The 58,310-nt window shown below is 59.4% G+C and overlaps 3 protein-coding genes across 4 annotated transcripts; 1 reads left to right on the plus strand and 2 right to left on the minus strand.

Moving 5' to 3' along the window:
* Positions 1–2,169: 2,169 nt before the first annotated feature.
* On the plus strand, positions 2,170–14,587 carry DBNDD1 (dysbindin domain containing 1). Its single transcript, XM_054048613.1, has 4 exons — positions 2,170–2,346; positions 7,816–7,962; positions 8,350–8,490; positions 10,870–14,587. Exons 1-4 carry the CDS (start codon positions 2,316–2,318, stop codon positions 11,031–11,033), a joined length of 483 nt encoding a protein of 160 aa, XP_053904588.1. The 5' UTR covers positions 2,170–2,315; the 3' UTR covers positions 11,034–14,587.
* Positions 14,588–15,294: 707 nt separating this feature from the next.
* On the minus strand, positions 15,295–34,575 carry LOC128848596 (AFG3-like protein 1). Its single transcript, XM_054048611.1, has 17 exons — positions 34,433–34,575; positions 33,572–33,659; positions 32,222–32,290; positions 31,674–31,780; positions 29,573–29,722; positions 27,056–27,124; positions 26,541–26,665; positions 26,178–26,448; positions 25,109–25,246; positions 24,431–24,584; positions 23,925–24,032; positions 22,867–22,992; positions 21,616–21,726; positions 20,291–20,406; positions 19,573–19,773; positions 19,255–19,449; positions 15,295–18,980 (listed from the first exon to the last, which is right to left on the minus strand). Exons 1-17 carry the CDS (start codon positions 34,544–34,546, stop codon positions 18,774–18,776), a joined length of 2,349 nt encoding a protein of 782 aa, XP_053904586.1. The 5' UTR covers positions 34,547–34,575; the 3' UTR covers positions 15,295–18,773.
* Positions 34,576–35,399: 824 nt separating this feature from the next.
* DEF8 (differentially expressed in FDCP 8 homolog) lies at positions 35,400–49,399 on the minus strand. 2 transcript variants are annotated; one of them, XM_054048571.1, is made up of 12 exons: positions 49,292–49,399; positions 46,830–46,955; positions 45,857–45,954; positions 45,488–45,637; positions 45,016–45,157; positions 44,427–44,591; positions 43,536–43,663; positions 42,874–42,987; positions 42,475–42,552; positions 41,468–41,608; positions 40,838–40,947; positions 35,400–40,153 (listed from the first exon to the last, which is right to left on the minus strand). In XM_054048571.1, exons 2-12 carry the CDS (start codon positions 46,942–46,944, stop codon positions 40,051–40,053), a joined length of 1,344 nt encoding a protein of 447 aa, XP_053904546.1. In that variant the 5' UTR covers positions 46,945–46,955; positions 49,292–49,399; the 3' UTR covers positions 35,400–40,050. The 2 variants fall into 2 exon arrangements, with proteins under 2 accessions (XP_053904546.1, XP_053904545.1); XM_054048570.1 differs by having other exon boundaries at positions 42,475–42,555.
* Between the last annotated feature and the right edge of the window lie 8,911 nt (positions 49,400–58,310).

The following is a 58,310-nucleotide window of genomic DNA, read 5'->3' on the forward strand; positions in this document are numbered from 1 at the left end:
GTCGAGCTGCAGACTCCTCCGCCCCTGGGACCACTCGCTGCGATCCCCCCGGGGGACCCTGTTACTGCAAAAGTCCTTCTCGCTGGTCACACACTCCCAGGGGTAATAACCGTCTCTCTCTCACTCTTCAGCACGCCTGGTCCCCGTCAATCCCCCTTCGTTTTACTGCTCCCCAGTCACTTACTGCAGGAAGCGCCGTCCACGGGGTGCAGTAGATCCCACCGCTGCCACCAGTTGTCGCGGAGTATCGGGGGACTCTGGGCCCTGCATCCCCGGCTTCCTGCGATTCACTGCGACTCTCAGCCAGCCAGTAAAGCAGAAGGTTTATTCGGATGACAGGAATACATTCCAAGACAGGTCTTGCAGGCACAGACAACAGGGACCCCCTCAGTTAGGTCCATCTTGGGGTCCCCAGGCATCCCAGCCCAGCCCCCCTTGGGAGGTCAGAGCCATCTCTGTCTCCCAGCCATCTCTCCAGCCTGCTTCCCACACACTGGCTTCAGCGACCCCTCCCACAGCCTTTGTTCAGTTTCCCGAGCCCCGGAGTCACCTGGCCTTCAACCCCTTCCTGGGTTCTCATGTTACAAGCTCAGGTATGTTCCCTCGGGCAGACTCCCCTCCCCCGATGCAGACCATCCTAGTCACACTCCCCTGTCAGCATTCACACACCCCAGCAAGAACAGTCCCAGTTCGTCACAGGGGTGGGGGGTAATAGGAACCTATATAAGAAAAAGACCCCAAAATCGGGACTGTCCCTATAAAATCGGGACATCTGGTCACCCTAGGGCCATCAGACAGCGTGCGGGCCAGAGCACAGCTCGCTTTCATTTGCCAATCCACTGCTCTTCCTGGGTAGGACTGTGTAAGCACTTTGGCTGCAGGTGACACGAGTCTAGCCGGTGGAACATGAACGGCCGCCCTGTCTGGGACGTTGTGCTCTGCTCCGTTAGGTCCCTTTTCCAGGTATTTGGATTTATTCATCAGAGCTAGTCCGACAGCTCATGCAATATCATTACCAGGAAGGCCTTTGGCCCTGCTCTCTGATGCCTGAGTCTCCACCCCAGCAAAGTTTCATCGGGGCCACTGATGCAGGGACGCAAGTTGAGGACCTCTGAAGGCTGCCCACAGCCCTGAGCAGGGGAGGTCCAAACCGCTTCCCTTTGTTCCTGTGCTAGCCCCTGGACGCCTGGGTCTTACTGCCCTTCTGGCCTGGGGCTTGGCTTTATAGGTAACGCAGCTGAGGTCTCCAGGGCAGCTGTGCCCTGCAGCGCGGGTGCTTTGTACGTTGCCTGAAGGGTTCTTCTGTCAAGGTGGTTAATCCACCTCTCTGAGAGGCAGCAGCCAGGTTGCCAGAAGAATCCTTCCCGTAGGTCTAGCTGCACCTCTGTGGGGTCAGGTGGGCCTAACGACGTCACACAGGGCGCACACTTGTTCTCAGCCCCGAGCCAGGGGCTGGGTCCATCTGATTTTGATGTGTGGACCAGGCCTCAGAAACAACCACACAGCTCAGCCCGAGCTCCCTCCCTGAGCCTGGCATCCCCTAAGATTTCCCTCCGGGCGCTCCTCCCTCCCAGCTCCTAGTCGCCTCTCCCATGGCCCCCTGCCTGCCACGGTGCCGATGCTGGCCCAGGCCTGTCTGTGGCTACCGCATCTTCATTTCCTCTGGGTTGTGTGTGTCCTTTCCTCCTCAAGCCCTATCAGCAAGCCCCATCCGCCACACCTTCCGGCTTCCCCATGGGGAGGTTGGAGCAAGGAGGGCAGTGGGTGGGTGGGGCCCGCATGGAGCCCACCGGTATGTCCTTCACCCCGGGCTGTTTTCTTGAGCGGCAGCTTTGCCTGAGCCGACGTGCGGGCGCGGTCGCTCTGCCCCAGCGCCTCCGCAGGGCCAGCCCCGCCGAGGGAAGCGCCCCCCGGGAGCCGGCCGCCGGTTCGCTCCGCTCCGCATTTCACATGCTGCAGGGCCCACAGCTCAGCGCGGGGGGGCTGCAGGGAGCTGCGGCCTGGGGCGCCCGCTCTGCCCCCAGCTAGCCGGGCTGCGCCGCCGGGGGGCCGGGCTGCACCTGTCCTCGCCGCTCCCCCGTCCCCGGCTGCTGCCAGCGTCGCCCCCCCGCCGGCTGCGGGCCCCGCCCCGCCCCGCCCCGCTCCGCCCCGCCCCGCCCCGCGCTCAGTGGCGATGCGGCGCCGGCTCCGGGCGCTGATCCCCAGCTTGACCATGCGTGCCGGCGCGGGGGCCGTGCTGCGGGGACACCGAGGCTGCGGCTCGGCCTGACGCAGCCCCCAGCTCCCCGGCGGCGGGGCCGACGCAGCCCGGCCGGATGGAGGCTCCAGGTGGGGCGGGGACCCCAGGTACGTGGCGGCTTTTCGGGCACTTCCCCGGGTGTTGGCGGGCAGCGCCGCGCTGGAGGAAGGGGCCGCTCCGCTCCCCGGGGTGGGGTCCTGGGGGGCTCCCGCTCCAGAGAAAGTTGGTCCGGGCGCAGGGAACCGGGTCCGCTCCCCGCCGGGGTCTCGTCCCTGGCGCCTCCGCAGGGGCTCGCGGCAGGCCCGGGACACCGTGCGCGGAGTGTGTCGGGCTCGGCTGCGGGGAGGCGGCTGTTCCCGGCACTGCTGGGCGAGCCCGGACCCGGGCAGGTTCGCCCCGCGCCCATCACCGCCGCCTCTGCTGAGGAAGCGACTCCCCGGGCACGGGAAGGACCCGCGGCCCCTCCAGGGCGTGTCACCGGCCGGGGCAGGTGCCGGCTCCGCAGCCAGTCTGTGCAGCGCCGCGGGGACTGGCCTTACCCGGCGGGTTTCCCGAGCAAAGCCCAGCCGGGGTGTGTGGGGCCGAGCTGCCGGTACCCCTGGGCGCAGCGCTGGAGTCAGGCCGCGGCTAGCTCGGTACCTCGCCGGCGCTGCGTGGGGCCCAGCCGGGAGCTCCGGGCCCCGGCAGCGCAGCCAGACGTGGGAGTGGCCCATGGCAGCGCTAAGCGGGGCGGGGGCGGGGGGGAGTGTGCTGCTGTCTGGTGTGGGGCTGGGGGCGGATGCGGGTAGTGGTTGGGGTCAGGTATGCAGGGTGTCCGGGGCGGGTGGGGTTGGCAGGGGGGTGTGCGCAGTGGGGTGGTGCCTGTAGTGTGGGAGGGTGTGGGCTGCACGTGGAATGCCGGTGGGGCTGGCACGTGGCTGTGTGTATGCCCTGGTGTGCGTGGTTTGCACACAACGAAGTGTCTGTGTGTCTTGGTGCCTGGGGTGTGTGTAATTTACCTTCACGTTCCGGTGCCGCGTTGCCCTGTGACTCAGGGCCCCAGAGAGCCACACAATGTCCCAGGCTTTCCCTGTGTCTGTGTCAAGGCAGGCCTGAGCCAAGGGGAGCAGCGGTGCCTGTAGGGGACAGCAGGGCTCCCCTGGGGCCTAGAGGAGACAGGGCAAGATGTGGCGGGTTCCAGGGGGGTTGTCTGGATCATCCTGGTGGAGCCAGCGCACGCTGCAGTTTAACATGAGTCAGCAAAGGAGACAGGTTGGCGTAACACTGATCCCAGCCCCCCGCCATCCCCAGGGTGCAGCTGTGGGGGCACCCGCGAAAGGGCAGCGATGGCAGGAGGTGGAGGACAGAACCCATTTCTAAAGCTAGAATCAGGGTCCCGCTGGGTAGAGGGACCAGCCTTTCCCCTCTGGAAATGGGGGTTGAATCCTGACTGTGGCGCAGGGAAAACTTTCTCCGCCTGGTTCCCAGTTTGATATTCACCCACAGTACAACCCTGCAGCCTGGGCTCAGAAGGGGCTTCGGGGGGGGGGCGGGATTGAGGGGCCCTAACCATGCTGCAGGGGCTGCAGGACGGGAGCAGCACAAGGAGCTGCAGGTTCGGACGAAGGTGCATTGGCCGAGTGTGGGGTCAGGGGGTGAGGCTGGGAGGGGGCCGCAGGCCAGGTCAGCTCTGTGTGCCGAAGGCTTGCACAGCACCTGTCTCCTGGGCCAGGCTGTCGTCTCTCTACCGGGAGGGGCACGTGCCTGCAGCGTGAGAGAACAGAACAAAGCCGGAGCAGCTCCGCATGTATTTAATGAGCGAGCGGGGCCGGGATTTATGCCGGTAAATTAGGGCACTGGATCTGGGAGACAGGTTTATGGCTGGAGCTGAGCCAGTCGAACAGGTTCCTTTATGCTGGTGCCTGGCGGTCTCTTGGCTGAACGTACCAGGGGTATAACGCAGCGTAACCCATGCTAACGAGGCCCTGGGGACGTTAGCTGCCGCAGGCGAGGCGTCTAGGCACTGGTATCCTGAACTCCAGAACCCCACCTACCTGGAGCTCCTGACAGCCAGCACAGCTAATCAGCGGAGTCCCGTCTAATCAGCGGAGTCCCATACGCGGCAGTGGGATCAGTCAGGCCTTGTCTGGTGACAGTGAATGTAGCCGGGGGTCCACAAGCTCTCCAGGACACTTGTCTCCTCAGCAGGGGAACGGGCTCTGAACTCCACCCCACGGGGCGTGGATCCCCTTCCACGCACCAGGTCTCCTGGGCCGCATCCCAGACCCACGTGGTCTGACTTGGGGCACGAAGCTCATGCCCAGGTGTGCCAGCCATCCCCCGGGTGCACGGGGCCCCTTCATCACCAGCAGCCCCTCCCCATCCACGCAGGCTCCTACAGCCCTTGCCCAGATTAGGCTGAATCGAAGGTCCCCCCCCATCCCCATTGCTAAGGGAAGTGTTAATCATCCCGTCACCCCGCAGCCAAGCACCGTCCCTCCCCCCAGCTCTCCTGCCTGCATTCTAGGGTGACCAGCTAACAAGTGTGAAAAAAATCGGGATGGGGTGGGGGGTAATAGGTGCCTATATGTGAAAAAGCCCCAAATATCAGGGCTGCCCCTCTCAAATCAGGACATCTAGTCACCCTACTGAATTCAGTCCCCTCCATCGGTCTGGCTAATATATTCCCATTGGAGATCAGTGCGGGGACACCCTTGCCCAGGAGCCCCCATTGTGAGGACAGCTGGGGAGGAGATGGACAGCGGGGTAGGGCCTTGACCTCAGGAACTGCAGCAACAAGCCCTTCTTTCTAATCTCCGCTCCATCCCGCCGTCCTGTGCGACCCCCCCTCCCATCCCCCCCTGAGCGTCCAAGTGCTGACAGCCAGGAGAGCTCCCGTGGACACGGGGAGAGGTGGGGTCACTGGACGCAGCTCTACCCTGAGCCTGACTGCCCAGCTCTGCTCCCTGCCTGGGCCCCAATGACCCGCTCTGGCCTGCTCTGCTGGTTGAGAATTGATTTTCAAGGCTCCCCCTTTGCCTGCTGTTTCCTAAGGGGGACACCCAGGATCTTTCCCCTTGGTGGGGGAGACCCCGTCCCTACAGCAGGAACCAGCAGGCCTCTTCTCGAGATATTCAGCGGGTGCAGCTATGCAGCCTCCCATGCAGGGTGGCAGCTACCGGAGACCTGGGGCAAGAACAGGCTTCCTGCATCCGGTGGGCTACAGGCCACCGCACACGGCAGTGGGAGCAGTCAGGCCTTGTCTGGTGACAGTGAATGTAGCCGGGGGTCCACAAGCTCTTTGCATGTGTAGGTGTCTGTTCAGCGTGGCCCAGCGCAGGCCTGGGTAGCTCTAGTGTAGCCCATGTGCGTGATGAGCTCCCTTGCATCAGTCTCGCTGGCTAGCTTGTCTCCAGCACGTTCCCCTTCAGGCCAGCGCATGCATTTGAAACCCGCATGGCCAGGCACCATCCTGAGCAGCCGGAGTCCCGTGCTTCCTTCCCCTGGCCTGACCCCGGTAAGGACACTGCACCCGGAGCAGAATGACCTGTGGAACAGCTGCTCAGGCGAGGGCTGGGGTCTCGGGTCCACTCCAGAAAGATGGCTGCAGCTCCTGGCCCCAACCCAGCGTCACATGGGGCAAGCTCAGTGCGCCTGTGGGCCCGTTTGCTACGGTGTGATGCACAGATGAGGCCTGACATGGGGCATGTCCTGCTTGGTAACAATACCATGACCTCAGGAACGCCCAGCACGCTGGCGCCCGACTCCGATAATAGCCCTAGCGCTGCTGTCACGAGGATACCTACGTCTGGAGGTCCTGGGGTTTGCCGGCACCTGTGCTGGAGGTCTCAGGGATGTAAACTGTCAGTCTCCCCCAGGCCCCATTGGGGCAGTGGGGAATCTTTCACAGCAACAGCTTTTCTCCCAGGGGTTTCTCCAGCAGTAAAATCGAACAGGAGTTAACAAACACACAGAATCCTTCCCTCCCACCACCCAGCTTTCCCTGGTGCTCCGATCCAGCGCCCAGGGGCACCTAGCTCAGACAGGGAAAAAACCCTTAAATCCCCTAAACAACAACTCCCTCCTGGTCCCTCTCTCCAGCCCCAGGACGCACAAAGGCCCGAGCCCCCTGCTGGCCCTAATCACAAGGCACCGTGAAAAGCAGTGACCGCTCCACAGCCACGTCCTTGCATGCCCAGCACAGTGCAGGCCCTGTCCCCTGCGCATGCTGCCCCTCCTCTGCTGTGTGCCCATGGCCAGCGTGTCTCCTGTCCCCTCATAAGAGCAGGCCACAGCATTCTGCCGGCAGGAGCGGCACCAGGGTTTTTGCCGCCCTAGGTGGCAGCGCTCCTCCTCAGAGCATTCGGCGGCAGGAGTCCTTCCGCTCCGCGTCTTTGGGGCGTTTCGGCGGTGGGTCCCAGAGCGAGTGAAGGACCCGCCGCTGAATTTCCACCGAAGACCTGGAGCGGAAGAACCCCCCGCTGCCGAATTGCGGCTGAGGATGGCAAAATGCCGCCCCCCAAATCCTGCCGCCCTAGGCGACTGTCTAGGGTCGCCTAGTGGAAATACCGGCCCCTGGCTGCCGTTCACCTTTCCCTGGGCTCCTGGGGATCCATCTGGCCCGGCGGGCTCCCTGCCGGCCTCTTGATCCCGCTCAGGGCTGACCTGCTCTGAGATGTGCTGGTGGTGACAGGCAAAGTCACGCCTCTTGCTGTGGCTTCCTGGCAGCACTGATGCATCCTGCCCCCCCACCCAAGTTTGCCTTGGGAAAGCGCCAGCCCCAGCACCCGGGCGAGCAGTCAGTGCAGGGTCTGGCTCAGCGCCGTCACCCCTTGGATCTTGCTTCCCCCTAAGACAAACCGCCTGTTATCGCAGGCTTCCAGGCCTCCCCAGAACAAGCCCCGCTTTTGTTTTCACTGACACAAAGGGTCCCTGTGCAGGGCAGGGCGTGTGGAGCTGCAGGCCACGGGCACACAGCCACGGGTACTGGCACCCATCCCTATGGCGTCCTGCACCTACAGGTCCATCTGCCCCCTCCCCCAGCCATGGCGGGGTTCTCGCCATGGGTTAGGCAGTGCAGTGTCTGGAACTGTCCTTTCATCCCATTTCTAGCCCCCCCGACCCTGCCGTCTGGTCTCTCGTCTCCCCCAGTCGCTGTGGGGCTGAGCACAGTGGCTTGCGCTCTCTGAAGTGCTCCGTGTGCGAGTCCCTCCTCTCTGGTGTGGGGATGAGGGCAGAGACCGGAGCCTCCCTGACATCCCCCCCCATCCTGTCATTTCAAAATGGCTTTCCTTGACTTGGAAAGCTGCGCCAGATGTGTGCCCCGGAGCCACCGGGACTGGCAGTGCCAGAGCACCCGAGGGAGGGAGCTGGCAAGGGTCAGAGGCAGCTGGTAGCCACATGTGACCCAGGAGGGGTCTCTCTCCCCATCCCCCACCTTGCTGATGGAAGTCCCAGAGGCAGGAGCATGCTGGAGCAGCCAGTGCCGCCCACTGGCGGGGGCCACGTCCCTGCACGAGTGGGGTGGTGGGCAGAGGGTGCAGAGCCCAGGGCTGGGTGTCTGGGCGTCTAACACCAGCAGCACTTTGTGATTATAGAACGGGTGAAAGAAGCCCAAGCGCTGGAGCGAGCCACAGGCATCCCGGCACATGGGCCGGTGGAGGAGCCTCCCAGCCCCCCTGCCGAGGAGCAAGGCGGGATCCCCATCCCCAGCTCCGGCCTGCTGCAGGTCGCCGAGCGGAGACGTGAGTACAAGGCAGCGTCCTGCCCCCCTGCTCACAGCTGTGCAGCCGGCCAGGCCTTCCCTAGGACCTGCCATGGGGCCTGTCCCTGGGGCTCTTTCCTCCCCCTGCCCTGGCCCAGCCCAGGACCTAGCCCCCAGGACTGAATCCCTTCCAGCCCCGGGGCCCAGCCTAGCCCCACGCTCGCCTGCTGGATTTCCTCCCGCCCAGGGCCCCAAGCTGGGGAGGGGTTGTCTTGGTTCCAGGGGCTCATTCCCCCAGGCAGACTCCAGGGGAGATTCCCCAGTTGTGGATACATGGCGAGAAGGCAGGATCTGCCATGGGGAAGGAGAGGGAACCAGGGCAGGGACTCTGGCCCCGAATCCCTGAGCTATCACCTCTGCTCCTCAGAGCCCCTGAGCAGCGTGTCCTCCCTGGAGGTGCACTTCGACCTGCTGGATCTGACCGAGCTGACGGACATGTCGGACCAGGAGCTCGCCGAGGTCTTCGCCGACTCCGACGATGAGAACGTAGCCAGCGAGTCCCCTGCCGGTGAGTGTGCCCAGCCCGGGGGCCGGCAGCCTGGCCTGCCACACGCGCACCGGGCCAACCCCGCTTACCTGCTGTCCCGGCCCCTCCCACCTGGGTGGGGGTCAAGGCAGCACCTGGTGAGCTCAATGTCTAAACACAACACCCAGGCCTGCCCCAGCTAGGGTGTGGCCCCCTCGCTGCTTCCCCTAGCCACAGCTAGCATGGGATCAGCACATCCTTCCTGGGGTCCGTGCGTCTCCCTGAGCTGCCTTGTTGGTGGAAAGCCGCAGCAAGGCCCAGGAGCAGAGAGGCAGGGCCAGCCCTTCTCTGGGGCTGCACCTCGCCTGTTCCTCCAGCGCCTTTTGGAGCCAGGCCTTTGCAGACAAACCCCACCCCAGCGTGGGCCATAGCCTGTGACCGAGTGCGGCAGGGCTGTGAAACCTGCTCACCCGGCTGCACCGGGGGGGGCCTCATTAAATGCGCCAGCTCTGCCATGCATCTTGAGCAAATCAATACTGCTTGACCGGGGCGTCTCCACGGGGCATCGCTGCGCCATGGGAGGCTCTTCCCTTCCATCACGTAACTGTCAGAGAGCTTGGGCCAGCCCCTGCAGCACCCGAGGGCACACGGGCTGGGGCATGGGGCTGCAGTAGTTATGGGCACAAGTGTGTGTGTGGGGGGATGGGTGAGCGTGGGGCAGTGAGGGAGGGGCGCATGTGCACGCCTACATCAGTGGATTGGAGGTTGCACACTGGGGCTTGCTGCTCTGTCTGCAGCAGGTGAGGGGCTATTCCTGGGCCAACCCCAGCTGTGGGGTGCAGTCTCACTTCAGTAGCAGCCCTTTGTCTGAGGAGATGGCCCACAGCAGCTTTGCAATGCTGGGCTGGAGGGCAGGGCCCAGGGGATCCGAGGGGGGGCTGTTACTCCAGGGTGAGGGACTTGCATTTCCCCACTTGCCCGGGAAGGAAGTGCTCTATTGCACAGGCTACTAGCAGGGATTCACTGTCTGAGAACACGTGCAGCCCTGGGCAGTCTCAGGGCTCCCACCTGTTCCGTATCCCCAGCACCCATCTGCCCAAGGCTCCTGCTCCGCCGGTCTGTCTCGGTGCAGAAACAGCAGCTGCAGCCTGGTGAAGCAGATTGAATGAATATGTAAATCAGCCCCTTTAGCATCTTCAGTGGGAACACGTGACCTGAATTAATTAGCAGAACTCCCCTGCACTCTAACTAGGGAGATGGCTGGAGCCAGAGGTAGCTCCCTCCTGCAGCTTTGTTCCGGCGACACAGCACATGGGCAGGCACTCATGGCATAGGCACCAGGCGTGTGTGTAAAACGCACTTCAAATGCCACCACGTTCACGCTCCCAGGCCCTGAAAGGAAGATGCTTCAGCACCTGCTAGGTCAGGTGCCCACCCCAGATGGGCACAAGGAGCTGTTCAGGGTTTGCCCACGTAGACTCCTGGTAACAAATCCACTCTGACTCTGCGCCGAGTCCCTTCCTGCAGAGGCAAGGGGAATGTGAACCACACGTCCTTGGCCAGGAGTGAACAGAAAGGCCCTGCATTGGCTCTAGCTCACACGCACGCCCAGGACTGGGAGGCATAAGGGTTGGGTTCCTAGCTCTGCTCGGTCACTGCCTTGTGACTGTGTGTAAACCCCCCCTGCTCTGTAACCGGGGCTCACACTAACGCCCCAGTGCTACAAGGCTCTGGCCAGCACTGTCCGAGAGCTCTGCCCTGCCCCCAATCTCTAGGCCTGCCTCCTGCAGACAAGACTGTTGTGTTTTGAGGCATTAGGGCAGATGGGCCAATTTCCAAACTCTGTGATTTGCACATGCAGTTACCACAGTAGGACCTGCAACTAGCCCATGCATGTGCGCCATCGCTCACGCAGGCAGGTGGGGCAGGGCACAGCACTGGGAAGGTTTCTGGTGTAACCTTAGGCAAGACACAGAGTCTTTCCGTGCCTCAGTTTCCCCCTAGTTCTTGCAGAGCTTACAGGCAGCTGTGACACACCCCTGTACAATGGGGCCGAACCCACTGAATGGCTCTGGCAATAAGATACAGGCCTCTGGCCTCTCGGCTGCTAGGGCAGTGTCAGGCCCAGCAGGTTTTAAACAAAGGTGCTTAGCGATTTGGGCTCCTGGCTGTGGAAGGAGCTGAGGGTCTCACTCCACTTTCCTATGGCTGTAGGGTCACAGCTCACCAGCGATCCTGGGGCTTGGGGCCTGAATGCCGCCTAGAGCTGGTCCCTCGGGAGCGGGGGGAGGAGACAAGCGAGCAGGGGAGTTTGTCCTGCGGCTGTTGTGGAACAAGCCGAGGCCAGCACCTTCCTGTAACACTGAAAGGACTGGCAGGGGCACAGGAAGTGCCTGCTTAGCACATCTGTCTCTCTCGCAGGTCTGCACCCGCACCCCATCCCTCGGGCAGGGTACCTGCGATCCCCCTCCTGGACAAGGACCAAAGGCGAGCAGGGACGGGAGAAGAAACACCTCAGTGACTCGGAGCTGCAAGCAGGCGTTGTTGACACATTCCTGGCGGTGGAGAGGCCCCAGAAGGAATAGAGGGCTGGGAGCCATGGTGCCGAGCTGGGGTTGGTCACTCTTGCACTCACCCCCACTTCCAGACAGTTTGTGACCTTAACAGACCCCTGCACCTAGAGAGACGTGCAAACGCTGCTGGCTCCATACAACACAAAGCTCCCCCTTAGTGCAGCCATAGGATGTGGAGCAGGTGTGCGAGGGCACTGGCCCTGCTGGGCAAGGAATTCCCGGGGGAGACAGATCATCATCACACCATCTTAGCACTTTTTAGCCCTTTCTTGCTCATTCTGCACAAAACCTGGCCAGGCCAGCAGTAGTGAGAGCCCTGAAGGGATTGTACTGAGCAGGGCCTAGGGCCAGGAGGGAGCCCGGCTGCACAGAAGGGAAAAGCAGGTTTGGAGAGAAGTGTGTCTTGCTGGAGAACAACCCTCCTGCTGCAGGCAGAGTTAGGAAGGGGGGGAAGCCCCCTTTCTTCCCCTAGGGCAGCGGGAGGTAACGTCCAAGGAACCTGAGGGCAAACAGCCACGCTGTTTCTTCCACAGTGAAGTGCTGCAGCTCAGAGCAGAACCCAGCTGCCTGTGAGCTACCGGCCAAGGGGGGGGGGGATCTAGCCCTCACCTTCTAGAAGCACATTCTCTTCCCCGTGGCCTTACGCCTGTACGGGCTTTAGTTCTGGTGTAAGAGCAGCACTGCTGGAGATGCCAACCCAGGAACAACAGCCTGTGCTCATGCTCCATCGTGCGCCTGCACAAGGAACTCTGCAGTGGGACTGGCATGCGTTAACTCACGTGGCTGCGAGGAACCCGCGGGTCTGAATTACGACGACTGCTTTGTCATTGTTACAAGGAAGCAGAGTTCCAGCTCTGGAAGCAGCGTGGGCTGGTTCCTGGGGAGCACCAGGGGGCCGGGGGCCGTTGGACAGACGTCTTTCTGTGGTAAAACCGGACTAGGCTGAAGCGAGCTGGACCATGGGCCCGAATGTACGGATCCTGCTGGAGGGGGCCCTGGGGCGAGGCAGGAGGGGCTGTGTTTACCTGATCCTTTCACCACTGACACAAGCCGCTTCGTGCTAAGGAGCAGAATGGATTCGAGGTGACCTGGGAGAAGAACGGGACCAGCGCTGCACACAGAAAACAAGCGAGGCTAAGCTGGACATCCTGGCCTGGCCCCTTCAAACCTCAGCCCCCATTGAATTGTTGCCACTCTCCGAGCCGCTGCTGTCCAACTGGAATCTGATGTGTTACCAAACTTTTCCTACCTCCTCCCGGGGGTGGGTTTAGCCTGTTGAATGCCCACAGGTCCCGATCTTGCTAAGCCCAGCCGTTCTGCAGGGGAGCCAGACAGTGCTAGAATGTCTTCGCAGGCTCCTCTCACAACTGCTGCTGTCCACCCCTCCGAGCCCCCCGGGCAGTCTAGTCTTCATCTCCTCCCTTGTTCAGAGCACCAAATAATGCCCCGGCTGTCTCCAGAGCCCTGGCAACTTTCTTATAAGACAGTTACAAAGAAGCGATGGCGGGGAGGGGGCAGGTCTTCCCCTCTTCCAACTTCCCTTGGTTAAACGGGGGAATCCTCATTTTCTGCCGTTCTTCTGTGGAGAAGAAACTCTCCTGCCGAACCACCATCTCTTGCCTCACTGTAGCGTCGTGGGTGTGTGGCTGCCTCCGGTCCCTGTGGCTCTGTGTGCGCAGTAGTGTCGAGCCGGGGCTACGTTGCGGAGGAGCAGCACTGCCAGCTCTGCTTAGGACCCCTGGCCCCTTGTATCTTGTGTCAAAGGCTGACTTTCAAGAGATCGCAGCGAGGTAGCTGCTCTGCTACGCACGAATCCCTGACCCAGAATCAGGTAGTCTACGAATGATTTAGCACCAGGTTCCCCACGAACATGCGGTGCGCAACGGGTAAGAGGCGGCTCCCTTCTGTCTGCACTCCGGTCCCGACCCGAATGGCTCTCCTCATCGAACCGTACTCCCCGGAGGGGGGGGCCGGCTATCCGGGGCCAAGCGAGGCTCCACGGCGCTCCCGTATCATTACGTTTAGGGGGGATTCTGACTTAGAGGCGTTCAGTCATAATCTCACAGATGGTAGCTTCGCCCCATTGGCTCCTCAGCCAAGCACATACACCAAATGTCTGAACCTGCGGTTCCTCTCGTACTTTGCAGGCTGCTGTTAGGGGCGAGGTCGCCTGGCTTGGAGGCCATGTTCCCAAGAGGGAAACGAGTCAATTCAGAGGTGGCCAGCACAACCCGTCATGTCCAGCTCTCCGCAAAGCTCATCTTTAGTGCACAACAGCAGCATTGTAAAGTGAGACTAGTAACAGTCTGGGGGGACCGTCTGTCAAGGGATGTGAAATAATTAGGACCCTACCACCTTCATGGTCCATTTTGGTCAATTTCACAGTCAGGATTTTAAAAATAATCAATTTCATGATTTCAGCTATTTAAATCTGCCATTCCAGTGTTGTAATTGCAGGGGTCCTGAGCCATAACGGAGCAATGGGGGGAGGAGCTGCAAGGTTCCTGGAGGAGGGGTTGTGGTATTGCCACCCTTACTTCTGCACTGCTGCTGGTGGGGAGCTGGGCGCCCAGCCCACACCTGCCACGCTCCAGCCCCCCGGCACTGAAGGCAGCGTAGAAGTAAGAGTGGCAATACTGTGACACCCCTCCCCCCCGCAACTCCCTTTTGGGTCAGGACCCCCCATTTGAGAAACGCTGGTCTCCCCCGTGTATAGTAGAAGGTAAAAGCACACAACACACCAGATTTCACAGTCCGTGACACATTTTTATGGCCGTGAATGTGGTAGGGCCTTACAAATAATGCCCCGGGTGGTTGGACCATGCCCTCTCTCTCCTCTACCAAAGCTGGAAAAGTCTGAGCCAGATCTCTGGGGTGGGAAGAACCCCAGCTCTCGTTTCTGCCCTGTTCAGCCCAGCTGGGCTCTTGCATTGAAATTCAGACGCAGCACGGAGAGGGGGTTCCAGCAGGCCGTTCTCTGGGCTGCACCCTGAATTTCATGGCCAGACAGTTGGGCTGCTCCTGATTGTCATGTAAATCAGGCCAGCTGGAGTGCAGCTAGGCTTTGGCTGACACGAGCCACTAGGGGCTTTGGCAGCAGCTTCAAAAATAAATTCCCTGCTTCCAGAGCCCAGTGTGGCGGTTTGGGCTGGGTTGCAGCTGTCATTCAGATGGGTGCTGTTGCTATTCCAGTGTCCTACCTGTTAGTTATACAAGTGCCAGCAGCCCCCTGGAAAAGGACGGCTCCAACTCTGATGTATGCAGGGGCTTGCAAGGGAGGGATTCCTTAAAAACCATCTCCCACGCAGAGCAGGAGTTGGTTAAACTCCTCCCTGGAGCTCCGGCACCGAGCTGCCTGGCCACCAGAGTAAAAGAGCAGTTAGGTTGTGATGCCAGCAGGGCACAATAAGGACTTGGCTGGTTTTAATCTAAGTCTTGAGGCAGCTCCAGGCATCCAGGACACACGCACTGCACCCGCCAGCTGTGGAGCTGTTCTGCCCTTGGCCTGTACTTTTCATTGGTTGTGTAGCAGCTTTCTGTACTGTTAAAAAACAAACGTATCCCCACCTGCCCAGCAGGGCGTGTCCAGTGGTTTCCTTGGTCCCCCACCTCGCTCAGCACCCAGCTGTGCACACCTGAAGTAGACGGGGGCTCGTGTGCAGAAGGGCACGATCCGAAAAGCACAGCTGCTGGGCCGTGCTCCTGCCCCAGGGGAAGGGGGGACGGGCGGGAAGGCTTTCAACGCTCAACCACTGTGTGGCTCAGCCCAGAGCTGGCATCAACTCCTGGCTGTTCTTTAGTCACGTTCATCACGGACCATTCGTTAGAATGGGACTTCCCAGCGTTAACAGGTGAGCAGGGCCATCTCCCCCACCCCTCTGCTCTGGCCTAGCAAACAGCACAGCAAGGAGGGTCAGTCCCCTCAGAGCCTCTCCCCAGGGACAATGCTCCTTTGAGCCATCAGCAGTGGCTGTTGCAGGCCGCAGGCAGGTCCCTCAACAAGAACCATGAACTCTCACCAGGGCAGACATGGGATCTGATGCCTAAGCTGGGCAACTCATGCAGAGGGTTAAAGCACTGGCCAGAGGTGGGGCAGGAGGGAGTTTGCCCTGCAGACCTTGGTATTCCCGGGCCTCAGCTCCAATGCTGCACTGGGACCAGCTGGGCTCATCACCTGCAGCCATTGGGCTAGTCACACGTGCTTGGGGTTAAGACAAGCACCCATGGCTGTGGCAGAAAGGAAAGCGCCGACACAGGGAACGACCCCTCACCACACAGTGGGATACGGTTTATTTAGCACCCTGCATTAGAAATCACAACTCCACCGTTATCAAGTTGAGCCCAGCGCAGTGGTAAAGGGGGGCTGGATCGCCGGAGACAAGGCTAGTTCCTTTGCACTGCCTTCCCCCTCCCAAGCACACACTGCTACGCCAGCTCCACCATGTGAGAGGAAATACACTATAAATACTAATAGCATCAGCGTCTCCCTCCCTCCTTGCTCCCTACCTGAGTGGCACTGCTGGAAAGGCAGGCAGGACAGCCGCAGTGGGGTGGGGATGTCACAGAGGGATTCCATCCGAGGGGCTCGTGTTTATGGGCAGGGAGCCCCGATCAGAGGGCCTGATTTGTCTAATTGCCAGTGCCCCAAACTCAGCCTGGGATCTGAACATCAAGCAAGATTCTTCTCTTCAGCAGCCACAGGAATGAAGGGTCTCCAGGGTCCATTAACACCAGTCATGTAATTCCCCCTGCCTTCACATTATGTCCTTTGTGCCATCGGCACAGGCCTGCTGCTTCCAGTGGCGTAACAGACTGAATTTCGTGCCCAGCACCGAGGAAGGACAATGTGGTCCTGGTCCAGCGGGAGTCAAAGGCAGTAAATGATTTTCTCACCCCAGGCAGCAGATCCGACGTCGAACAGACAGTGGGCGGCTCTGCTGAGTAAGCCAGGGCCTTTTCCGCAGGCACTAGTCAGAGGAGAGCTGCAGGGTACCAGCTTCTTGTGCTGTGGAAGCGGCAGAGAAGCGCAGAGGCCAGCTAGCAGACAAGGGGTGGAAACAGATTTGACAGTAGCTGCTTAGCCAGGAGAGCACAGCCCTGTCGGGGTGAAACAAACGCTGAACGCTTCCGAGAGGGCCCAGCTGAGCCAAACCCTGCGTCTGCGGCATTTGGAGGAAAGCCACCTGGCGCTCTCCAGGTGTCACGAGTCACAAACACTCCGAGGCAGCGCAGCCCGGGCTGGCTAGTGAAGTCCCAGTCGTGGGCAAGCTGCAGCCACAGGGGGAGCACGCAAAGCACTCTTCATAGCTGTCCAGATCAAGTCATTGCCTCCACTTGCGCGGGGTTCTTGTTGTAACAGGCCAACGCTCCAGAGAAGGCAGGACAGGTTCCTGGCTGCACAGCAGCTGGCGTGGCAGCCTCACTACTGCCGAGGTAATTCAGCAGAGGTGCTTCGTACTGCATCTGAGCCGTAACAGGCGCCCAGCCCCAGCAGGGCATTTCTGCTAGGCCAGGCGGTGGGTTGCAGAGCCTGGCACATCTAGACTGGTAGTTTTAGCCCCATAGCACCAGCCCCAGTCCGCTGACCAGGGCTCTGAGACTCAGTGCTCCCCTCCACCCCCCACAGAGATGTGCCCAGCTCTGCCCCCAGACCGTGGGTGCTGGAGGCAAGGAACGAACTGGGCCCTGGAGAATACAGCCTGCAATTCCTAAGCCCAAGAAGGCTGGAACATGCTCCCCGGGGTGACTAGCTGAGCTTGACCCCCCTGTGGCCAGGGGAAGTGACTAGACCAGGCAGAGGGGGGGTTATGCTGTCTGCATTTGCCTTAGTGAAACGGGAGTAAAGGGACTCCAAAGCCCAAACACCGATGGCTGCAGGGGAAGGCACTTCGAAGGCAGCACGTTGGCCATCCAGTGGCCTGGCTGGGGCGGGCTTCTCCAGCAGCGGAGGTGCTGCAATCGGTCAGTCGAGGGGCTGGCCAAGGGGCTGGCGAGGCAGGAGCGGGTCACGACCCCGGCGCCAGGCACGGGAGCTAGGGAAGCTCAGCCTGCCGGGGACACAGGCTATTTGCAAAGCTTCCTCCCATCACTGAAACGTCACCTTCTGAACTGCACTGGGGGGGGGGGGGGGCTGGGTTTGCTGCAGATGCCCCTCCCCTCACAGCCCCTGCAGCATGAATGCTGCTCACTCGGGAGCCCATGGGCAGAGGGCTGGGCACAGAGAAACGCCCTTTGCCGGGATGCTGCACGGGGCCCAAACGCAAAGCAGAGCAGTGCCGGAGCCAGGCCATGGAACGAGGGTGCCCACAAGGCAGGCGAACCCCTCGCCCTGGGCACAAGGCAAGGGCAGGGCACAGGCTCGATGCAAGGAAGGAATCCACGTCTCAGCTTTTAGAAGCGAGGCTCCCTTTCCCCTCCCCCCCATCGGCCTGAGCTAGGAACGCCCTGCCCGGAGAGAGGAGCTAACCCAGGACACAGCCGGGCCAACAGCGACTGCTTTGATACACGGCTAGAGGTGCCATAAAGACACCCCAGGCCAAGAGACCCACTGCCAGGCCCCCAGGAACTTGCACCCCCCAGAACAGGGGTCAGAGCTGGGGGAGCTTCTGGCTACCAGCACCCCACACTGCCCCATGACTCACTGAGTCCTACAGGGCCAGAGTGACTCCTGCTAACGTCCGTCCGACCGGGCGGACCAGCCAGGCCAGGGGGCAGAGCCCACTGCAGCGTCACTTCATTAGCACCATTTTGTTAGCCCATTTCCACCACGCTCTCGGCTCCCCAGCGCCCGTTGCCTCGGGCGAAGGGGGGGCATTTCCCAGCGTAGTGCTGCAGGGACTGCCCACAGGCCAGCTCTTTCTACCAGGTGCACACGGCTGCTGCTCTGAAGGGCTCTTTAGACTGGTTCTGCCTCGTCTCCTAGACCGCTGTCCTCGCTCAGACACTGCTATGCACAGGGAGCCGAGGGCAAAGCAGGACTTCGCTGAAGGGCCTGAGGACAGGAACTCGCAGGGGAGGATCTTCCCCCTCTGCGCACCCTCCCCTCCGCCGGAGAGGACGGGAAAAGCTTTGGCATTGGCTCTTTTCACGCCCCAGGGAGCTGTGGGACATGGCCTGGGATCCTTGTCCCCCTTCCTGCCGGGCTGGCTGTGCTGGGTAGGGCGTTACAGTCGGGGAGGATGCTGTGGTAGCACTAGGGTAACCGCTTCCTGGACAGAGTCACTAGTCAGAGGAGAGCTCACCCTGCTGCTCGCTTGGGCTCCCAGCCTCTACCCCGTGGCTGGGGAGTCCCTCCAGCACCCTCCTGGCTTTGGGACAGCTGCTGGGGAGAGGTGGATGCTGGCAGGAGCACGCCCCATCCACCCTGCACAGACTGAACAGGCCCATGGAGACTGGGCCATGAGCACCAGGAAAGCAGCTGCTGTACCCGCCAGTAGGAACGGGCACTTGTCGTGACCGGGTGCGGCCGGAGCCCTTGTGTCAGCCAGCCAGGCCCGAGGCTGGCACCGGGGAGAGGAGAGGGCGAGACCTGCAGCTTTCAGAGGGAAAGCCAGTGCACCAGCCCTCCCAGGGCAGAGCAGGGGCCTTGCCTGCTGTTCCTATTTACAGACTTAGCCTTGCCCCTGCTCCGGCCTCCTGGACGGCTCTGTCCGGTGTCAGCATTACCACCGGGAGACGCACACAGAAAGGGCCCCTGGGGACCGGCGCCCACCCAGCGGCTCGAGCACCGTCCTCCCCAGCTGGCTCTCACTGCTAGGAGGTGCTCTCCTGCGCTCTCTCCTCATCTCTCTCGCAGTTCCAGTCCTTCAAGCCCTCTGGGAGGGAGGTGTCTTCGTCCAAGCTCCCAGTGCCCTCTACAAACGCTTCATAGGTGGATTTCTCTGCAAAGGGCCTGGGGCCCAGCAATTCAACCATGTCCGCTTTCTCCAGCACTTCTTTCTCCAAGAGACGCTTTCCTACCTGTGGGGAAAATAAAATCATCACAGCCCGATTCCTCAGCCCTCCAGCCTCTGCACGTTCCCTGTGCACGTCGCACACTTCCCTAGAGGCAAATGCTCCAGCAGGCTGTGCGTCAGGGTGACAGACAGACCCGTCTCTTCCTCTCCCCTCCCAGCCGGGTGTCCCATGCCAGTGTGGGAGGAGCTAACCATCCAGCTGCTGATAGTGCAACTGGGCCACCAGAGGCCCCTGGGTTGGCTCCTGCTGGGGCATGGACCAGGGCCCGTTCACGTACTTTCTCCACCTGGTCGTGACACCGCGTCAGTAGCTCCCGGGTTCTTTCGTATGCAGAGTTGATGAGGCTTCGGACCTCCTCGTCTATCAGCTGGGCCGTCGCCTCGCTGTATGGTTTCTCTGTGAGCGGCTCACCCTGCCACAGGAAGTCGAAGGAGACCTGGCCCAGCTTGTCACTCATCCCAAACTGGACGATCTGGAAAAGAGCAGCCCCACTAAGCTGGCTAGCGCCCAGGGGACGAGCTGAGCCGTTCCCATCCCCCGGGCAGAGACACCTGGCAGCCTGGTGCCAGCCACATGCTCCTTGCTCTGGCATTACCTGGGCGTAGGCGCTCTGCGTCACCTTCTTCAAGTCGTCCTGAGCGCCTGTGGTGATGCGCCCAAAGAACAGCTGCTCAGCTACCCTGCCGCCCAGCATCATGCACATGCGATCGAACAGCTGCTCCTTGGTGTACAGGTACTGCTCCTTGGGCAGGTACTGCGCGTAGCCCAGCCCCTTGCCCCTGGGGATGATCGACACCTGCAAGACACGAGACACCCTGGTGACAGACCGGCCCCTCCGCCACGGTTCCCGGATTCTAGAATCTGCCTGCGAGAGGGAATGTTGGCCAGCATGCTGGGAGCACCCCTGGGGCTCGGCTCTTGTCCGGAGACGCCAGAGCTGGCCAGAATGGGGCCTGAGCGCGAGCATGCTCTTTGCAGCGCAGCCCGGCAGACAGTCAGGGCATGGGAGGGGCCCGGAACGCTGCCTGTGTGGTGCCCAGCACCCAGGGGTGCTCTCCTCCAGGGCAGGGTGGCCTGAGGTACAACCGAAACAGAAATGTTCAACAGCCTCCACGGCTGTTTGGCCCCGAGGGTATAATCCAGCCAACAGAGCCCCCCACCGCTGCGGGCTCCTCATCCTGACCCTCGCCCCTCGCCAGTCACGCTTGGGGAGGACATGTTGTGAAGTTCCAGATCCGCCAGGCTCAGGGCCAGAGCAATGGGAAAGTCCCGTCAGGCTGCCACTGGGAAGGGGGAGCAGACGAGACACAAACCTTCAGCAGGGGATCAGCGTGCTCCAGGAACCATCCCACCACAGCATGCCCAGCTTCGTGATAGGCCACTGTGGTCCTCTCGTTCGGCTGCAGAACCTGGGTCTTCTTCTCGAGACCTGGACACAGGTTCGGGAGAGTCAGTGGCACTCATGGGGAGCTGAGGTACCGGACCCCGTAGTGAGAGCCAGAAAGCCCCCCTGCCCCAGTGAAACAAACCCAGCGGTGTCCACAACACCCAGCAGGGAGAACCCCACTCCCCTCCTTTCTGAGCCAGGAACAGCACCTGGGGCCTTGGCTCGCCGGCTAGGGACGATTCCCAAGGCCTAGCCTGCTCTTTAGGCTCGGGGGAGGTATTGGCCCCCTAGAGGGATGTGCCTGGCCATGGGAGCTGCCCAGCTCCGTGCGGTGGGTTTCTAGAACACAAGCTCAGGGGTTAGGAGCTCCCAGCGCTGCCGGGGAGGTAAGCTGATGCTGTGCTGATTGGAGGGGCCGCAGGAGGGAGACAAGGAACGCCTGGACGCCCCCGGCCGCGTGGGAGGACGGGAAGACGAGGAGCGCAGGAAGGGACCTGGAACGTTAATTCTCACAAACACCTCTTCTGCGGGGCGGGGCGGGGCTGGGCCAAGCTCTGGAGCAGAGTGAGACGAGCCCATCAGGATGGCTGGAATCGCTGCTCCAAGCCGCTGCAGGCCAAGAGCTGCACACGGCTCAGCAGCCCTGCTGCTTTCCATCCCCTGGGGAAACGCGGTGCTTTTCATTCCAGCTCCTCTGCCTCCTCCAGCAGCTGCAGCTGCTTGGCTGAGACTCCCCAGGGAGCACGTGGCTCTTCAGGCCACACCAGGGGAGCTCTGCGGCCGCTCCCCTCGCCCTGCAGGGACCCACCCATTGCGTTCTCAGGCTAGCAGGAGCGTGGGCAGCTTAGCTCCTAGGCTGTGTGCGTGTGTGTGGGGGAGGGGGGCCCATCACCCCTAAGTCGAGTACAGGGGACACAGAGTCGCCTTCCTGACAGCCCCACAGTAACTGCCCCTAGGAGAAGTGCCTGGGCGTCTCCCCAAGACTCTTCCTTCCCCTCAGCTGGGAGCAGGGCCTGACCAGCAGGTGAACCTGGGCCGAGCCCCAGGGCCCTGGAGAACCCCACACTGCCTAGCGCATCGTCCGGCAGCCTCAGCCGGAGCCCTGAGCCTTCTGTCAGTCTGTGCTCGAGCAGCCGAGCAGGCTGGGCCGTGCGCGGGGCCAAAGCAAACTGCAGCCGCCAGCCACACCCTGCGTGGTTCCCAGAATCCCCTGCAGCCGCGCCCCCCAGCAGAGCTTCGCGCTGGCCTCACCCCCGATGACTCTCTCGATGGCCTGCTCAAAGTGCTTCTCGGCGACAGAGGGCTTCAAGTGGCGAGCGGCAATCAAGGCAGCCTCATTGCAGACGTTGGAGATGTCAGCACCTATGGACAGGAGGGCCACACCATCAGCCTAGTCCCCATGCACATGCCAAGAGCCCGGACCAGCCAAGGCAGTTCGAGCGTCCCCCAGCCACGGCCAGCAGGGCGAGCGCTACCTCTGCGGCACGGGGCGCCAAAGGAGCTGACCAGCGGCCCCCAGGCTGCGGGCTCTGGGTGTCGAGCAGTGAACCCGGTGCCGGTGCAGCGCTTGGGCTCCTGGGCACAGGAGGCACTCGGAACATGGGACTTGGCTGAATCCCCTGCTGTACCACAAGTCCCCTCAGAGAGAGGGCGCTGGACTCCTCAGTCACCCGCCTCGCTGGCGTCTGCAGGGCTGCACTCCCCCGCCAGGCTAACAGGCTCCCGCCGCCCTCCCAGCACAATTCCAGCAGCAGGACCCGCCAGGCAGACCAAGGCCCTCTGCTCAGGTATCCCGGCTCCAATCCCAGGGCACCAAGGAAGGTGGAACACCCACAAAGCGCACACTTGACTGCACAGTGCTATTCCTGGGGAAGGGGCTTCCTTCCTGACCCCAGCCACTGATCTTCCCATGCCCTGCAGTTAAGAGCTGCTGACATCTGCCCTCCCTCGAGCATCCAGAGGGGGGGCGCTCTGTACAGAGTGGTGCGTATGAACACAGCTCAGGAATAGCAGAGGCAAGACCTCTGGCCTAGCAGCACCGCAGCTTTCTCGTTCCCGCCTGTGTGCACTGGTCACACCCTGCTGGGGAAGGACCAGTGAGTGGGGACGGTCCCATTCACAGCCGAAACGGGACAAAGACCGAGAGAACGTGGGGCAGCACTGGGATCCCTCTGCCGTCCTGCAGAGCAGGGCAAGGCCTGGCTGCCTTCCGCCACGGGGGCGGCACGCGGACGTGCTAACTCAGCTCTCTGCAGCAGAGACGGAGAGAAAGCAGCGACTCCAGTGAACCCTGCAGGGGCTGGAAGACTGCAGTGAATATTTACTGTGCAGCTCATTATCATTTCCGGACCTGTCCATAACGGCAGGGGAATCACAGCTAGGTACTTCCAGAGCCCCTTGGCATCTGTCCTCCCACCCCCGAGCTGTTTCACAGCAGCGCAGCCAATTGCTACAGCTCCCTCCCCCACGCCTCCTCCCGCTTGGTATTTCCCTGCCACACACCAGTGAATCCCGGAGTCCATGCAGCCAATTTCCTAGCCAGGGCATCTCTGCTGAGGCTTTCCTCCAGTTTCAGGGGCCGGAGGTGGACCTTAAAGATGGATGCTCTGCCTTTGATATCAGGCGGACCTGGGCAGGAACAGAGTCAGAGAGGCTGTTTCAGAAATGAATAATGCAGGGCTCCTACTGCCAAACAAGCTCTCCACAAGGACGTCTTCTCCTCGCCACACTGGACTCACTAGATCAGGGGCCTTTTCTGCCCCAGGTTGTTACTGGAGAGAACGCTCACAGCCATCTTTATTTATAATCAACCACCTGGAAGTGTCCCTGTTTCCCTGCAATGACAGCGATGCCTGTATCCAGAGCACCTCCCGTCGCACAACGTGCCGAGATCGCTGCAGAGACCCCACGGACGGGGAATGCAGCAGCTGCATAACAGCCCCACAGCGACAGCACACAGCCAGGATCACTCGGAAACGACTGGGGGACTTGAAGGTGCACAGAACGCCCCCAGTGCCACTTGCCAGGCTGGGCTGCCTAGTGGCAAAGGCCTGTTTACAACAGCAGCTGCCGGAGAGCAGCTAGAGCACCCAGTCCCACAAGCCGCTGTCCAGAGACCCGTGCAGTGTATGAGCCAAGGTGGCACCAGTGTTGCTAATGACCACCTTTGGCACTGGGATCTCTCACACCCCACCACAGGGGCCGGGCTGGTCTTGCTTCCAGCCCTGCCCGCTTCACATTAACCCCCACTGGGCTCCCCCACTCCTTGCAACTATCATGGAACTCCATGTTTACACAGAGGCCAGATGATTCTGAAACTTCCAGCCAAGCTGGGGGAAATTCAATTTGCTCCCCGGGACAGCAGACTCCCTACGCCAGACGAGGCACCAGATCTCCCCATCCCACACTCACTGGCTCAGCCGCCGGTCCCCGGCTTTCCGAAGGCAGCGTTAGCAGCGGTAGGGCAGGACGTTCTTTTCTCTACCGCTAATGATCAAGTCTAGGCTGGGGAGCAAGGGAGGAGGGCAGAATCTGCCGGGGTTAGGCGTGGCAGGCATTACCGACGTAAATCTGACGGTCAAAGCGCCCCGGTCTCAGCAGCGCAGGGTCCAGAATGTCTGGGCGATTTGTTCCTGCGAGCACCACCACGTTAATGCTGGAGTTGAACCCTAAACAGAGTGGGAGGAGGTCACACAGGTAACGGCGGGGGGGGGGGGGGGGGGGAGTGGAGGTGAGAAAAAAAATGCACAGGAGACTGGGAGGGCCTGGACTTCCCAGCAGGCTCTGAGGGGCTCACAGCTGTTTCGCTGTGTGGGCCCAGAAGGCCAGACAGATTCCACTGCTCAAGCCAGACCTTCTGCTTTCACTAGCTTTGAGCATAAGCCACTACCCAGGCTCTGAGCAGCCGTGCAGCACCCCTCGCCCTGGCGTGTCTGGGAGCACCCGGCACCTGAGTTTCTAAGGAGCGCCCCGATGCCCTGCCGCAGGCTGCTTTAGTTGGGGTTGGACTAGATACCCCCTGTGGCCTCTTCCAATCCTGAGATTCTAGGATGCTCTGCTCACTCACCGTCCATTTCGACCAGCAGCTGGTTCAGGGTGTTCTCCTGCTCGCTCTGCCCCCCGAAGTTCCCCTGGCCCCGCTTCCGGCCGACGGCGTCGATCTCATCGATGAACAGGATGCAGGGGGCATGTTTGCGGGCCAAGGCAAACATGTCCCGAACCTGAAACAGCCACACACAATGGGTCCGCAGGGGTTCCAAGGCTCCGGACAGGCCCCCACTGGCCACTGCCCTTCCGCAGGGACGGGACTCAGCAGGGGACTGCAGAGCCAGTCATCCTCTCAGCACCATTGTCCCCAGAGAAGGAGCGACTGGTTTGGGACACTCCCACCAGGGCTGAGATGGGAGGAAGACAACAGCACCAGACTAACCCCTCCCAGGGGCTCCAGGCAGGGCCTGCAGAGACCTGCCACAGCCCCGGCCCAGCAGCCTGTGCAGTGCATGCAGCACTAACGAGCTGAGGGGGCTCACACGAGCCAGTACTGGAAGAGAATCTGGAGCCCGGCTCCCCGCCTCTCCCGCCCACCACCTGGGAGACCCACTGCTCCCCAGGCTCTCGTGGCAGCTAGGAGCCACCCCCGTCTAGCTCCAGCACCAGAGATGACCACCCCAGAAGGGACTCGCGCCCCCCCCCAGAGGCACAACATTCTGTGGAGCCCTCATGAGCCTTGCTGCCGTGGACTTACCCGGGCGGGCCCCACGCCCACAAACATCTCCAGGAACTCCGAGCCGTTCACTGTGATGAAGGGAACGTTGGCTTCTCCCGCTGTCGCTTTGGCCAGGAGGGTTTTCCCGGTGCCCGGCGGGCCCGTGAGCACAGCACCCTGCAGCAGGGACAACGGAGACCAGCACTAGCGTGGGGCCATTGGCAGGGCTGACGATCAGAAACCTGCTGCCAGCAACGCCGGCAAGGCTGCTCCAAGCGCCCTGTCACCCGGTGGCTCGGGGCATGTCTGGGGACTGGGTCCCTCCCAGCAGCCTCCACTACAATCACTTTCATAGCAGGCCTGGCCCGCAGGACAGGGACAGAGCCTGGCAGCGTGTCGGGAGAGTCCAGCACTGCCAGCACACAGGGCTCCAGTATCACCAGACAGTGCTGAGCCACAGGGCCCGAGGGGAACCGCGGCATTAGCGAGGCAGTCTGTGTGTACGTGTGTGCACAGGCGCCTGCTACACCTCCCCTTCCCCATGTAGGGGGGAACACATCCCATGTCTTGCACTGCGCACACCCTGGTGCCTCCTCCACCTCAAAATATCACATTCACCAGCACTTACAGGTGCCTCTAAGCCCTGCCCACACCAATGACATCATCGTCCCCATGGTAACTAACATACATGGGGGGGGGGGAGAAGTGACTAAATGCGCAAGTGGCCAGAGGCACTGCGTAGCGCTGGAATCCGGGCAGCTTGTAACATGAGCGTCCCCGCTGCACAGTGTGAAAGCGTCCGCGCCCCCTGCGGTGCCGTGCACACAGCACCCCTCTCTGCACCATGCCCCACCGTCTGCAGCAAGGGAACCCGTCTGGTAGGCTGAGTTACTTGCTCAGCACGGCTCAGGCCTGGGACACAGCACAGGTCTGGACGAGCTGCCCTCTGCTGGTCGCTGGGCCCACCTTTCCTCGCTCTTTTCTCCGTTAGTCACAAAGCTCCGCTCAGGGACCTGGACTGCTCAGAGGACAGCGCTCCAAACTGCCCAGGACAGCGCTCCAACTGCTCCGCAGAGGGTCCCAGCCACCCCTCCCTCTGAGATGGCACCTTTGGGATCTTGGCGCCCAGGTCTTGGTATTGTTTTGGGTTCTTCAGGAAGTTCACGAACTCCATGATCTCCAGCTTGGCTTCCTCGCAGCCGGCCACGTCTCGGAACTGCACATCAATGTTGTCTTTCAGGATCTTGGCCGTCGTCTCGCCAACGCTGAAGAGCCCGCCCCCTCGTCCTCTGCGCCCGGCTCCCATTGGCCCGCGTCTCAGAATGAACAGAAGGAAGCCAACCAGCAGCAGAATGGGCACCATGCTCACGAGGAATGTGCTGGGAGTGGAGAGAAGCACAAGCCAGCGTCACAGGGCAGCAATGGTGCAGTGGAGCACACGCAGCCAGCCGCTCCCCCCGCTGGCACTCACCCGTCACTCTCCCTGGTGTAAATCACTGCCACCTGCTGGGAGCCTTCCATTCCCAGCTCCAGCTGGGCGCTCTCCAGGTTCCGTTCAAACGTGTCGACGCTGCCGATGTTAAACCAGACATACCTCTGCAGGGACCAGGGACAGACCCAGAGCCAGTCAGTCGCTGCATCGGCCTCCGCCCCCCACCCGTGGGCAGGATCCCCGGCTGGGCCCAACAAGCCACCAGCAGGACCAAGCGCTGCCCCCTGCCTGCCACACACACGTGCTGCCCCAGCATGCACACGGAGCTATGTCACAGGGCAGCTGCATCAGAGACCCTTCGACACCCCCCCCCCCCCCCCGGCACCACAGCAATTCGCAGAGCGTGCGCTGCCTCCACTGTGGCCCCAGCAGCCCGGCTTGTGCCATGGGGCTCAGTATGGGGCATGCTTGCCTGGGGGCTTCCCTTTCCTCCCCCAGTTCTGTTTGTGTGCCAAGACCCCTCCTCCCCCATGACTAGGCAACAATCCCATTACCTCTGAGCTCACACTCGGCACGAGGACCACGCGCACAAACTGTTTGTTCACCACTTCCAGACGGTCCACCTAAGACAGACAGACAGACAGGCGATGGGTACAGCCCCTCACTAGAAGACGAGCAATCTGCATTCTCAGGGAGGCTGGTGCTAACGGGAGGCGTTCAGTAGAGGACAGCAGGCTGTTCAGCACGGGCCTCTCCAGGTGTAGTACAAAAAGGCCACTTTAGGAGGCAGCCCCCATCTCTCTCTGCAAGAGCCAGCCCCGGACTGGCGAGCCAGCCCCCAACCACACAGTCCAGCCCCGGCCCCGGCCCGGCGAGCCAGCCCCCAACCACACAGTCCAGCCCCGGCCCGGCGAGCCAGCCCCCGACCGCACAGCCCAGCCCCGGCCCGGCGAGCCAGCCCCCGACCGCACAGCCCAGCCCCGGCCCGGCGAGCCAGCCCCCGACCGCACAGCCCAGCCCCGGCCCGGCGAGCCAGCCCCCGACCGCACAGCCCAGCCCCGGCCCGGCGAGCCAGCCCCCGACCGCACAGCCCAGCCCCGGCCCGGCGAGCCAGCCCCCGACCGCACAGCCCAGCCCCGGCCCGGCGAGCCAGCCCCCGACCGCACAGCCCAGCCCCGGCCCGGCGAGCCAGTCCCTGACCGCACAGCCCAGCCCCGGCCCGGCGAGCCAGCCCCCGACCACACAGTCCAGCCCCAGCCCCGGCCCGGCGAGCCAGCCCCCGACTGGCAAGCCAGCCCCCAACCACACAGTCCAGCCCCAGCCCCGGCCCGGCGAGCCAGCCCCCGACCGCACAGCCCAGCCCCGGCCCGGCGAGCCAGTCCCCGACCGCACAGCCCAGCCCCGGCCCGGCGAGCCAGTCCCCGACCGCACAGCCCAGCCCCGGCCCGGCGAGCCAGTCCCCGACTGCACAGCCCAGCCCCGGCCTGGCAAGCCAGCCCCCAACCACACAGTCCAGCCCCAGCCCCGGCCCGGCGAGCCAGCCCCCGACCGCACAGCCCAGCCCCGGCCCGGCGAGCCAGCCCCCGACCGCACAGCCCAGCCCCGGCCCGGCGAGCCAGCCCCCGACCACACAGTCCAGACCCAGCCCCAGCCCCGTGAGCCAGCCCCCTAATGCACAGCCCAGCCCAGCGAGCCAGACCCCAACCACACAGCCCAGCCCCGGCCCGGCCAGGCCAGCCAGCCCCCGATCACACGCCCCAGCCCAGCCCCAGCCCTGGCCCGGCGAGCCAGCCCCCGATCACACAGCCCAGCCCCAGCCCCGGCGAACCAGCCCCCAATCACACAGCCCAGCCCCCGCCCCAGCCCGGCCAGCCAGCCCCCGACCACACAGCCCAGCCCCGGCCCGGCGAGCCAGCCCCCGACCGCACAGCCCAGCCCCGGCCCCGTGAACCAGCCCCCGACCACACAGCCCAGCCCCCGCCCTGCCCCGGCAAGCCAGCCCCCGATCACACAGCCCAGCCCCCGCCCCAGCCCGGCCAGCCAGCCCCCGACCACACAGCCCAGCCCCCGCCCCGGCGAGCCAGCCCCCAATCACACAGCCCAGCCCCAGCCCTGGCCCGGCCAGCCAGCCCCCGACCACACAGCCCAGCCCCCGCCCCGCCCCGGCGAGCCAGCCCCCAATCACACAGCCCAGCCCCAGCCCCAGCCCGGCCAGCCAGCCCCCGATCACATGGATGGGAGAAGTGAGCTCCAGAATCTCTGCTTCCTTAGACAGACACACAGAGACACTGCACCCTTCTAGACCTCATAGTTGTGGTGAAACGCTGGACAACATAAACCAAGCATAAATGGACACAGAGAGGCCTGCCTGAGTCTGCAGAAAGCCTAAAACAACGGCTCAGAAGTACAAACCACCCCGTTATTAATGAGGTGTTAACTCTGAAACCTAAGGATGGCAACTTGTGCCACACTGAAAACTGAAATTTTGGAGACAGCATAAAATAGACAAAGTCAGAATAAAACAAGAGAGGCTCTGGCAGGGACTTCATTATTAACTCAATACCTCCCTCCCCTCCGGGGATATGAAGCATCCGCAGAACTTCCACCAGAGGCTGCAGAACCCAGGGACCTTGCTCAGGATTTCGAGGCAGTTGGCACAAGGCACACAAGGCCTTGCAAGTCACATGCTTCTGCTGTGAAGCTAGAGGTAAAGGGCAGTCCAGGGCTCGTGTGGGAGCTCTTGCATAGGATCAGTTGATGTGTAACACCCAGTCCTCTGGGAACAATTGGCAGGGAGTGAGGAATGGGGGTGCCCATGCTCTGATAACAGGGCTCTCCCTGATCAAAACAGAAGCTGCCCCAACTCCAGCCTCCGAATGGTGCCCGAATAGTCCCTGCTTTCCAGAGGCCCTCTGGGGGTGGTCTCCCCCAGCCCAGAGTCAGCAGGATTCAGAGGCAACTTGGTAACCCAAGCGCCATGCTAATCACAAGTGGAGAAATGGGGAAAACGTGCACAATGAGCCAGGAGAGAGCCATTCTCTCGCACACAGACACAGACGACATTTCCTCACCAATCCTCTAGCCAAGTAGTAATGGACAAAATGCTTCCAGTTGATTTCTCTGCCAGGATCTCGCCAAAAAAAATAGAGGAATCCCACGGCAGCGCCTGCCCCCGTGACAACCAGGTAGCAGAAGTTCTTGTCATCCCAGGGGAACTCTCCCTGGGGTGGGAGGAAAGGAAAAGAATGCTACAAGTCAGCAGCCTGATTCCAACCGGGAAATAAACATCCAACATTCAGAATTAGCCTGGGAGCAACCACCAGTTCCTTGCTGCCCCCTGCCCTGCCGGCCAGCCCTACAGTGCTACTGAACGATTCCCTGCAGGCTGCTGGCACGGCAGGTTTGAAAGGGGTGCAGGACTGCTCCAATTGCGAAGAAACAGCCAGTGCATCTGTGCCGCAGCCCCACCCTGATCTCCGAGCGTGGCGCCTGTGTCTACACGGAGCGCTCACATGTAGAGCGGGAGCCTAGTGCGTCAGACTGGAGTCAATACCTGCACGTGTGCAGCTGGGCCTGGGCCCCCAGACTCTGCCTGAGAAGGGACATGCTGGCAGCCCGCTGAGAGCCTGGGCACTGATCTGTCATGCTGCCCAACCAAACGCCAACCATTTGCACCTCGAACGTGGAGGTGTGGCCTGCCGAGTACAGGCCCCAGCATGCCTTGGCCACTCGGACCAAGGAGGAACACACAGTCTTCACTAGCCACACCTCTGGCTCTGGGCTGCATTCAGCCTGCAGCCACCTGTGTGTCACGTGGCTTATTCATGCCTCCCTTCCAAGGTAGGCCCTTGCCCCACCCCCTCACAGAGCTAATGTTAATCCCAAAAGAAAAACTATCCCTAGATCCTGGCAAGCAGAGCTCCTTCCAACAGAGAAATTCTGCAGCATTTGTAGTTACTTTTGGCAAAAAGCAAAAGGGTTTGTAATCCTCACAAGAAACCCCAATGACTCGGAAATAAGAAAGCTGATGCAATTCGTGACTTATGTCACTTATCTAACTACAGCACTGTCATTAAAATACCCACGTATTACCGACAGGAAATGACCAGTTCAGATCATTCATATAAATATTTTATCAATTCACCACTATCCTGAGGGGAAAGTTCACCCTACACATTCCAACCACCACCTTCGCCCTGCCCTACAAGACAGGCTAACAGACTCTTGCAATCCAGATGTCCCACACTTGTGAGTCTGGGCTGTGGGCCAGCACTAAGGTTCTCCCTGGCATTTGTAGAGATTTCACATGGATATTGTCCTTAGCCAAGTTCGCATTTCCTGGCATCGCTCATTTCCTGTCTCTTCAGTGCTTGGGTATTTTCAGTGGCAATGCTATAGGTAGGCATGCTATGTAAGGGTTATATGGCATTTCAGTTTCCTTAACCCTGAGTTAATTAAGTTTGCGTATAGGAATTGTCTAGTTTTTAAAAACCAAACCAACACAAGGAGCAGGGAGTCTGATGGGCAGGAAAGCCTTTACGTGCTGAGCACTGCTGGCCCAATTCTTCCCTGAGCTGGCGCTGAGCCCAGTGCAGGACAGACAAGGGGACCCATGTACCCTCCTAACCCTCAGAGGCTGCCCTAACTTGTGCCTTGGCTGGAACTGCCTTTTGCTGCCAGCAAGGCCCACTGAGTTAGCCGGGCAATGGAACACCCCAGCCACGTGCCCTCCACCCCTCGCACCAGGCGATCCTCTGCACTTGCCGGGGAGACCACCCTATGCTGTAGGTATTGTCTGGGGGGCTTTGCTGTGGAATATTATATCCACGGCTTGCGATCGATTTTGTATTCCCATGGCAGCTGCTGGGGCACAAACAGAAACATTTCTGACACAGGATCCAAACTGAAGATTACGGCGAGTGACTGCGGTGAACATTAAGCTGGAGCGATCTGAAGGAAGAGTCAGACAGCAGATTTACACTGCAAACAGGGAGCCACGTGAACTACTAAACTAATAAAGAGATTTACGTGCGACTTTCCAGACAATTCAGTCTGCCCTGCAGAGACAGGGTGATGAACCTGTGAGGACTGAGACTGATTTTCAGAATGAACAAAGGGACATAATCCTTCTGGAACCTTAACTATCACTGCCCCTATAACAGAGCTACAGACCTTCCACACGCGCCTCCACCACCCAGCATCCTCCTTCTTTCCTCCTCTCTTGCCGCCACCTCCTCCGCCATTTCCCCCATGACCGAGATCTTTTGGATCAGGGAGGCCTAGGGAAAAGAAAGGTGCATTAAGACAGACAATTGGCTTTGAAGAGTGCCCAATTTCCCCATTCACACGCCGAACAGCCAGCCCATTTATTAAATAAGCCAGCCCTGTTTGGAAGGTCTAATTAAAAAATATTTAAAAAGAGGTAGACAGGGAAAGCAAGATAAAGCCAATTGTACTCAGAATCCTACAGCGCAACAGGGATTTTACAGATCTGAGGTGGGCAGGACTAGAAGAGCAGAGAGAGTTGGGTGTCATGACAAGGGTTGAATTCTCAGAGTAGTGGTGGTGGGGAAACGTACTGACTCATGGTCAAGGGGGTATTTTAGGCACAAACATGCACACTGTAGCAATCGCTATCCACCCCCTCACTAACACTCTCCCACTCCTGAGCATCTTTATAAAACCTAAGGACCAGCCCTGGAGGATTTGGTACTGTTTACCTTTAGTCTGGTGAGCATCCTCTGCTCGGCCGGGACTTTTTCCATTCTTCTTAAAATATTTCTCAAAGCCTTAGAGAGAAAGTGATTGTGTTTTGGTTATTTAAAGGTACAGTGACACTGGACTGACACTGTGCAGTCAAAGAGTCCCCTCTGTTTATAGGGGAAAGATTCTGGGCAAACCAGGAAGATGCTAAACCAAAACCAAAAGGTATGGGGAAATGATTTTGATGACAGCCTTTTGTACGGACCGCAGGGGGCAGATTAGTATCTACAAGACTGGAGAGAAGGAGGTTACAATAGTTAATACCAGATATTATTAGAGCATGTAGCTTTACATTTATTTACCAAACAGCATTGGCCAAGACAGATCTCTGCTTCTGGGATCTAACTTGGACAGATCGATCTAAGGGAAGGAAGAAACACCTGCTAGCTAGTATGTTGCTGCCTCTGTAGAGGGAAGGTCCCTGCGTAGAGGAATGCCTTGCATAGCACTCTTTGAAAGTCTACAGACAAACATACCCTGATCTCTAGGGTGGATCCCCCCAGTCTCTGGCTCAAAGCCTGGAATGCAGACTAAGCCAGAAGAGGGACTCGCTCAGCTCACGTCGGTTACCTTCCACTATCCCACTGCAAAGGGGAGTTCTGGAGAAAAGGTGCCCCAACATTTAGGTTTTAACTCGGACTTCCTGAGGTGGACTGAATCTGCCTAAGGTGATTCTGTGGGGATATAAATCAGGGCAGCGGGCAAGAGCCCTGCAACACAACACTTATCAAAGGGCCATGAGCAGCTTGAATCTAGGCAGTTGCAGAAAGTGTTACAGTGAGGTTTGGGCCCTGCCCGAGTCTCCCTGCCAATTTGTCTGGATTTATAGCCACATGAACCTCAGCTGTTACCTGAAACACACATTAAAAACCCCACCCTTAAACAGAAGTGTGATTTTTAAGCTGATGACATCCCTTTAACATCACTAGGGGCAAATTATTATTATTAATGGGCCCAGGGTCTACCAAGTGATGTACATTATTAGATGTATTATGGTAGCTCCTGGGAGCCCCAGTTACGGCCCAGGACCCCGTGGTGCCAGACGACGTACAAACACAGAACAAAAAATCGATCCCTGCCCCAAGGAGTTCAAACAGATCTCTGTTCCCCATTGTTTTAGCCCTGCAGCAGCAGCCCACCCTCTGTGTGCAGGGGTGTTCTGCAATCCATTCCCAAGCCCCTTTCACCCAGGGCCTGCATTCGTGCCCTTCTTGTTTAACGTCTATATCCCTCTGCCAACCACAGCTACACCAAGAAAGCTAGTAGAAGCAAAAAGCCCTACAAGTAGCCTTGCTGAAGACGCATACCTTTGGGTGGTTTTGAGCAGAGCCATTGCCAAGCGGATGCTATGCTCCCTGGATAGTCCTGCTGCAGGGTGCGGATCCCCTTGAGCCACTAGAACAGTAAAGAGTAGTCTCATGTACACCGCTGACACAGGACTGAACTGGCTCCCAGGGGCAGGCGCCCTTAGAATGATCAGAGCGCTACTGGGCTCCAATTACCTTCTGGGACCGCAGGCAGCCCACGCGTAACCTAGAGCAGCTCTGGGGCTGCTCTAATTGACAGGAGGAGCCACGCAGACCCCGCACGCCAGGAGGCACAAAGCAACCTTCGGCCCTGCCTCCCCAGTCCTGCGCACAGAGCTCCTCAGCTGGACCCCGACTTAGCCCCGAGGTGCCGGCTCGGGCAGGGCCCGGGAGACTTGGCGCCGAGCTAGGCCTCTGCCTCAGTGCCCGGGCAGCCAGGGTGGGGCGGCAGAGGACGGGCCTGGTGTCCGTGGAGCCAGCGCGGGCTGTGGGGGGCGCCAACCCTGGGCGGCTCCGTGGGCAGCTGGAGAACTCGGAGCATCATGGGAGGGTGAGCAGGAAACGGCCTGGCCCTGGCCCCGCCCCTCAGAGCACCGCGGGGGGGAGGGGGCGGGGCAGAGGGCGCAAGGGGCGGGGCTTTCACGGCTGTGCGCTCCTCCCACCCCGGCCAAGGCAGGGGCAGCCTCGTCCTAACAACCCGACCACGCCCCCTGACCAGCGCTTATCTCCAGCCATAGGGACGTCATCACCGCGTCCCGCGCGCGCCAGTGACGTCATCAGGGCGACGGTTTGCCCCCTTGTAGTGGCATACGGAGCCGTACATTTTACGACAATGCCGGAAAAGAAACAGTCACCTCTCACCTGCCGGATCGGTGCCAGGGCCCTGAGTCCAGCCGGTGTGTGCGTCCGGCAGCCCCCTCGCCATAGGGCAGCGAGAGGCGGCACCAGAGTCCCCGACGCGAGCCGATGAGCCATTCCCCACGGCTCCGCCGCGCCCTGACGCGCATGCGCAGAGTTCACGCCCGCGAAGTCTGTATGCACATGCGCCTTGCCCCTCGTCCTGGGCGGAAGCACCTGACGCCTGGGGGCGGACAGGAAAGGCGCCCCCGGGGTCCCAGCGAGACATTCCGGGTAGGGACGAGCGCTGGGGCCTTTGGTTCCGGGCTGCCCACGGCTCCGCGTTTCCCGTGACCCCCGCGGGCCCTGCCCAGAGCGGCCTCTCAGCGCAGAGACAATAGGCGGTGGGGTCCAGTGTGGACACCCCCCCGCACTGCAGTGGGGTGGGGGATTGCAGCCCTGGAGACGGACCCCAGCTAGTCCCCCCCCCCATGTCTGCACTGCAGTGGGGTGGGGGATTGCAGCAGCCCTGGAGACAGACTCCAGCTAGCTCCTGGAGTGCCCCCTGGCTTCCCTGCAAAGGGACAGTGTGCCAAGAACTGAGCTTTCATTTCTGCTACAACTGACAACGTAGCTGCAGGGGCCTGGGCTCACCCTCCCCCCCCCCCCCCCCCGTGCATCCCCAGGGTGGGCTTGAACTGGTTGGTAGGTCACCAAACCAAGCCAAGCTATTTCTCTCCTCCCACCCCTCTTCTCCCCCCCCATCCTGGTCTGGCCAAGGCCCAAAGGGGAAGTTCTGTTAATCTGTGTCCCAGCAAATGCTGAGTCATGCTGTAGTCTTTAGTTCATTAGCAACTGAACTTTCCTTCCCAGGCTTCAGTGCAACAGGTTAAGTAATGACAGACCCAGCAGCAGCATGTAACCTCCATGAGTCATTTGGCCTGATCCCCACCACCCCCTCCTTCAACAAACGAGCAATGCCGACACGCCATTAAAATGATCACATACAGTGGTTTATTGAATCAATTCCATCGTACGTTAGATTCCTCTGCTACTATCCCCCATTCCTCCCCCTTGCTACAGCCACCAAGTTGTGGTGTAGCCACAGGGAAACTTCCCCAGAGGTTTTGTTTTTGTCATTCACACTTTGCGAACTGCAAACTTTTGGTCCTGGTTCTGTCCTCTCTTGCTGTGCAGATTACAGGGCAGCTGTGTCAGCTAAACAGTTTTGTTCTCATTATGAAGTGACCCCTTGACAGGAGGGCAGGCATGGCAAGGAATCAGACTGCACTGTAAGAGGGGATGTTCACAATGTAGCTAGAAACATGCCTCCCATGCTGGACAGACAGACACACACTAGCTCTGCTTCAGCTACCTGCTAAAGATAGTAGTGTGGCCAGTGTGGCATGGCCTAGCTCAGGGGTCGGCAACGTTTGGCACCCAGCCCGCCAGGGTAAAGTCACTGGGGGGCTGGTTTGTCTATCTGGAGTGTCCGTAGGCACGGAGCCCCACAGCTCCCGCGGGCTGTGGTTTGCCAATCCTGGCCAATGGGAGCTGTGGGAAGCAGTGGCTAGCACGTCCCTCAGCCCACACCGCTTCCTACACCCCCCTTTGGCTAGGAATGGCGAATCGCAGCCTGTGGGAGCTCCATGCTTGCGGATGCTCCAGATAAACAAACCGGCCCGGCCCACCAGCGGCTTTACCCTGATGGGCTGGGTGCCAAAGGTTGCCAGCCCCACGAGCTCAGAGCTGCAAAGAGGGCAGATGGGCTTGTCCTCACGTGCCACAACATTCACACGACTATTTTTAGCCCGGTAGCTCAAGCAGAACCAGCTGTATCTGTCTAGTCGGCCTAGGAGGTACACTCCCAGCTGCCATGCAGACAGCCACTTCCCCTGTCTTTTCCCTTCCAGATACAGGCAAGGATCATGCCATTGTTCTGTCTGTGGTATCTTTCCCATTGTTAATGCTACTCGAAGCACTCCTGAAGTTACAGACTCCGAGGGTCTGGTAACAATACACACACAATTACAGTGATCTGTCTGGGGCTCAGGTGCAACGCGGCAGCTGCTGCAGTCACTCTTTCCAAGGTGCATTTAATAAAGGCCATGGAGCAGCTGGCCTAGGGGCCTAGACTGTCTCTTGCCATAGGTGCAACAGCACTGGGTCTGATAAACGTATGGCAGTCGGGTTATATACGATACCGCCTGGAAGGTGGGAATTGCACCCTTTCCTCAGGACTGCCCATCCTGCCACAGGCTAGCACATGTGGCCACACCTGTGGCATATGCTACTTGTCAGGCTTCTGCAAGCGTGTGGAACAGCAGGTTCAGCAAGTGCTCTTCCATGCCTAGGCTCTGGTGACTGGGCAGGGGTGTAAAGCACACTCGCGCTGCTAGTCCTGCCTTCTGAACTGGGGGGAGGGCGGCCGGGAGAACGCTTTCCTCTTAAGACTTTGTCATTGCAAGATTAAGAACTAAACTTAAAAAAACCCACCACCACCGCCTCCCCCCTGCCTGCCTGGAGCCTGCCATCTGAATCTCTCACCCACACAGGCAAACAAAGTGTTTCTAGAAACCAAGAAAAAGTCAGGGACTTACAGGGTAAACAATGATTCTGTAGCAAGGTTTGTTATTTCTACTCAAACAGAACCAACATACACGTCTGTACAGAAATTAAAGTGCTCACGCTAGTGTTCACGCATTGTTGCACACCCGCCCCGGCGGACTAGCCGTTAAACATAAAACCATTAAGAGAAGGTTGAGGCAGCAGCTCACTTTTTGAGGAGCGTCCCAGACACGTGGTGGTTCATTTTCACTAAGAGACAAGGGCCAGCTTTCTCCGGAGAGGCAGAGCTGCTGTCACGGACCCTTTCTCCAAGCACTCGCCTCTGGTCAGAGCCCAGGACAGGGACGTTTCAGCCTAGCAGGTGAAAGTTACAAACCCTCGAAAAGGGAGTTAGAGTTTAAAGGCTTGGGCCATGACAACTACACCAAACCCAGAGTATCTAACATCCGCACTGCAGAGGGGAACCAGAGGCTGAGTTCATGCCAGTGTGAAGTGGGAGGGTTTCAATGTGTAACAGTCCTGGGGGCGGGATGCAGTCAGGGGGAAGGAGAAGTTTCATCCGTGGAGAACTACTGAGAAAGAAATGAAATGAGCAAGTGAAAACTGAGCGTGGGGGTTAACAGAAGCCCAGTAACAATCCCAGCGTTTGCTAATAGCAAACACTATGATCCAAGCGGAGGAAGAGGTCAGAGGCAGTTGGGACCTGGCAATAATGGCCCGCCCCACACTACATTGGCTCAGGGGGTGGGGGTGCTACCTCTGGCCCATCTCGGTTCCCAGAGGGGTCTGACTGCCCACACCCCGTTCAGCAGAGGCTGTGTTTCCATTCCAACCCCCTTTGATTGGACTCCAGCTCTAAGCAATAGCTCAGGGCCTCTGCTGGCTTCAGCCTGCCCTTAGCACTGGGACTAGAAGCAAGTCCCTTATCCAAAGGGAGTGGAAGTGGCCCAGCAGCTGAAACGCATCCTCTGGGAAATCGGGTTACAAACAGGTAGCGTGTGTTTCACTTGCTATCCAGGGCGTTTCGTACACAGCCCCTCCCCTGGTGGTGCGAGAGCCCCACAGACCGGCTGGGGCGGAACCGACAAGAGGAAAAGCGATTAGAACAAAGCCTGCTAGTTCCCACTTCCCCTGGGACGGAGGGGCTCAGCCCTGCACAGAGCCCACAGCCCTGCTCCCCCAGCTGTAGAAAAAGGAAGACTAAAGGATTAGTGCTCGTCCCGTAGCTACCCCCCAGAGCTCCGTCACGGTCACTGCCCAAAGCCTGCGTCCCTCCCTGGCCGGGCCCAGCAGCCTCGAGTCCTTGGTTCTGCTTGCCCGTCTGCCCTGCAGTGGGGAGGTGGGATTGCAGCATGGGGAGACGGCCCCCAGCTAGCTCCTAGCCCCCCACCAGTGTATCCCAGTAACAGCAGCAGCAAGACGGGTGAGGCAGGGGGTGGGAGGCCCTGGTGCTCTCTCTTCCACCCAAACACCCTGCGTAAAGCAGCAGGGCCCTCCCTCCCCGGTGCACTTTTAAATTCCAGGCCGTACCTGGGGGCACAGGGCTGGCTTAGAGTTCAAGCCTTGAGGGGTCCATCCCAGGTACTTTTTTAAAGGGATGACGCTGAACGTCTCGTGCCTGTCCTGTCCCTGGCGAGAGAGCGCGGCAGTTGCACTGCGGGAGCCGCAGGCTGGCAGCCGGGTCACTTACATGTGTGTGTAAGGGCCAGGTTTGGATCCCTCTGGTGGCGCGGGAGGCCGGTGCCTCTCTTAGCTCCTGGAGCAGTCAGTGTATGGAGCCAGCAGGTGCTCCCGTCCCACGCTGACTGCAAGCCCTACGCTCCCAGCACCGAGGAGATGCTGGCACTGCTCTGGGCACTGCCGGGCTGGGCACGGAAACAAATACAAGACTAAAGCAGCTAGACTCCAACCGGAGGCCCTGGCCTCTGAACGGCACAGGAGGGTCCTGGGAAAGGCCATGTAAGGAGCAGCTCTACTTCAGCCCTAAACTCATTTCTGCGAGCGTCTCTCTTTAAACAGCCAAAGAGGTGCCGCCCGCATTCACGGGGAGCTGGAGGGAGCCAGCACCAGGTGCTGGCAGGCTTTGAGCAAGAAGCAACACGCTCCAGCCTGCAGCCCATGGCATTCGCGTCCTCCCTCAGCAGACGGCGTGCCCCAAGGGCTCCGGCTCCAGGGGAGGCCAGCCAGATCAGCCTAGCGAGGCGGGGAACCGAGCGCGAACCGTTCCACCAGCCCAGCCTCTGTGCCTCACTCTGGCCCTGCAGAGCCCGTGGACAGGACTGGGACGTGCCAGCTCGATGGCCCAGCCCAGCCAGGGCTGAGTAATGCCGGTGAGGACAGGGACATGATGTGGACACGTGTCCCTAAGGCACCAGCCTGAGTCTCACACTCCTTGCACACAGGCCCCTCGCCAGCAGGGCCACGGCCAGACGCCTCAAGGGGAGGCTCCCTGAGCCCACGCCCAAAGCCAGCCCGGCCAGTCAGAGGCCAACGCGGCCCTTTAGACGCGAATGCACCAACCGGAGAGCACCGAGCAGCTGGCAGAGGGAGTGCTGTAACGCCAATGGAGGCTGGCATGCCGGACCATGCTAGGAGGGGCTTGCTGGGGCGCAGAGGCAGCGTTAGAAGTGGGCTTCTCCAAAGGAGGAGTCAGAGCCGTGATCAGCGTGGGAGGAGAACTGGCTGCTGAACACGCAGCTCTTCCTTACCACAGCCACCTCCCTCCTCTCGGCCCAGGCCAGCAAGCACCTGCAGCAGGGAACTCAACACTCAGCACAGGCCGGGGGCAAATCACCTGCAAGCGGCAGAGCCCGGAACGCCACTGCCCCCAAGCACAGGCGTTTTCAGAGCTGGGTTCAGAACCCGCTGAGCTGCCTCCCAGCAACAGGCAGCGTGCTGGGCTGGTCCCAGAGTCCCAGGGCAAAGCACTCCTTCGGGCCTGGGCGACATCTCGCTCCCTGGCCCGGGGGCCGCCCCCCGTGGCGGCTAGTTCAGATCTTGCAGCCCCAGCGCTGCAGCCGCGCCCCTCTGGAACGCCCAGTTCTCTCCAATGTTCTTTGGTGCACTGGGGGACCCTAGGCCTGCTCCTCCGCACTGGGGCCTCGGAAGAGCGACTGCTTCCTCAGGCTGAGCCGGGCACACCTGGGGCACGTCGTTGAGTTGTCATAGTAGCAGTCCCTGGAAGCGAGGAGGAGGAAGGTTACTCCCATTGGCCCTGCCGTCAGGAGCGTGGGGCTCAGGCCAGCCCTGCAACCTCGCCGGGCGCTTCTGCTGGCAAGGAGCTGCATGCCCCCTAGAATTCACAGCCAGTGCCCCCCCAGCTCTGGGAGCCACCCGCAGTGCCCTTACAGAGAGCATGGCTGCCAGCAGACAGGTGCAGACCCACAGGAGAAGGCAGCATGGCAGGGAGCAAGCCAGCTCCTCCAGGCAGCCCAGCCCAGCCCCATCCTCCCCCACCCCAGCACTGGAGAGGTCCAAGGTGCCACACTCGGGACCCGCTTCACCCAACTGCACGTGAACAGACTGGCCAGCCACGGTCACCGCTGGGCCAAGTGCACGGGCAGCACCCCAGGCACTGCCCAGCAGAGAGCAGGATCTCAGCCAGCAGCTTCACCTCCCCAGGGGCTAGTGCCAGGTTAGGCCAGAGGCAGGGTCAGCCCAGTGCCGGTTCCTTGCAGTGCCACCTGAGGGCACCGTGGGGTCTGGCTCCGCGTCCGGCTCATTTCACAGTCCTGCATATCTTGGGGCTCCCCCAGCACAGAGCTCTCCCTGCTCTCCCTGACTGGGCCCCATGCTCCCAGCTGGGGCTGGCACAGGACGCCGTGGGGGCTGACATGCGGCCCCAGGCTCCTCCCCACCCACCTGTGGAAGACAGCAGAGCAGTCCGTGCACACCGACGTGTGGCTGTCGAACGGGAAGAGCACGTCCCCTTCTTTGCAGAGCTCACACACAAAGCCCTTCGCCTGGCACCGCTGGAGACAAGAGTGAAGATCGCTGAGCCCTGTGCAGCGTGTGGGTCCTTCCCCCTCCCCACCAGTGCTGGGATCCAGGCCCCCCCATGGAGCTGCTGGCTCCAGCAGATTGCACACTGGGATGTCAGAGCCCTGGGGCCCGAGTGCTTCCAGGCCCTGCTCCCCCAATCTTGTGTGCCCCATCCCCACCTCCGCTACCTGCGGGGGCTCAAATACACCAGGGCAGTGGCAATGGCGCCGCCCCCCATGCAGCCCTGACTCAAAAGAAGGAATTCCTCCCACTGCACGCCTGCTCCCTACCAGCTCTGTCATCCTAGGGTTGTTACTGGGGGAGGGCAGGGCCTGGCCCCCCCACCTCCCCTGTTTGCTAGGGGAGGGGTTTAGACACAAGCATTTGTCTAACAATGAAGATGCAGAAATTAGAGACTTTGCAAACATCGAGGGAGGCCAGGCTGGAGTGGGGGTTTCCGGCCCCTCAGACAGCTGATCCCCAGGGGATGGGTCAGCCACCCAGCCCCACCTCGCAGTCCAGCTTGATGTGCTTGGCAAAGAGGGTGTGGATCTCCGTTAAGGAGCAGCTGAGGCGCCCAGCCTGGATGTCGACCAGGTCCTGCAGCGAGTACATCTCGTCGTTCTCCACGAAGTGCTGCCGGTCCTGCAGCTGCAGGGGAAGAATCGTCAGACCATGACGCTCCCCAGCCACCTGCCTGCCCCCACCCGCCAAGGAGCCTTCCCCAGCTGGGGCTTAGACAGGGAGCAGAATCCAACTAAGCCCTGGCCAAGAGCTCTCCGCTTTACCCTCTGGCTGATCCATCATCACACACTGGGGTTCAACGTGCCCTTCCTCCCCGGCCCGGGGCTCGTCCCCAGCAGCCCGAGTCTTCCGGGGCTCAGGGCAGGCAGCTACAGGAGCTGACATTCCACCGAGGACACAGGATGATTGAGATACAGGCCACCCAGACCATCGCCTGGGCTAGTGACGGCCATCGGACCCAGCCCCCTCCTCCACAGCCTCCCTCGTCCTCCCCCTGCACATGGCTCCTGTCCCGGAGAGAGTCCACGGAACCCACTGCTGTGCGCCACCTCGGGGGGGGGGGGGGGTCGCAGATCCCCACACGGGAGCACGACAGAGAGGGGGTCTCCACAGCAGCCACCGGCACCAGAGGTTCGGGGCTGGGAGAATCGCATCCGTGGATTCTGGGCTTGGCCCGTGTGACGCTGACCCCACAGCTCCTCTATCCTCAGGAAACCACAAGGTGGAGCTGATCCTGACAGGGATGGATTAACGGATCTCTCACCCCCAGCAGGTGGGCAGTGCCACGCCTCTCAGGTGTCACCTTCTGGGCTGGAGCGGCCCAGTCACGGCCCGTTCCACCAGCTGGGCACAGGTGGAAGATCTGTACCCTGCCGGGCAGGGGCACAAACGGCTTCATGCGCTCAGGGGTTCAGCTCCCTCCCCATCCCAGCACACTCGCTCACACAGCAGCCCCTCCCCGTGCAGACACCCCCGTGCAGACACCCCCGCACCTGAAGCAGCAGATGAGCCTCCATGGCCTCTTTGCAGGTGATGAAGTAGGGCTTCATGAGCAGGATATCCTGGCGCAGCTTCTGCGGGGAGACGGGGCTCAGGAAATAGGGCCCGCCCAGCCTCCTGTCCAACCGCGACAGGACACCTCCCAGGGACGCGTAAGGGCCCTGCAGTAGCAGGTGTGGGATAATCTGCCCCCTGGCCCAGTGTCTAGGGGGGAGAAGTCGGGGGAGCACGTACAACACAGAGCGAAGGGGGCATGCCTGGGAGCTGCTCCTGGCCCAGCCCAGAGCTGGAAGCCCCATGGAACTCCCCCACGTGCTCACAAGCCAGTCTGGGGACGGGACCCCAGCCCTTAGAACCAGGGGCACGAGCCCCCGGCGGACGCAGGCACTTACCCGGATCTCCACCAGCTCCTCCACGTAGTTAAAGAGAAGGGGGTTGATTTCCCGCAGCTTGAGCACCGGCCGCGACACCATCAGGGCAAGGTACCGCATGCTGCAGCGGGAGACCTGGGCCCGGAGAACAGAGCGCCCTGTTATTAACCCCACCCCAGGGGCAGCGGGGGGTGTAAATAACAGCACATGGTTCAGGGAGGAGCCCTGCAGGCCCCCGTGATTAGCACAGAGGGGGTTAGGGGAGCTGCTGGGCGCGGCCCCTCCATACTGACCAGCTGTTCTGGTAGGGCCTGGGAGGGGGTCTGCAGCCCACTCCGGGAAAGGGAAGGGCCAGGGCCCTGCTGTGCTGACACATCTGAGAAAGCCAGCCCGACTCCTGCACCGTTCACGGACCCCATCTCTCACGGGGCTCCTAGGGCTGGTCCCATCTTTAAATGAGCCCCGCAGGCCCCGGGCTCACATCACAGGCCACCAGGTGCAGACAGGAACTAGCTTCGGTCTCCGCCAGCCGGGGCTGGAGCGGACGCCGCTGGCCAAGGGTGAAAGGCTCCGTGTCCCACCCCCCAGCCTGTGCCCTGGCTCGGCCCAGGGTAGCTGAACCTCAGTGTCCCCTAGCGTCACCTCCCGCCCTGCCCACGGGGCCGCCCCATCGGCCTGCTCACCTTGCGGGGTTCGAAGTCCCAGTTGTGGATGACGCGGGCTGGGATGATGGCCAGGTCGTTCCAGTGGCAGTTTCCACAGTAGTACAGGCCGGTGTAGTCGCACTGCCTGGCCTCGCTGGGCACACCCCCTGCATGGGACATGGGGCCGTCAGCCCCATCATGCCAGGAACAGCCCCAGGGCCCCAGCCCTGCCAGGTCCCCAGCCCTGCCAGGTCCCCCGTCCCAACTCATTCCAGACCCAGCAGGGGTCTCTGCTCTCACCCGCCAGGGCAGTGCCTGCTGCTCCCCTTAGCCGTGAGGCTGCAGAGCCTCCCAACACTTCAAGCGTGTGCCAAGCCCTGTGCTCGGGAGGCTGGGCGAGTGTCACCGGCCCTGTTCTGCACTTGGGAAACTGAGGCTCGGAGAGGGGAAGTGACTCACCCATGAGCACACGGTGAGTCAGGGCAACGCCAGGACCAGACTCCACGTGTCCTGATGCCAAGGCCTCTGCCCGTATCTCTGCTGTCATCTCCCACTCCCTGTGCTCAGCCCATGCTCCCTTCACTCCATATACCCAGAGCAACCTCTGGCCACACCCCTGCAGAACCCCCACCCCAGGGATGCCGAGAGTGGGCTGAGCGCAGGCCTGGGAGCCAGGAACTCCCGAGATCTAACCCCAGCCGAGCCCCGCTCCCTCCATGCTCTGTGCTCCACCTGCTCACACACACGCCAGGGTGACCCCACTGACGTGTTGGCCACAGGGATCGCCCCCCTCCTGCTAACGGAGCTCTGCTTCAGATGAGCGGGAAAGTCCCCGGTCCCGGCGCACGCAGGCTGGTAACTGCGAGGGTTAACGGCGATCCCCGGTCACGCCTCAGCCCCAGCGTCCTCTCCCGCGCGGGTGGCACTTACGGAGGGAGATGGGTGCCCGGCACTCCGCACAGCGGTAATCCTGGCTGTCCAGGCCTGTCTCGGGGCAGATGCTCAGCTCGTACTCGGCCTGGTGGCTGACCTTGGACCTCACGCAGGGCTTGGTGATGAGGTTCAGGCACTTGCTGTGACAGCGATAGTAACACCCTGGGGAGGACATGGCACAGAGACCCAGGAGTCACCCGCCCGGCCTGGCCTTCCCCTTGCTTCAGCCTGACCCGGCTGGGGAGCACCCAGGCCCCTTGCCAACACTCCCACGACACTCAGAACTGGCCCAGCCCTGCAGGAGACAGGCCATCCCGCACGGCGGGGAAAGGCTCAGAGCAGAGCAGGTGGCAGCGGAGAAGCGACTGGGCATTTATGCCATAAGGGGTCTGCACTCCTGTCTGCGGCAGGACCCAGGTGACCGGCAGAGGCACCCGCCCAGCCCGGGGGCTCTGCTGCTTCCCGTCTGCCCTGCAGCTTTGGCTGAGCTCCAGGGGATCAGCGCCGCCGGGAAGGAGAACAAGCCTTCGTCCTGCCCCAGGGCTGGGGAGCAGGGAGGTGCTGCCTTGGCAGGGCTGGTGCTCACCTGTGCAGGTGTACCAGGTCTGAATCAGGCCCCAGATGATGGCGTTGCACTTGTCACACGTCTGCTTGACGCTCTTACTCTTCTCCTTGTAGAAGCGATGTTCCAGGAGCACCCGGATGTTGGGCTCGTCTTCGCTGGGGTCCTGCAGCGGAGACAGACGGCCAGAGCGGAGCTGAGCCTGAGAGACATTCGCCTTCTTTGCACTGAGAGCCAGGCCATCGCCTCCTGCGGGCACTGCTGCCAACACCCCGGGGTGGGGCCCCCGCTCCCTGCCCGGGCTGTGGAACCTCAGAACGCTGCCGGGGCCCTCGTTGGCAAGTCAGCAGGAAGGTCCAGGCACCTGGCACAGGGCGGGGGATCCTGCCCTTTGCTACCTGGGTGGGCTGCTCTGTGCCCACACAGCCAAGGCCTCAGCCAACAGAACCACTAGCCGGCCGCAGCCCCCACCCCGTGCCCAGATCCCGGGCCACACCTTCAGCTCCTGGAGTTTCAGGCGCAGGTGGATGAGCCTCACCACAGCGTCTTTCTGCCTCTCCGAGTGCTCAGGGAGCTCCAGGATCACCTGCTTGCACTCCTCGATCGCCTGCCGCAGCTGCTGGATGTCGGAGGCCAGGAACAAGCCCTGCAGGCAAGAGACGGGCAACGCCGGTGAGCAGCGCTGCCCCGCTGGGCCCAGGCACGGTGCCCTTCCCCACCCCGGGCACAGAGACTTCCTGGGCTGCCCCTGCTGGGCCAATCAACGCCACACCACAGCTCCTCCAGACGCCTGCCAGCCCCAACCTTCATCCAGCCGCCCCCGGGAGACTCGTGTGCCCCAGCCACCCCCCGCGCAGTCACTCACCACAGGGCGGGAGAAGTGGTCCTCCGCCAGCCCCAAGTCCATCACGCGCTCTGAGCACTGGAACCCGGGGTCCCCGTGGGACAGCCCCAGCAGCGAGTCTGCAACAAGCAGAGACATATGGAGAGGGAAGGGAGAGCAGGGAGACACCCCGCACCACCCCCATGAGATGGTCTCAGCCCAGCTGCAGGGCAAGCGCCAGGCTCACCCCCTGCAGAACATGGGCACCGGTGCCCCTGGAAGCCCCACAGCACTGAATGGTGAGGGGCACTGGGCGTGGGGGCGGCTCTGGGCACGAGGCCCCAGGAGCAGCAGCACTTAGTGGCCCCTCCCAGGAGCACACCCCAAATCCTGGGGACACAGGAGAGGTGTCACTCGAGGGCTGCCCCTGCACAGACCTTCCCAACTGAACACCCCACAGCAGGACACGGGTGGGTTCGGAGATGCCCACTCCCCCCTCCCCCACACAGCCCCCAGACATGCTGGGAAAGCGCTTTCCCGTCTCACTTTGCAGCCTCCCTGCCCCACAGAGCAACCAGCTGCGGCATGTGCAAGATCTGCCCGTGCTCAGAGCTTCACAGCTTCCAGGCACGAGTCACCTGGCCACGCAGCCAGCGGGTGGACGAGCCGGGGTTAGAACCAGGAGTCGCTAGAGCCCCGGCTGCCTTTCTGGCAGTCTGCCCAGTGTGAGGAGGCCACCTGGTCCACAACCCCTTATGCTGGGAGAATCTAGTGTCCTCCCCCCCACCTCCAGGGTGTGGGGGAAGCCTCCCAGACAATGGCACTTACGTCTCTGGCAGTCCAGAGACTGGGCAGGAAATTGGCTTGCAGGGACCCGGTGGGGGATGACTGGAGCTAGAGGGGGCCCCCACCCCTTTGGTTGTGGCTTTCAGAGCTCCCTTGGCCAGTGCCAGCCCCTGGTCACTGCCTGCTCCCCAGCAGCAGGTAGGCGTGGGCGAGGGAACCCCACACTAACCTCGACAAGAAAGGTCGTCCCCAGCCTCCTGGTCATGCTGGCCTTGCCCCGGCTGCTTGTTGAAGGGGTTGAGGTGGGCCTGTCGGAACCGGAGCAGCTTCTCATCACATTCCATAGCAGGCCAACCTGCCGGACCACGCAGAGGTGAGGGGAGCCCGCGCCAGGGCACGGCACCTGCCCCAGGTGCTCACCCCCTCTGCCTGTGACACTAGAGCAGGGGAACAGGCTAGAGCTGGCAATGCCTGATCCTTCCCTCCACAGCCCACCCCGGCCCAGACAGCTTCCACTTAAAACTGGAATCGATGGATCATTTTTCCCAGCCACTACCAAGCCGTATCACTCCACGCCGCTCACACGCTCTGCGGGGTTTGTGCTCCACAGCGGAGGAGGTAGAAAAACCAGTCTCTCCACCTGCCTGTGTCGCCAGAACAGCTTCCAACCAAGTCAGCCAGACACCTGAGAGCCCGGCACGTGGCACCCCATCATTACAGCACGCGCCCAGCTCTGGCCACCTGGAGTTACTACTACCAATGGCACTCTACAAACGTGTGCTGACAGCGCTCATTGTGCTACACAGAGGACACACACCTCGCAAGGGCCCCTGCCCTGAGGAGCAGACAGACATGGTTACAGGTGGGGAACTGAGGCACAGAGACATGAAGTGACTGGGCAAGGGTCCCACAGGGTCCCACAGAATTAAACCCCACTCCCAAGTCCCAGTCCAGTGCCCTCCCCACACAGTCAGGCTTCCTCCGACGGCCAGGTCTACACTCCAAAGACTGATGTCTCCGAGTCGACCTCTCAGGGGGAAAAAATCCACCCCCTGCGCGACAAAGCTACGCTGAGGAAGGCCCCGGCGCAGAGAGTGCTGGGCTGACAGAAGAATTCTTCCATCGACCTAGCTCCTGCCTCTCGGGGAGGTGGACTGACCCTGCCGACAGCGGCTGGAGCGAGCGACTACGCTGCAGACAAGCCCTTAGTCACACAACAAAACTGCTTTCCCTGAAGTTATGTTGAAATAGCTGCTTAATTTCCAGAAACCATTTCTGATCCCATTTAATGAAGACACACTGTCAGGATCAGTCTGGCCTCTAATTGTAATGCTGTAACCAAACAGACAGCCACACACGAGCGTTTCCCAAACCCATGACGCACACAGAAACACGTGTCTCTATTCAAAACTCAAGAGTGAGCAGTTATTTTTCTAAACCATTCCCCTGGCATCGACACCCAAACAAATCAGCACCCAGACCCGAGGGAGACGGAGTTTCATTGTGCAATGCCAGAGATCAGCACAGAGGAAGCAGAACCTTGCTAAGGGCAGGGATACATTATTTGCTACTTCCACTTTCAAAAATCCACACTTCATTAGCAGCCCGGGGAAGGAATTTGGTTTACAACAGGTGTGTTTTGAAGTTGCGGTCCCACCGTAGAGACTAGGCAGCTCCCTTCCAATGCACACACCAGCCAGATTTAGGCCCCAAATAAAGCATTTTAGGCCCTTCAATAGACGCTACTGAAAAATATCAACAGTGGCGCCTAAAGCCAATTGTCACTCAAAGCCTGGTTGGCAGCCAGGGTGGGATTTCAATGCTGGGCTGGGCTCTTTACTCACAGCGAATGTAGCTGGGTTTTGACAGTTTCCTGTGTGGGATTTTTAAAAGGATCGCTGTGCTGCTGTGACAAAAATGGAGCTGTGGTGCTATCCGCACACCCAACTAAAACCACCACCAAGTTACTGCCCCTCCCTCCCACCTGCCCCCGGAGCTCCCATGGCCAGAGTGGGATGATAAACATGCTCGGTGTTTATATAGGGCTTCACAGCACAAGAACATTGCACCCACAGCAAGAATGCTCTACGGCCTGCCATGAGAAAGGGCGTTTTATAGATGGGAGACCAGAGAGGGGAAAGGGACTCACCAAGTGTCACCCAACCAGAGTTAGGGGCAGGATGCAGATTTCTGCAGTGGCCTAGAAATACTGCAGAACCTGGTGCCTAAATGCCATGGTGATGGGCACGGCAGAATCCCCAGGCCGCCCCACCTGTGGCCCCCTGGGCTGGGGCACAGGGCAGCCCCTCCCATTCCCTGCTGCCCTAGTCTGGGGGCATTCGGCAGAACCCCTCCCCCTCCCTGGCCGGTTTCTCGGGGTCACGGGGGCTGATCCCGAGGCTAGAGCCACGCGCGCCTCTTCCCGTCCCCACGCAGGAAAGTGACAAGTGGGCCTTGAACACGCTGCAGCCCCCCCGCCCCAGGGGACAGCAGCGGCCGCTCCCGAGCTGCCCAGGGCCAGGCTCGGCCCGAGCCGCCACAGAAGACCCCACGTTTGGGAGGCTGCAGCACTGGGGGTGAGGGGGCTGGAGGCGACCCCCCAACCTCGGCCGGGGGGGCGGGACGGGCAGGGGGCACCGCCCTGGGGACCCCGCCCGGACACAGCCCGCTCCGCTGCGGCGGGGCCCTCACCTGCTCATGGCCCGCCGGGTCCGCAGCGCAGGGTCCGCCCGGCCCCAGCACGGCCCGCCGGGTCCGCAGCGCACCCCAGCTGCCCCTGCTACATTGTAGCGAGCTCGGGCGCTGGGGGCGCAGCCGCAGAAGGCGGCGGAGGGGCCGCTGCTGCCCCCGCAGGCCGGGCGGACCGCGCGCCCCAGCCGCTGCCCCGCCCCAGCAGAGCCCGCAGATGGGCGGGGGGGGACGGACCCAGCCAGCGGCTCGGGCTTCCCTCGCGGGGACCCCCCGCCCCCAGTTTTGTGAACTAGTTACATGCCCAACCTGGTGGCTGAACTTTGTGACTTGTCCTCACCCACAACTGTTTCACATTTGGGGACAATGTGTAGCTTCAAGTCAGCGGCACTGCTACGGGTACCCGCCTGGCCCCACAATATGCCAACATCCTTATGGCTGACTTAGAACAACGCTTCCTCAGCGCTTGTCCCCTAACGCCCCTACTCTACTTGCGCTACATTGAGGACATCATCATCTGGACCCATGGAAAAGAAGCCCTTGAGGAATTCCACCATGATTTCAATAATTTCCATCCCACCATCAACCTCAGCCTGGACCAGTCCACACAAGCGGTCCATTTCCTGGACACTACTGTGCTAATAAGCGATGGTCACATAAACACCACCCTATACCGGAAACCTACTGATCGCTATACTTACCTACATGCCTCCAGCTTCCATCCAGGACACACCACATGATCCATTGTCTACAGACAAAGCTCTAAGATATAACCGCATTTGCTCCAATCCCTCAGATAGAGACAAACACCTACAGGATCGCTATCAAACATTCTTAAAACTACAATACCCACCTGCTGAAGTGAAAAAACAGATTGACAGAGCCAGAAGAGTACCCAGAAGTCACCTACTACAGGACAGGCACAACAAAGAAAGTAACAGAATACCACTAGCTGTCACCTTCAGCCCCCAACTAAAACCTCTCCAGCGCATCATCCAAGATCTACAACCCATCCTGAAAGATGATCCCTCACTTTCACAGAATTTGGGAGACAGGCCAGTCCTCACTTACAGACAACCCGCCAACCTGAAGCAAATACTCACCAGCAACCACACACCACTGAACAAAAACATGACCCAGGAACCTATCCTTGCAACAAAGCCCAATGCCAACTCTGTCCACATATCTATTCAAGTGACATCATCATAGGACCTAATCACATCAGCCACACCATCAGGGGCTCGTTCACCTGCGCATCTACCAATGTGATATATGCCACCATGTGCCAGCAATGCCCCTCTGCCATGTACATTGGCCAAACCAGACAGTCTCTACGCAAAAGAATAAATGGACACAAATCTGACATCAGGAATCATAATATTCAAAAACCAGTAGGAGAACACTTCAACCTCTCTGGTCATTCAGTAACAGATTTAAAGGTAACAGAGGGTCCTGTGGCACCTTTAAGACTAACAGAAGTATTGGAGCATAAGCTTTCGTGGGTGAATGCCCACTTCATCAGACGCAAGTAATGGAAACTTCCAGAGGCAGGTATAAATCAGTATGGAGATAACGAGGGAGGGTGAGGTGCTCTGCTAGCAGTTGAGGTGTGAACACCAAGGGAGGAGAAACTGTTTCTGTAGTTGGATAGCCATTCACAGTCTTTGTTTGATCCTGATCTGATGGTGTCAAATTTGCAAATGAACTGGAGCTCAGCAGTTTCTCTTTGGAGTCTGGTCCTGAAGTTTTTTTGCTGTAAGATGGCTACCTTTACATCCGCTATTGTGTGGCCAGGGAGGTTGAAGTGTTCTCCTACAGGTTTTTGTGTATTGCCATTCCTGATCTCTGACTTGTGTCCATTTATCCTCTTGCGGAGTGACTGTCCAGTTTGGCCAATGTACATAGCAGAGGGGGCATTGCTGGCACATGATGGCATATATAACATTGGTGGACGTGCAGGTGAATGAGCCGGTGATGTTGTAGCTGATCTGGTTAGATCCTATGATGGTGTTTCTGGTGTAGATATGTGGGCAGAGTTGGCATCGAGGTTTGTTGCATGGATTGGTTCCTGAGTTAGAGTTATTATGGTGCGGTGCGTGGTTGCTGGTGAGAATATGCTTAAGGTTGGCGGGTTGTCTGTGGGCGAGGACTGGCCTGCCTCCCAAGGTCTGTGAGAGAGAGGGATCATTGTCCAGGATAGGCTGTAGATCACTGATGATGCGTTGGAGAGGTTTAAGCTGAGGACTGTAGGTGATGGCCAGTGGAGTTCTGTTGGTTTCTTTTTTGGGCTTGTCTTGTAGCAGGAGGCTTCTGGGTACAGGTCTGATTTAAAGGTGGCAATTTTGTAACAGAAAAGCTTCAAAAACAGACTCCAAGGAATTAATATGCAAACTAGATACAATCAATTTAGGCTTAAATAGAGACTGGGAATGGCTGAGCCGTTACACACACTGAATCCATTTCCCCATGTTAAGTATCCTCACACCTTCTTGTCAACTGTCTGGAATGGACCATCTGGATTATCACTACAAAAGGTTTTTTTCTCCTGCTGACAATAGCTCATCTTAATTAATTAGCCTCTTAGAGTTGGTTGGGCAACTCCCACCTTTTCATGTTCTCTGTATGCAGGGCCGGCTCCAGGCACCAGCCGAGCAAGCTGGTGCTTGGGGCGGCAGATTGTTGGAGGCGGCATTCTGCCCAATCCTAGGGCGGCACGGCCGCTTTTTTTTGTTGTTTGTTTGTTTGTTTTGTTCTTGTTCCGCTCCGTCCGCCCTGTAGGGGGCGGCAGTGCGGAGAACCAGAGCGCCCTGCAGGGCAGTCCTCTTCCTTCCCTCCCCGCCGACCAGCCCACGAAAGCTTATGCTCAAATAAATGTGTTAGTCTCTAAGGTGCCACAAGTACTCCTGTTCTTTTTGCAGATACAGACTAACACGGCTGTTACTCTGAAACCTGACAATTTAGTGACTGTTTGGAAATTTGAATTGAAATTGAAATATTATTACACACTTTAAAAGCATATACAGTGTATGATAAAATATGTGTATCTGAAAAAGTATCAAGGAGTTGAAAAGTATGAACATAGACTAGCTTCCTTCTACGGCTGTTGTTTTTATGACCATGTCGGTGCATTCATTCCAGTGACATTGGCCAACCTAATCATTTCAAATGATGATTTGTAAGCAAAGCCTAAATGAGCGCTCTCTGACAGCTAGTGATGAGCTGGGGGGGAAGGCTGCAGGACCAGATTGTATTTACATTCACACCTAATCTACCTAGGTATCCAGCAAACAGAGCTGTGTTGCCCAAGTGATAGATTTTGGCTGGGGTTGAATGCACAGGCGGGGATGAAATGTTGTTGTTCTTGTTGGGGTCCACTAGCCATAGCTACCAGGTAACTCGGGAGAGTGGAAGGCCACAAGTGCCGATGAAGCTCTTTTGCTCTGGGCCTATCTGAACCCTCAAACCCCATCTTGTGAACTCTCACCTACTTCTATGCTAACTGCTTACATGCTCTGAAGTAGGCAGAAGCAGAAATGTAATGTCAGCTTTCTAGCAGATGGCTGCAGTTTCACTCACACTAGCAGAAATAATAGAGATAAGAAGCGGGGTAGTTAGTTTGCAGGCGTCTAACTCAAGTTCGCAAAGATTGAGAAAGTTTTCTCACAAGCTTATGTAGAGCTTATTGTAACAGTTGTCTGGAAGGGAGGGGTAAGGGGGAACAGCCAAACAAAGAGATGTATGTAAACAGTTTGGAGTATAAAAGGTAAAAGTTGTTTGTATTTGTTGCACTGGATTTGAGACATGCTGGTCTCCTAGTGCCATTTCAGAGCTCTGAAATAAACTTGGCTTGCTTTCTCCCCTCGGTGTCTTTACTGGTGCCAAGCACACCGGGCGACGGACCATTGTTGTCCCCTCGAGCCCTTTAGGGCAGGCAACATTCTCATTGTATGAGTAAAGGGCAGTAGAACTGTACTTAGCCTGTGCTGATTGAGGGCATCAAGAGAGAGGGTGGGGACCTGTCCCTCTCCACTGTTTAAAGACAGAGCTGATTAGGCTCCATAGACAGTCTTTTGTTCTGTTGAGTGACCACTGCAGCTGAAATCACTGATGATCAGGTCTAAGTGCTTAGACCTGCTGTGGGACAGTGTTTCTGTGGAAGAGACACCCCAGTCTGCACTAGCAGTGAGGTCCCCCGCTGAGAGCTCAGCTGAAATCACTGAGAGCTGGTGGAACCTCAAGAGACCAACTCGCAGAGGTCACAATGGCAGGTGGCAGCAGAAGGTGACTGCGCAGGGCCATTGGCAACAGAGCGGTGGAGTGAACGGTGGCACAACAAACCGCAGTGGCCAGAGCGAACAGTGAGCAGCTGGACGAACGAGCAAGGTGCCTTCTTGCCCCCCCCACCTGGGAGGTGTACTCACATGAAAGCACCTCTGAACTCTGAGTCTCCACTGACCAAGGACAACCCCGGTGAGCGGGGTGTGGTGGAGGGAAAAGTGAGGGGCATGTTAAATAAACATTTGTTTGTTGGACTATATTTTAGTGACTTTGCTCCAGAATGCTAGATTTGTGACTGGGAATGGAAACTTATATAAATATGTTTCCTAGTAGGCCAAGATTTTTAAAATGCATTATTTGCCAAGGTTTTTATCTCACATTGTTGCTATCTTGAGAAGTCATTATGTTGGGGAGATTCTGTACTAAACATTTTTATTATTATAATTAATGTTTACATACGAATGGTGATACTGGGTCAGACCAATGGTCCATATAGCCCAGTATCCTGTCTTCCGACAGTGGCCAGTGCCAGGTTCCCCAGAGGGAATGAACAGAACAGGGAATCATCAAGTGATCCATCCCGTCGCCCATTCCCAACTTCTGGCAAACAGGCTAGGGACACTCAGAGCATGGTGTTGCATCCCTCCCCATCCTGGCTAATAGCCACTGATGGACCTATTCTCCAGGAATTTATCTAGTTCTTTTTTTAATCCTGTTATAGTTTTGGTCTTCACAGCATCCCCTGGCAAACAGTTCCATGGGTTGACTTTATGTTGTGTGAAGAAGTACTTCCTTTTGTTTTTTTAAAACCTGCTGCCTATTAATTTCATTGGGTGACGGCTAGTTCTTGTGTTATGTGAAGGATTAAATAATATTTCCTTATTCACTTTCTCCACACCAGTCAAGATTTTATAGACCTGTATCATATCCCCCCTTAGTCGTCTCTTTTCTAAGCTGAAAATTCCCAGTCATTTTAATTTCTCCTCCTGTTTCATACCCCTAATCATTTTAGTTACCCATCTCTGTACCTCTTCCATTTCCAATATATCATTTTTGAGAAGGGGTGACCAGATCTGCACACAGTATTCAAGGTGTGCACGTTCCATGGATTTATATAGAGGCAATATGATATTTTCTGTCTTATTATCTATCCCTTTCTTAATGATTCCCAACATTCTGTTTGCTTTTTTGACTGCCGCTGCACATTGAGTGGATGATTTCAGAGAACTATTCACAGTGACTCTAAGATCTCTTTCTTGAGTGTTAACAGCTAATTCAGACTCCTTCATTTTGTATGTATAGTTGAGATTGTTTTCCAATGTGCATTACTTTGCATTTATCAACATTTAATTTCATCTGCCATTTTGTTGCCCAGTAACCAGGGCCAGCTCCAGGCACCAGCCCAGCAAGCAGGTGCTTAGGGCAGCCAAGGGGAAGGGGCGGCACGTCGGGCACGTGAGCTGGTCCTGCCAGTCACCCAGTTTTGTGAGATCCCTTTGTAACTCTTCACAGTCTGCCTGGGACTTAACTATCTTGAGTAGTTTTGTATCATCTGCAAATTTTGCCACTTCACTGTTTACCCCTTTTTCCAGATCATTTATGAATATGTTGAATAGGACTGGGCCCACTACAGACCCCTGGGGGACACTACTATTTACCTCTCTCCATTCTGAAAACTGATAATTGATTCCTTCCCTTTGTTTCCCATCTTTTAACCAGTTACTGATCCAGCTGCTAGCCCATTAAGACTTCCCTCTTATCCCATTATGGCTTACTTTTCAAAAGTCAATTTAAATTAAACACATTTGTTTTAATTATATATTTTTTAGAAATCTAGACCTGTTATGTGTTTTGGTGTAACTTACATTATCCTTGTGTTAAATTTGCATTATCCTAACAAAACATTTACTTTATTCATATCTAGTTTATATATCTCATCGGCCCTGACACCCCCCCTGTAAATTCGAACACCACCCCCAATTTCAATTCCTGGGGAAACCACTGGCCGAGAGCCACTGAACTAACTACCCCTGCATAGGATGGAAACCCCTTCAGGCCGGGGGGTGCGGCAGGGCAGCCCCCTAGTTCCAGCACCTCTGGCTGGGCTGGGCGGGGACAGCTGCAGGACTGCCAGGCCCAGCGCACAAGGTACCCAGGGCTCCCGGCCTTGCTGTGCACCTGCCCAGCGCCCCCCCCCCCCCCCCCCGGGGAGCTGAGTCCAGACCCTCCAGCCTCTCCTGCGCCCTGGCAGCCTGCCCTGTCCTCAGAGAGCCCCTCCATGGCCCAGCAGCATCAGGCCCTGAATCCCCTGGTAGAGCCAGTACCAGCTGGCAGATTCCGCTCTCTGAGCTGTCTCCCTCCAGCCTGGCGAGGGATCGGGTCCAGGGGCAGCATCTCCTGCCTCTCCATGTGGTGGGTGGGCCGCGGGCTTTGGTGCTGTAGCTAGAAGCCACCATGATGCCCCGCAGGGGGTCAATTCCTAGCCCATCCCACGGGCTGCTCTGGAGACCTGCAGCCTGGGGGTTAGGACATAGGGCTGGAATAGCAGAATGGCTCAGCAGAGCAGCTGGACATGTCAGGTGCTGAGCACTGGACAATCTAGCCTCACAGTTCCTTCCTCCACCCCCTTTTCTCTTCCGCTGCTCTGTCTCTGCCCAGGCACCTCTCCTCCAGTCTGTTCCAGCACTTGAGTATCCCTAGCGCTGCTTTCCAGCACTCTCCCCAGTTCTCCTTTGGGGGATTCTTTCTTTTCTGACTTGCCTTTTCCCTTCTGTGTTCTCTCTCCCTCCTTTCCCCATCAATCTCTCTCTCCACTGCTCCTCCGTCCCCCTAGCCCTTTCAGGACCTGGCCTACTCCTCCGTCTCACCAGCAGGACCGTGTGTTCAGAGGGGGAGAGTGGCTGTGACCTTCCCAATTCATACTGCTCATCTGTTTGGGGATAGTTCAGGCCCCATAAATTCATGGGTCTAACTGGGTTGCACTCAGCTGCAGCTGCAATTAGGTGGGTCATGTGCTGCCCTCTACTGATTATTCTCAGAACTGCTCAAGTGTGTGTCCTAGGCCAGATATGTTAACAGCACATGAAGATTCTCCTCTAATGCAAATAGCCTAGGGTTGTGCTTTGGAGGAGTAAAGCTCTGAGCTCTGGCCCCACTGCTCCCATGAAATCCAGAGGTCCCATAGAGAGCAGCCTCGCAGCAAAGGAAAAGCCTGTGGGTTTGTAGCAGTAACCCCAGGTAATCACACTCCTCGGCTTCCTGCCAGGCATGGCCACGTCTCCTTTGGTCCTGTTTGCCCTGGCCCAGGCACACAGACACAACAGGCTTGGCTCCTCCTTCACCCCATGCCAGTTCCCGGTCCGGCTTCAGCTGGCAAAGTGGGCTCCTGGAGGCTTGAGGGCATAGAGATTTCTGGAGAAGAAGAGGCCACTCGGGCAGACAACCTTTAGGCTTCTCTTCGTCCAGTCGCACCACTCAGCCCCATCTCTCCAGGGCAGCCGGATGACAGGAATCAGAGGCTCATGGTTAAGCCCCAGAACGGGGAGATTTGGGTTCTCTCCAAGGCTGTGGCACTGACTCACTGGGCAGCCTTGGGAAAATCCCGGCACAGCGGTAAAGCAGGGTTGGCGATACTGCCGAGGGGAGCGTTGTGGGCTTGACTTCGGGTCTATAAAACGCTTTGAGGTCAACAGCGAAGCGGCCCTAGAGAAACGCAACGCTAACGAATATTCTTCTGAAGTGCCTGACAGCCTCAGGGCCACGCCTGGCTCACGTTCCTGGCCCGCTGCTTTGACCATCTCTCGCTCATACATACACCTCCCAGCTCCACCCACTGGCTCCCTTGTCCCCAGTGCATTAAATAACCCAGATTTCTTGGCCTTTCCTTTAAGGCACTTCCCTTCCCACCTGCTCTGGTATCCTCCCCTGGCATCCCTCTCCCACACCAGTGGTGCCAGCATCTGTCACTCATTTGGCTGCTTCTGCCAGCCCCTGGCACTTTCTGCCCGCTGCTCCTTGTCCACTGAATGCTCTCCCCAAAGCTTCTCCCTTCTCCTCTGTCAAACCTTCCTCGGATCTGCTGCCATTGTACTGTCTGCAGCACGTGGCCACGTGCCAGGGCCAGCCCGGAGAGCTCTGGGGAGCGTTCATCCCTCATGTTTGTGTGTGTCATTAGAACCATTTTGACTCAGCCTGAAAACCAGGTGCCCAGCTAGGCTGGGTCCCCAAAGAGCCTCTCCCCACTGCCCTTCCCCTTCCTGTTTGTTGCAACCCCGTGTCTGTCTTACAACAGATGTAACCTCGTCTCGGGGGAAGGGACAGGCTCTCACCCGGTGTCTGTGGAGCACTGATCCCAGCTGAGGGCCCGGGGTGCCCGATCCCAATGGTAAAGGGGTCTGGGGGGCCTGTATTAAAGGGCTGTTCCCGCTGAGCTCCTGTAGCCCTTTTAAGACTAGGGAGCGCTTGCTGTTCTCGGTGGGGGCCCACCATCAGCAGTGTTTTCTGGGGCCCGCGGTGAAGGGCGTTGAGCGTAGCAGCAATTTCTCATCCAGGACGGTCCGGGGCGTTTAGGGTCAGACTTTCACATGAGGCAGATGCCTGTGAGCTAGCACCAGTTCCTGACTGTGCACACACCCGGGTAATGTGGCCCACCTGTGCGCTATCCCAGACACTGCCTCTGTCCGGGACAGAGTCCCACACCACTGGGACAGAGGCAGATTAAGGTTTTGTGGGGCCCTGGACTAGA

The sequence above is a fragment of the Malaclemys terrapin genome, chromosome 14 (genome assembly GCF_027887155.1).
Source record: "Malaclemys terrapin pileata isolate rMalTer1 chromosome 14, rMalTer1.hap1, whole genome shotgun sequence".
Taxonomy (NCBI): Eukaryota; Metazoa; Chordata; order Testudines; family Emydidae; genus Malaclemys; species Malaclemys terrapin.

Coding starts and splice junctions, on each gene's coding strand:
- DBNDD1 (XM_054048613.1), top strand. CDS start 2,316: ATGGAGGCTCCAGGTGGGGCGGGGACCCCAG. Junction 2,347..7,815: donor AGGTGGGGCGGGGACCCCAG/GTACGTGGCGGC, acceptor TTGTGATTATAG/AACGGGTGAAAGAAGCCCAA. Junction 8,491..10,869: donor AGCCAGCGAGTCCCCTGCCG/GTGAGTGTGCCC, acceptor TCTCTCTCGCAG/GTCTGCACCCGCACCCCATC.
- LOC128848596 (XM_054048611.1), bottom strand. CDS start 34,546: ATGGCTCATCGGCTCGCGTCGGGGACTCTGGTGCCGCCTCTCGCTGCC. Junction 22,993..23,924: donor TGACCGTCAGATTTACGTCG/GTAATGCCTGCC, acceptor GTTCCTGCCCAG/GTCCGCCTGATATCAAAGGC. Junction 19,774..20,290: donor ACGCTGATCCCCTGCTGAAG/GTTTGTGTCTCG, acceptor CGTGTCTTGCAG/GTGTCGATCATCCCCAGGGG.
- DEF8 (XM_054048570.1), bottom strand. CDS start 46,944: ATGGAATGTGATGAGAAGCTGCTCCGGTTCCGACAGGCCCACCTCAAC. Junction 42,988..43,535: donor GGGACTTCGAACCCCGCAAG/GTGAGCAGGCCG, acceptor CTCCGGGCCCAG/GTCTCCCGCTGCAGCATGCG. Junction 40,154..40,837: donor TGCTCTGCTGTCTTCCACAG/GTGGGTGGGGAG, acceptor CCTCGCTTCCAG/GGACTGCTACTATGACAACT.